This window comes from Impatiens glandulifera, chromosome 5 (genome assembly GCF_907164915.1).
Source record: "Impatiens glandulifera chromosome 5, dImpGla2.1, whole genome shotgun sequence".
NCBI classification, from domain to species: domain Eukaryota; kingdom Viridiplantae; phylum Streptophyta; class Magnoliopsida; order Ericales; family Balsaminaceae; genus Impatiens; species Impatiens glandulifera.
In genome coordinates this window covers 3348753-3420841 of record NC_061866.1, presented here as the reverse complement: position 1 = coordinate 3420841, position 72089 = coordinate 3348753, and the positions used below count along the sequence as shown (strand labels likewise).

The following is a 72089-nucleotide window of genomic DNA, read 5'->3' as shown; positions in this document are numbered from 1 at the left end:
TCATCAAATCTTTCCTTTCCGAGGACGAATCAACTGAACTTGAACTACCAATATATGAGGAAGAAGCAGACAAAAATATTTCAAAAGGATTTTGGGATGAAGTTAAATCTAAATTTTGATTTTGACTATTTTGGGTTGATGGACTAGTTCTAGATAAATTTTGTTTTTTTTTTATTTTATATATAATGTATTTATAGTTTCGTTTAAATCATTTTTTTATTTTGTAAACAAATTATTAGATTTTAATATTTTTTATAATTATCATAGTTAACAAAATAATAAGGGTATATCGGAGCAATATTTTATAAATTTTAATTTCATTTTTGAAATAAAATTAGAAAAATTAGGATCATTTTTAAATTTTTTGAAATGCATTTCCATTCCAAATATAATTGGAAATGCAAGGTGAATTTCAGGTTCATAAATAGCCGATAAACTGTTAGTTATATTATAAAAGTATTTTAAAAACTCACATAATTTTGTAGTCTTGTCAAATTCTTGTATAATGATTAATAAATTATATTAAGAGTGATCTAAGTATAATTGATTTTGATAACATTAGATAAGTTGAGTTTCATCTTGTTTTAACATCATTTGGAATTCTAATTAGTTTCAAATTTGCATTTAGTGGTGGAATGAACAGCATCTTTAATTTTATGTATAATATCCTTAAATAATATTAATCCATCTCTTAGAACCAATTATGCGAATAGGAATAGATTCACTATTCATATTCATTGACGACTGATGGGCCCATGGGTGTCAGAGATTTCAATAAGCGAATGAACCTACATAAACTTCAATATTTTCCATTATATTTAAAAAAATATGAAAAGTTCAATCAAACTTCCTCTCTTTTGAAAACTCTTGTTATTGAAAATGTGATCTTGAAAACTCGAGTTGTATAATTAATAAAATAATAAAATTCTATCCCTTATTAATTTATTAAGGAATGAATATTAAAAATATATTTTGAAATAATAAAATTCTATCCGTTATTAATTCTTCAATAAAATAACGTTAAGAAATATATTTGGCTATTAATTAGTCAAATTTTTATTTTGAAATTATTCATTAATTAAGTAAAAAAACGTTAGTTAATAATTAGAAAAAGTCTTTAATTGTAAAAAGTCTATTAATTAAATTTGTTAGATATATTTTGAAATAATTCAGCTATTAATTAAGTGAGCAAAAATTGTAAAATATTTTGAAATTAGTAAGGGAGAAAATAATTATTTTAAATTTCATTATATAAATATTTAAATATAATATTTATTTATATAATATTATATAGATTTAAAAAAATATATGTTTGGGTAATTAATATTTAATTAATTAAATATGTTAAATTTGAAACTTTATTCTTTCTTTCCTATTTAAAATTAATATACTTTTATTAATATTTTTTTTAAATTATATTTATTAATTTAATACTTTAAAAAAATATTATTATATTATTAAAGTTAAATTATTATCATATATTTTGATTGATTGTATTAATAATAATTTAAATTATAAAATAATTTAAAATTTTAAAAATAAATATGTATATTAATAAAAGTAATATGTGAGAAAATTATTATGAGACTCAAATTTCTATTTATATAATTTATTTAATATTTATATTTTATTTTAATATTTTAGTATATTTTATTTTAATTATATATATTACATTTATAAAATTAAATAATTTATAAATTTAATAAAAATGTAAATATATTTAGAGAGACGTGTCAATTTGATAATATTAATGTAAACATGGGTAGTTTAAGTAAAAAAATGGGAGAGAAAGTGAGGGAGTGGGTAGAAATTATAAATATATATTATTATATTATTAAATCCCCACAATCATATGAGTTGGTTGCAACTTAAAGATTATGATTTCATGATCTGTATTAAAAGATATAAATCTGCAATTTTTTTACCAATTAAAGAACACTCGGTCCTCTTGGACCAAGGTAAATGACCAAGTATCATAGTCGAGACTGAGAAAACCGACCGAGAAAACTTACCTAGGACCGAGACCAAGGACCGGTGTTCTTGAGTTAGGACCAACACCTAAGACCGGTGTTCTTAAGAAATGATCGAGGAATCTGACCGAGGTTTCTAACCTCAGACCGAGAGGTCTAACTTGGGACTGAGCCTCCCAAGTCCACGACCGAGAAAGCTATACCTGGGACCGACCCTCCCAGACCTAGGACCAAACAACCTGAGTTCAAGACTAAGCCTCCTGAACCTCAAGACCGTGTCTTTCGGTCCCTCGACCGAGCGTCCGAGCCTTGATCCAAACCTTTCCAATCTAGACTGAGCCCGTCCGAGCCCAAATTAGCAACAACAGATCCAGATCCTATGACTCCGTTCCTAAGGCCTATTTGGTTCCATTTTTCAAAATCCAAAATTATTTTTATAATTTTGGAAGCCAATCCATTTTTAAATAATTACGAAATGTCAAAAAATGATATTTAAATATTTTTGGGATATATCCTAAATAAATATTTTGGCTAAGGCCCCGTTTTGAATTTATTTTTATATTCTAACACTTTTCTGATATTTTTCAGGGTTTTAGTCAGTTTATATCAACGCAATTGTAGGTACGCATTTTAAAATAATTTTGTACAATTATTTATGTAATCTAAACCTATCATTGTTTAGAACCTTTGCACTACTAATTAAAGGAAATAAATCTTATAAATAAATCTTGTAATAGCGAGACTTTTACTTAAAAAATAAAACCGTTTTTTGACGGGCGCGAATGACATAGAGAGAAAACTATTTCCCGAGCGTAACCAAAAGCGAACCCCTTATAGAAACTCTAGTTATAAAGTACGTTTATACACGTACATTTTCTAAAATTATTTGGCGACTCTGATTTCAAATAAATAATCTTTTAAATTAATTATGTTTAATTAAGTTAAACCATGTTTTAATCAAATTATTATTTAATTCTCATATTATTAAAATTTGAATAAAAATAATAATTTTTACATTAATAATTTCTAAAGCCTTTATACGATCTTTTTCCCTAATGTATTGAATACGAGCAAGAAATAATGTCTCGGGCAATGTTCTAATATATGGTTCTCATTTTCGAACAAAAAAGACCTTATAAAGAAGCAAGATTCCAAGCTCCAGTGTGCCTGTTCCTGCGCCTGAATCCGATGCAGATGAACTTGTATTGTAAAAGAGAAGGAAATAAAATGCTCAATCTGGGTCACCTGTCTCCGTATCCGCCCTGGGGTACAAAAAGGCCCTCATATCTTTGCGAGGACAGAACTTAAGATGAAATCGAAAATCTAGGACCTACATGGCAATTGAATCATAAGCCGAGATCATAAAGAGCATACTGCGAGTAGGAAGTGGAATTAATACAATGGATTCAAAAGCATCAATCCCATCCCGGCTCCGGTCAAATGGATTTAGGAAAGCTTCCACGTGACATCATCAAGTTAGTCTTCTGCTTTCACTGTCTTCTCGAAAGCTAAAGGTGGTTCACCTAGGGGAAGAATCCGACTAAGCTTAGCCTTTACCGGGGCCCCTTGCCTTCTTTCGACCAGACACCCTATTCTAAAATGAATGGTCAATTTGGTGCTTTTGATGGCCTCATGTTGTGCTTTCGAAGTATCTTGGAAGACCCCTCGTAGAAGTGCCTTACGCAAGAAAGCCATTAGAATCATTCCTCACCTCATTTTCTGGCCCTCTCTCTGCCTCTTATCTCCTTCTAGGGGATTCGCTACCTAAGAGCTCAGTCTTTTATACTCCCGGATGAGGGGGAGGGCTAAGAAGCAGAACCAACCCTTTAGGGAGAACCCTACTTCTAGTCTCACAATCGGAATAGGAAAAATAGAAAATAAAAGCTAAATAACCAGGTCAGACTTTTCTGGTCTGGTTCCTCGACCGGCGAAATCAAGCACCAGGGATTCTCTGGCAAATCCTCTATCTCTTCTCTCTATGTCTAGTCCTCTCACCTGTGCTCACTTCCGTTTTAGAAGTAAGATTGGATTTTAGGCCAAAAAAGACGGGCTTTTCATGGAAGGTGCAGATGCAGAATCCGCTGCTATTGAATTAAGAACCGCTGCTACAGTTGGAGTTGACGGTCCCCGCAAAAAGCTCTCCACGCCTACTCTTAGAAAGAGCACTATTTTTCTTTAGTTAGGTAGTTCTCCCGACTGTAAGACCTTTATGAGTAAGGGGAAGAAAAGGCCGGGGAAAGTTTATTGGCAACAGGGGATCCTTTCTCACCCGGACCTACCTACCCTATGTATTCGAGGGGGAGGCTACATTTGTCAATTTCATCCATCAGAAAGATGCTTATATAGCAATGAAAATGGTGGAAGAAATGAAAGAATATAATATACCTATTTATACAGTTCATGATAACTTCATTTCAAATACTCAGAATTGTGAGTTATTGCACAGAATCTACTTGGGTATCTTTAGAAGGTTGGAACCACCACTTCTTGAATGTGAAAAATCATTGCTTTTGTTTAGCGACAGTCTGATAGGGATGATGCTTTCCCTCTTTGTTATCAATAATAAAAGTAAAAGACCGGTCAGTTCTTTTTCGGAACCCGGTTCAAGCCATAGCCTCCCTCTTTCATGTAAGACTAGCTTCACTAAGACTAAGTCGATATTCTATAGCGACTGCCGGACCATTCCATTCATTGTCTTCTTCTCAACCTCGGGGAACTCGCTTTCGAGCCACCCCGTATGTGAGTGATTTTTATCTTTTTTCTTAGCTTAGTACTTTAAGGATCGGACCTATTACAGTAAGGCTTTCCGGTCTTTGATAAAGAAATTCGCTCCTTGCTCGCTCCGCGGTATACCGGAAAAAAGCCCTTCTGAACTACACATCCTTTTTTGCATCCGAATCCTTCACTTCATGTCTTCTTATGCAATTTTTTCCTACATTTTTGTCAAGAAAAGGGCCAAAAGAAGGAGTACGAGCAGATGCCGCTTACTCACCTGGCACTCTCTTTTACCTTTCTAAGTGGGCGCTATGATAGAAAGGATCGGTTCACCCTGAGGGAATGGTACTATATATATATGCTTTAGCCTGTGCTTACCGACCGTCTTAAGGCCGACACTTCGTGTCTTAGGGTGAAGGTGGAAGTTCAGGTGAGAATTTGCCTACTGCAAATACGGGAACTATTGCCGAGACAGGGGTACTATTGGCGGAACATGACCAAAGAAGCAGGGGAAATCCAAGCGGCATGTCTCACATGCCGAGAACATCCGCGAAAAGAGGAATACCACTTCATTGAAAACTTCTCAGATAGCCCCAATCATGGCGACTAATAAAATAAGACTAGGAACCAAAAACCAGACAAAATAGTAGGTATAAAGTAAATTCCCCAATGTTTCCAAATTAGTCCAACTTCGTACCTTTACGGCATAAACCGTATATCTAAGAGAGGTCGTATTTCTTTGGGTTGGTAGTAATGGAATGCTTTCATTATCTAAAATAAAGAACATTTCCCACCAAAAGATCATTCCAATAATACCGCTCACTGGTAAATAGCGCAATACTTCTTCGTGAATCTCCGCCAATAGTACCCATAATAATATTTACTTTTCAAGGTACATTAGGAAAAATGTGGCTCAGTGGAGGGATGAAATGCTATTTACTTTTCAAGGTACTTACTCGATGTATTTAAAAAAAAATTAAAATAATATTTTCTTTTATAAAGATGTATGCTACGCAAATCAAGATTAAAACGCATCAAACCTCAAATCAGATCGGGTCTTCCCTCGTAATACTACATGTCACTTGCTAAGATACGAACGAGAATCTCCGGAGATTACAATTATATATTTACATAGTCTTACTTTATATTTTCTTTTAATTTTAACTTTATTATAATAAACAAAATTAAAATTGTAAGAAAACAAATGGAAGAAGCAAATTGATACTATTTAAAAATTAATTTAGTCCCATGTCATTTTCACATCATATCCTAATATGTTATTTTATATTGAAATTTTTTTTTAAAAGTTTTAAATAAATAAAATAAATCAAAGGGTCCTTTGCTAGTGGGATTTGAATTCATATGGTTTAGTTTATTTAGTAATTCAATATATAAGGCATATATTATTCTAGGTTAGGCAAAATTTGATTTGATTTGATTTCTCATTTCTCTCTAGCCTCGGCTGGCATTCTCATCTATCAAATACTATATATATTCTCTCGTCTAAATCTATTTCCCTAATTTATACCTTGTATCAGAACCATAGCCTCATATAAACAAGTTTTAATAATATCTTACTCTTAAAATTAATTTTACTTTTATAATATATTTTAAATTAATAAGTTTATTTTAAGAATAAATAATAAAATATTTTTAATTTATGATTTTATATTATTTATTAAAATTAATAATTATATATATATATATATTAGTGTAGAAAGCTAATATTAAACACAGTAAATAAGAAAGAAAGTTAAAAGTATTTATAAATTAATCAATGGATACTATTTATATAACCGTGGTATTATAACTTTATTGCTAACATTTTTCCATAAGTTTTCAAATTGTCAACTTTTTTATATGCTATTAATTAAATTCATACATACATGTAAGAAGCATTTATGCTAACTTAAAATTATAAATAAGAAATACCTGGTCAATAAATATAAACGACTTATAATAACTTGTGGTGCACCACTGTAGTATTCTTTACCATAAATTGTCGAGATATTCATCTCCGCAGAACCTACAAATTAAAATAATAAATAAATAATTTAACAATAAACTAGTGATCGAATATAAAAGTCGTCTTTTCTTAATTTTTCTTACAATTGTATTCGACCCAATCAATTCTTTGGTGTCCCAGATCATAAACCACAATTTTATCCTTGAGTACCAAATCTGCAAACATAAAGCAATTCCACAAGTTTAAAAGTGAATTTTTAATTTTTGTATCTAATATTCTAAACCCAACCTCCTAAAATTGTCATGCTTGCAAAATTAGATCTTTGAAATCGATGCACATAGATGAAATACCATATTGTAAAGAATAATTAAATATTAGCATTTTGAATCAAATAAATTAAAAGTCATAAGATTGACTATATAATTTCATAACTCACTTTTAGTTTATTCATAATAAGGTAGTCCTTAGCCATCAATAACATTGATGGCTCCACCCGCAAAATTAAAAGTGACTTGAGGTAACAATTTAATCCCGCTACACAATTGGACAGTGTGAAATAAAAAGTAGTAGATATTTTAAATAGTATTTTGAATAAAGTTTAAAACTGATAGACAATTTGTAACATTGTTGTCCATTAAAGATGAAAGGTGTAGCATGTCCCGAAATTGCATTAGTTAGCTGTAAAAGTCAAATATTAATAAAGAAATAAATTCATAATAGTTGTTGAAATTTAATAAAAGATTAACATACAACTTTGGTCGCCAAATATGATAAAGTTGTACCAGAATCTTCCTCCCTCTCCCTCTCCCTCTCCCTCTCCCTCTCCCTCTCCCCTCTCCCTCTCTCTCTCCCTCTTCCTCTCTCTCTCCCTCTTCCTCTTCCTCTTCCTCTTCCTCTTCGTGTGTTTCAAAGTGAGAGCATGTAATTACTATACTTTACCAAATTAATTTATGATACTATTTTTTTTATTAAATTTAGACCATCCGATGTCAACTTTAATTTCTTTGTGAAATTGGAATAAATTATAAAACAAAAATTGGTAAAATTGGAATAAATTTATACCAAAATTTGGTAACATTCAAATAAATTTAGACTAAAAATTGATATCTATTAATTAAGACATTTAGTTCAACCACTTTCATTAAATTTAGACCATTCATTGTCAACTTTAATTTATTGGTAAAATTGGAATAAATTATAGAGTAAAATTAGAATACATTTAGACCAAAAATTGATATATAAGACATTTACTTCAACGAGTTCCATTAACTTTAGACCATTCGATGTCAATTTTAATTTATTGGTAAAATTGGAATAAATTAAAGAACAGTATAAAATAGTTGAGAAAAATTAAATTATTTAAATTAGAAAGAAAATATAATTAGTTAATGTAATCTTAAATTGTAATGTGTATTTTTGCAAGAGTTTTTTCTAACTTAAACTCAATAGCAAGATAAATAACTATAAAAGTAAATTAAGAAATGATCTAGAACAAATGATTTAGAACAAGAAGTTGAATTATTATTTTTTTTTTAAAAAAAAACAATATAATCTTTGAATATAAGAAGAAACTTAAAACAACATAATATAATTTCTGACATAAAAATATTAATTTGATAATAATAAAAGATTATATGTATTTTAATTTAATTCTTTACTTATTAGGAAAGTGTATTAATTTATTATTTTATTATTGTGCCACATTGTTTTATTATTATTAATATTATTATTATTATTTTATTTTTATTTTCACGAGGATCAACTGAAAGTATTTAAACCTAATATATATGTAGAGGGTGAAAGCTAGCATGATGTCACGTCCCATTTTTATGGGGTGCAAACATCGAGCCACGAGGTGTACTTCCATGATATTCCAGAATGCAAGTCTATGTAATCTGTGCTCAAGGGACTTGTGCACAGATACGAGGGACCGTGTGGGGAATGTTTCAAGGAAGAGGTTGAAGAGTATCATGCCAAGGTCGAACCGAGGACGGCCACGACTAAGGTGGGGGAGTATGTCACGGCCCATTAGAGTCACGACCCAATCCGGGGGATGTCGAGGCTCATTAAAGTCTTGGCCTGATAGTGCGCTAATCTTCTTAGCCAAGGAGAGGCCCAGTTACCTACGTGGGCCCAGCGAATCTTCTAATCAAGGAAGAGATTGGAAGATAATCTAATTAAGGAAGGGATTGGAAGATATATTCTAATCAAGGAAAGGATTATAATATATATTCTAATTAAGGAAGAGATTACAAGAGATATTCTAAATTAGGTAGGGATATTCTTGCTATGGAAGGAATATCTTAAATTAGTGTAATTAAATTGTAATTAGACGTAATTCCTAATTTAATGCGTGTAAGTCCTATAAATACTCTGAAGGTATTCCATTGTAAATATCAAACATTCTTTCAATATATTCTTATTCTCAAGAGTTTTCTCTCTAAATTCTTTCTTGCGTTTGAGTTCTTCTTGCATTGTGTTTAGAAAGGCTTTCTAAGCCAGAATCAGGGTCAATTTAGCTTAGTGCCACACGGGTCGAATTTTAGCCCGTGACAAGTGGTATCAGAGCAAGGTTGTATTTCCGCATTCAAGCTGCAAGAAATGGATTCACGAACTACCGTCACTAAGGTTCCGACCGGCCAACATAAGGACAAGGGATCCAAGAGGGATAAGTCCGTCGAGAGAGGTGCTGCCATGGAAGCGCGGGTGACCCGGCTTGAAGAAGGCATGAGCGATCACCAAGAAGCTCTCGAAGTGTTTAGCGCGGTGGCCGAGAAGGTGACGATGTTGGACGAGGGTGCTGAAAAGTTGGAGAATGAGTTAATGGGGATCATTAACGGTTCGAATCGTAGCATTCGTGACGAAGTGCTAGGATTGGTTCGAGGGGAGGTTAATGACATCTGCCAGAAGGTGCTTGATCCAATCCGGGGAGAAGTCCATGCAATGGTTGAGACTCTCAAGAGGGAGATCTTAGAGAGGCTAGAATCGATGGAAAGACGGATTGCGAGGAATGGAGGGGAACATAGAGGTGCGGCACCTCAACGGATGGATGTTCCTAAGCCAACTCCATTCAAAGGATCGAGGAGTGCAAGGGAAGTGGATGACTTCCTTTGGAACATGGAGAGGTACTTTCGAGCATCAAGCATACTTGATGATCGTGACAAGTTGGAGACAACACCTTTCTTCCTACAAGAGATGGCATTGCTGTGGTGGAGGAGGCGAGAAGGAGATATTGAACGAGGGACCTTGAGGATGGAAACATGGGAAGACTTCAAGACCGAGTTCAAACGCCAATTCTTCCCAGAGAATGCCGAGTACGAAGCTAGGAAAAGGTTGAGTCAACTTGTGCACAAAGGGACCATTAAGGAGTATGTGAAGGAATTCCAGGAGTTGATGCTCGAGTTACCCAGTCTAACGGAACAGGAGGCACTGTTCGCGTTTGTTAACGGCCTAAAGACTTGGGCACAGTTGGAGCTGCAAAGGGCCAAGGTGCGGGACGTTTCCGAGGCAATAACAGTTGCAGAAAGACTGATAGAGCTCAAAGTGTCTGTGGACAGGCCAAAGTTCATCAAGTATGATGAGGAAGAAGGTGGGGGAGACCGCCCACAAGACCAGGAGAAAGGTGGGGGAGACCGCCCATCTAAGAAGGGGCATGCACATAAAAACTCAGGGAGGCAAGCCGATGACTCGGGTAAGCCAATAACCTGTTATATTTGTGGTGCTCATAATCACATAAAGTTTATGTGCCCGTTTAAGGGGGAAAAGTTTGCAGCAGTTAAAGGAACTGAGTCATCTGATGAGGAAGAAGAGACTCAAATAGGATCCTTAAGACTGCTCAATGCTGTGAAGACTAGTGTTGCGAAGCCGGACAAGAGGACAAGGAGGGGCTCTTTGTTTGTGGAAGTTTGGATCGGGGAAAAACGCATCAAGGCACTAGTAGACATAGGGGCTACGCACAACTTCATGCGAGAAGGAGTAGCCAATGCGTTGGGTCTGCGGATCAGCCCAACAAGAGGGACGGTGAAGTCCTTCGATGTAGCCAAGCCGGTAAATGGGGAGGCTAGGAGAGTGCACACCAGGATCGGAGGCTGGAATGGGACAGTCTCATTTACCTTGGTCCCAATGGAAGACTACGACGTAGTGTTGGGACTAGAATGGTGCGATCAGGTACGCGCTTGCATAATGCCTTATTCCGATTCTTTAATCATTTTGGATCACGGGAAGACTAGCGTGATTCCAACAAGGAGAGAATCAGAGGGAATAAGCAGGTTCTCAGCGATGCGATTCGTTCGAGGTCGCAAACGTGGTAAAGAGACATTTGCCACTTTTGCCAAGATGGATGGTGGGGACGGGTCCAAGGGAAAAGAGGAAGTACCCGAGGAAGTCCAGATAGCGTGTGTCGAAGCCTTCGAGGGGCTCAAGGCCAAAGACAACGCACAACCATTAGAACTACAAGGTTTGGCCACAGGCAACGTGGGCCAAAGTCAGTCTGCCTTCACTCGCACCAAGTCTGTGGGAAAAGAAGCAGATCGTGCTCAGGCATATTCAGAGGGAGACACCAAGAATATGAAGAGAAGGGCAAATCTAAGAGGGTGTGCAGTTAAGGAAGGGGACGATGGAAAGAGGGAAGTTTCCCCCGCAACTGTTGAAGTCTATGCGGTATGTGCTCAAGGGGCTTGTGCGCAGATTCAAGAGACTGTGTTAAATCGAGAGATGTGTGGGAAACATCTTATATCGGTTAAGTCTGGCGACCATAAGTGCACCTAATGTCGTGACGTGCAAAGGGGGAGGAAGAGCGCTCAGGGGACGCCAGAAAGAAGATCACCATGCACCGGTCTAGGGTCGTGCCGAGGACGGCCACGACTTAGGTGGGGGAGTATGTCACGTCCCATTTTTATGGGGTGCAAATATCGAGCCACGAGGTGTACTTCCATGATATTCCAGAATGCGAGTCTATGTAATCTGTGCTCAAGGGACTTGTGCACAGATACGAGGGACCGTGTGGGGAATGTTTCAAGGAAGAGGTTGAAGAGTATCATGCCAAGGTCGAACCGAGGACGGCCACGACTAAGGTGGGGGAGTATGTCACGGCCCATTAGAGTCACGACCCAATCCGGGGGATGTCGAGGCTCATTAAAGTCTTGGCCTGATAGTGCGCTAATCTTCTTAGCCAAGGAGAGGCCCAGTTATCTACGTGGGCCCAGCGAATCTTCTAATCAAGGAAGAGATTGGAAGATAATCTAATTAAGGAAGGGATTGGAAGATATATTCTAATCAAGGAAAGGATTATAATATATATTCTAATTAAGGAAGAGATTACAAGAGATATTCTAAATTAGGTAGGGATATTCTTGCTATGGAAGGAATATTTTAAATTAGTGTAATTAAATTGTAATTAGACGTAATTCCTAATTTAATGCGTGTAAGTCCTATAAATACTCTGAAGGTATTCCATTGTAATTATCAAGCATTCTTTCAATATATATTCTTATTCTCAAGAGTTTTCTCTCTCTAAATTCTTTCTTGCGTTTGAGTTTTCTTGCATTGTGGTTAGAAAGGCTTTCTAAGCCAGAATCAGGGTCGATTTAGCTTAGTGCCACACGGGTCGAATTTTAGCCCGTGACAATGAGCTAATATATCTCTTAATATAATTGAAGTTTTGTTATAATTTACAAATTAATAAAATAGATGTTTTATCATTTAATTTTAACCATATATATATTATAACTATATATATTATAATTTGAACTATATAAATAGATGTTATATAGGAAATGCTTGATTTATTTTTAAATATTTGGTTAGTAATATTTTAATATGATTTGAACTGACACATCTAGTTTATAAAGTATTTTTTTATTTAAAAAGTTAGCACCACACATATTAAACCTCCGATCCAATTTAAAGAGTTTTAGTAAAATTGAATTCATAATATTTAATTATATATATAAATTTATTTGTGACTTTAGTTACTTTCAAATGCTTAAAAGTTAAAATAGTCTATGTAATGTTTTTAAATTAATGTAAGTTATTTAAATATTTTGAAATGAAAATTTTTTATTTCTGAAAATAGTCATTTTTTCTACTACATTTCCTTAATCCTATAGGCTATGTTTGGTACAAAGTATAAGACTGTATATATAGTATTATTGTATATACAGTAAATTATAATACTTGTTTGGTTAGTTTGAATTTATATATACAGTAATATTTAGGTATAAGTTATATTTTGAAGAGTAATGATAGGGGGAGCGAAAAAGTTGTAGCTAATGGGATAGCGAACTACGTGGAGTGATGATTAGACTTGATGACTTGGTATTTATTTATTTTTCTTTTTTATACTCATTAATAATTTTCTCTCTCTTCTCATTATTTACATTTTTTCTCTTTCCCTTAAATATGACGCATTCAATAAAAAATTCAATTTTTATTATTAAAAAATACTTAATAATTTATTTCTTTAAATTTTTATTATTATAAATATATTTTTTTTAAATTATTGTACACGCCACCCTAAACGCATTTTAATTATGTATCTTTTTAAATAATTTGTTTCATTTTATTTATTAAAAAAATAAATTTTATTTTTCAATAATAAAAAAGTATTCAAATTAAAATAAATAATAATTAATTATGTTAATTAAAATTTATATATAAGAGAATAAAAAAAATATTTTTTAATTCAGTTAATTAATTCTATCATCTATTAATTTAATAATATATATTAATAATAATAAAACAAAAAATTATTAATCGTTTTACTCAACATATTGATTCTCTTTTTTAAAACTCTTAATTGTTATTTTTCTCTTTTCTTTCCTTAAAAATCTCCTTCTCTTAATTTCCATTCATCTTCTGAAATTTACTAGAAACTCAATCAATAATAACTATTGTAGCTCAATCAACTACAACAACATTTAACTAGTCCACCATGTTATTATTCTTCTAATTAATTATTATTTATTTTAATTTGAGTATTTATATTATTGAAAATAAATTTTATTTCTTTAATAAATAAAAGAAAATAAATTATTAAAAGAAATAAATAATTAAAATGCAGTTTATAGTGGGAGAAATAATTAAAATACGGTTTATAGGTTTACAGTTGACATGTAGAATAATTTAAAAAAATATATATTTATAATAATAAAAAATTAAAGAGATAAATTATTAAGTGTTTTTTAATAATAAAAATTGATTTTTTTATTAAATGCAAATAAAAGTAACTAGAAGAGAGAGAAAATTATTAATAAATATAAAAAAGAAAAATAAATAAATACCGAGTCATCAAGTCTAATCAGCACTCCACGTCGTTCGCTGTCCCATTCGTTACAAATCTTTCGCTCCCCCTATCATTACTCATACCTTGAAATAGGTATAATATAGTACCTATTATACCTTGAAATAGATATAATAAAGTACCTATTCAAACCAGTTACAAGAAGGTATTAAAATTTTAATTTATTTTTAATATTTTTTAATCCTATTTTTTTTAATATTAATATTAATTTATTTTATTAATTTTTCATTAAAGTTTAATTATTAAGCTTTTATTATTTTTAATTTAATTTTATATTATATTTTTAAATAAACTTATTTTATCAATTTTAATATTTTTTTTAAATAAACTTATTTTTATCAATTTTAATATTTAAATTTTTTAATAATTTTTAATTTTATTTATTTTTTTAAAAAAAGATTAAACCCTAAACCCATCACGTCGAGACTCTTTTCTACCCGTAAGTAAATACCGAACCTAATTATTAACTAATATCGTAATAAAAAACATTCCTACATGTTAATTGATTTTTTTAGTTTTGTAAGAAAAATTATATCAAAAAATGGACTTCAATTAAATTTAATTCATAATATCATATGTTATATAACCGTTCTGAATAGGTCTAAGAAAAGGTACTTAATCGGATATGGTTGCCGCCTTCTTCCTTCTATGGCTGCCATTGTTTCTCAGCAAGCCACCGCAATCGCAATCGTCCAGGCGCCGTCTTCTTCAACCTTTTCTCAATCTTTTTCATCTCCTCGTTATCTATTCCTGCAATCATCTCTCAGGCGATCTTCAAAACAACAGTTTCCTCTCTGTTTCTATAACTCCGAACTCACCATTTCCTCAGTTTCCTCTCCCGTCCCATTGATCCCTAATCTCCAACTTTCTAACCCTAATTTCCCACTTCCTTCCTTCGTTCCCAATAACCTTCGCAACAAATATGAATCGGAGAGTATTATCCGCGACTACATCGATTTGCTTCGTCTTTCTGTTCGTCACAGAGATATCAAGCTTACAAAAGTGGTTCACTCATCAATTCTCAAACTTCAAGAGGATACATATCTCTGCAACGCTCTCATTTCGGCTTACCTGAAGTTTGGCTTGATAAATCATGCGTTTAAAGTCTTTTACATGCTTTCTTCTCCGGATGTGGTGTCGTATACCACGCTGATTTCAGGGTTTGCGAAGTGTAATCGCGAAATTGAAGCCTTGAAGCTGTTCTTTAGGATGAGGAATTCAGGTATTTCGCCTAATGAATTTAGTTTTGTGGCAATACTTACTGCTTGCGTCCGTTTAATGGATTTGGAATTGGGTTTTCAAGTTCATTCATTAGCAATCAAAATGGGTTATTTGGGCAGTACTTTCGTTTCTAATGCTCTAATGGGACTGTATAGTAAATGTGATTGTTTAGACTTGGTATACCAACTGTTCGATGAAATGCCTCAAAGAGATGTTGCATCATGGAACACTGTTATAGCTGGTGCAGTAAAAGAAAAGAGGATTGAGAAAGCATTTCAATTGTTCAGATCTATGCACATAACTCATTTTTTAGAAGTTGACCATTTCACAATCTCGACCCTACTGTCTGCCTCTGGTGATGGTTTGGCAATCACCAAAGGCCGTGAAATCCATGCTCATGCAATCAAAGTCGGGTTAGAGACTAACTTGAGCGTAAACAACGCACTTATCGGTTACTATATAAAACATGGTAAAGTAGATCAAGTTGAGGCATTATTTGAAAAGATGATTGTGAAAGACACGATTACATGGACAGAAATGATTGTCTTGTACATGGATATTGGACGTGTTGAGTTAGCTATGAATATCTTTCGTAGTATGCCAGAAAAGAATTGTATATCGTATAATGCTTTATTGGCAGGGCTTTGTCGAAACGAAAAAGGATCAACAGCTTTGGATTTGTTCTGCAGAATGGTTCGTGAAGGAATTGAGTTATCTGAATTCACCTTGACTAGTGCTATCAGTGCTTGTGGTTCGTTTGGTGACTTGAAGATAAGCCAACAGGTTCACGCATTTGTCATCAAGTTTGGGATTAAATCAAATGACTTATTAGAGGCGGCATTGATTGAAATGTGCGCCCGATGTGGACGGTTGGATGATGCAGAGATAATGTTTCAGGACCGTCCTATCGACGATGGAAATCCTGTAATATGGACATCCATGATATCTTCTTATGCTCAAAACGGACGAGCTGAAGATGCCATTTCTCTTTTCTTAGAAGGGCTTCTCGAAAATGGTTTCATTATCGATAATGTCTTGTTAACTACTATACTAGGGTTATGTGGAACTTTAGGATTTCAGTTTATGGGAGAACAACTCCATTGCCTAGCTTGTAAATCAGGTTTGATATCTGATATTGGAGTTGGAAACGCTTTAACGAGTATGTATTTCAAATCATGGAGTCCCGAAAACGCAATTAATATCTTCAATTCTATGGCCATCCGCGATCTAGTTTCGTGGAATTGTATGTTGGCCGGTTATCTTCTTCACAGACGGGGCGACGAGATATTGAGCATTTGGTCGAGAATGGAAAGGGAAGGTATAAAACCGGACTATATTACGTTTCTTTGTGTAATATCGGCTTATAGATATACGGAAGCTAGTTTAATCGATCAATGTCGTAAACTATTCTTGTCGATGAGAAGTTCATACGGGATTGAGCCTACTTCCAATCATTACGCCTCCATGGTATCGGTTTTGGGTAGCCGCGGTCTGCTTGTGGAAGCGATGGAATTAATTACGAAAATGCCATTCAAGGCAGATGTTTTGGTCTGGCGATCTTTGCTCGACGCCTGCAGAATCCATTCGGATATTACAATTGGAGAATATGCAGCGAAACAAATACTTTCGATGGAACCGAAAGACGTCTCAACTTACGTGCTCGTTTCGAACTTATATTCTTCGTCTGCGAGATGGAAGTGTGCTGAATCGGTTAGGGATGAGATGATTATGAAGGGTTTTTGTAAACTACCTGTTAGAAGTTGGGTTGTGAACGAAAACGCAGTCGAATCGTTTTACGCGAGAGATCAAACGCATCCTAGATCGAAAGATGTTTGGGCGGGATTGGAGATACTTATATTAGAATGTTTGAAAGTTGGATATGTGGCGGATACTAGATTTGTACTACATGAAGTGGGTGAGCGTCAAAAGAAGGATTTTTTGTTTTACCATAGCGCGAAACTTGCTACTTCTTATGGGCTTCTTACGACGAAACGTGGGAAACCTGTTCGGGTGGTTAAGAATGTTGTTCTTTGCGGGGATTGTCATACGTTTATGAAATATGTTTCGGTTGTTACTAGGAAGGAGATACATTTTAGGGATGCTTCGGGTTTTCATTGTTTTAGAGATGGTTTATGTTCTTGTAAAGATTATTGGTAAAGATTAATAGCTAGGGTATTATAGTTTAGTTGGTATAGAATGTAAACTATTGTAAGTTATTTGTTAAATAGAATTTTGTTTAAAAGAACATAGGTTTCGAGTTGAATTCAAATAAGTGATGATGGATTTTGGGTCTTTATAACATTTTCAAATAAAAATTATATAAAAAAAAGTGTACATTCAATATCCTTTGATTGATTAAGAAGATTTCATTTTATCTTTTATCCAATTGCCGTCCAAGGCCCGGCGGTAGCGCATATTCCAACGCTCTATCTAAATTATTTTTCATCATTTCCTAATTATTTACAATAATATATTATTATGCAATTGTGACAATTTTGAGAATTGTGTTTTATTTATCATTTAATTTGTTATTCTTCTTATTTGTTTTTATTAAATGACAATGGATCTCTCCTTTTTTTTTTTTTATTATTTATTTTCTTCACCTCTTTTAAAGTTTTTGGATTAACTATTTACACATTTTCGATTAATATTAATCTGTGTCTGTCTATCATCATCACAACCATGATTACGTTTTAAAATTGTTAAATTAAAAAATTATACTAATTTTGTGTGATTAAATTAGGAAAGAGACTTACCTAAGACAAAAAAAAAATGGCTCAATTTACACTAACAATAATCTCGATAGAAGTGTGACGAAATTAATGTAGGATTGTGCTAACATTTTCCCAAAATAAATCATAATTTTGAAAAGAATATTCGGTAATAAGATTAGTCTCGTCAATATTAATTAGAAGCTTAATATTTATAACTCTAAACATGAATGGGATATCTGTTTTATTATGTTGGTTGTTTTGTATCATGAATTTATTCATTTGAGGATTTTAGAGTTATATAACTCTTGATTGTTTCGTATCTACATTATGGTTTTAATTTGTTCAATGGGTTATTAATATTTTATAAAGTTAGATTGTTAAAATTAAATAAATGAATCTGAAAACATATTCTGACAATTGAATCCTTATTTGAAAATTAAAGAAGTCATAATAATGTATTTTCCACCATCCAAACAAAATGAATGAAATGTTAATCAAGCTTATTAATGCACATTTCATCACAATTTAAGGTAATAGACTAATAGTATTCTAATCAACTAAATTATTTTCTAACATATTATGACCTATTAGAATATTTCAACACCTTTTTGCAAATACAAAATATTACATGTGATAAAGGCGTATCTTCTATTATTCTTAATCGAATTCAAGTCTTAAAGTATTAAGACCTAGTGCCGCCCCTAAGAATTAAGCTCCTTCAGCGTAACCGAGAAAAACGTGATAAAAATTGGTTTGTCCTAATTTTAGTTTAAAAAAAATTATTTTAGTGATATTTGAATTTATCATCAAATAAAAATTCTTATTTTTCATCATAAATCATTTACTATAACCTTTAATTTCTATGTTAACAAACAATAAATTTAACTAAATATTTTATTTATTTTATAAAAAAAATGGACTAGCCTAAATAATATGTACTATATATCTAATATAACTTATTGGCTTTTTCGGATTGAGATATTTTTTTTAAATCTAGGAAAGAAAAAATAATGATGATTGATGATTTTAAGGAGGTGATAATTATTTTTCGTAAAAAGATTTAAAATGTATTAATATATATATATATAAATATAATAATTTAAAATAAAAAGTATTTTAGTATTTTTGTTGATGAAATTAGTAATTAGATTGTTGAGAAATGATTGACCTCTGGTCGCCGAACTGAACCTGTAAGTCGAGCTCAATTGCATCGACCCTCAATTTGGACTCTGTCTACTTCCCGAGCGGAAGAACGACACATCTTCTATTCATATAATCGACTTTAAGAGTTTTCAAACTGGGAGGTTTACCGAATAATTTATTGAAAATGAATTAACATTCATGTTATTATTTGACAAATTATTGGCAAAAACAAAATAGATAAAATTTTAAAAATTATATTGAAAACCAAGCTTCATCCAAGATGCAATTTCTCAAAGAAATTAGAAATATGTAGAAAGCTCTTTTTATACTATTTAAATAATAAAACCTTAATAATAATGGTTGCGAAAAAGGAAATTGATTTGGAAAGAATGTCAATTTTATTTATAAAGTTGGATGAAGGTGTCAAATTTATTTATTAACTTGTAAAATTTTAATTATGTATACAAACTTGTTAAAAAGTGTCAAATTTATTGAACTTAACAGAAATCGTTAACGGTGTTAAAATTCTTTCCAACTGTTCCTGCCATATCATATCACGTTATTATATAAATATATTAACTTTATAATCAAATCATTGTTTTCAAACGGACCTTATATCTTTAAATAGAAATAAAAATAGAAAAATGATAGAGAGCGCGATTTGAGACAGCGACTGGGAGCGCGATGCCTACGTGGTGTGCCTACGTGGGTTGACAGGTAGAATATTCTCTCTCCTTTTATTAATTATTTTCTCTCTCCTATTATTAATAATTAGTTACTGGAGAGAAAATAATTAATCGTGAAAATAGAAATATTAGATAAACATTTATTTATAAGTAATAAAACTAAAAAAATATTAATAAGTCAATATAAAAAAAAATAATAAAAAAAAGAAAAAAGAGGCATAAAAAATATTTGATAAATAAAGAAATTGAAAAGTCATAAAAATAAAATAAAAATAAAAGAGATAAATTATAATTCAACTAATCATTGATATTAATTAGGGTTTAGGGTTTAGAATTTAGTATTTAGGTTTTAGAGTTTAGGATTTGGAGTTTAGGGTTTAAGGTTTAGGGTTTAGAATTTATTTAAACATATTATTAAAATATTTAATGTGAGAATTTGTTGTAAATTATTGATTTATTTTAACCGTTAAACGAGAGATAGTAAATATCAAATAAATGAGTAAAATAATAATCGTAATATGGATAAATGAGATAAATTAATTTGTAGAGATAGAGAGAAAAATTATTTAATAAAAGAAGAGAGAAATTAATTAATAAGAAGAGAGATAAAATAATTAATAAAAAGAGAATATTCTACCTGTCAACCCACGTAGCACACCACGTAGGCATCGCGCTCCCAGTCGCTGTCTCAGAGTCGCGCTCTCTATCATTCCTCATAAAAATAATATCTATGTAATTCTTTTCTCATCTTCGCCTTCCTTACCAAACTGTTCCACCTCTCTTCTATTTCATTCAATCTATCCACATAAAGATCCTTATAATATTTTTAGTACTGATCTACAGCCTCTCCCATTTCATTTAACAAATATTCTTCTAATACATTTTTCACCATTCTCATCCCACTTGTCACCTAGACTCCATCTACGTAGAGAGAGAAAACTCTCTGGTTCGGATTAAAGAAAGAAGATTGCTTGACTGAAGAACAAAAAGAAATAATACAAATTGAATCATTCAGTTAGTTCATTCTCACTAAACCCATTTTCATTCTTCAAACACCCATTAATCCATTAATGAAGAGATTGAAAAGCTATTATCTTCATCTCAAGCATCCACAAACGATGGTACGAAAATGGATCTTCCCAATATCAATAGCATCAATACTCTCTCTTTCTACTCTTTCTCACAACCCTAACTTCCCCAAACGGTACGCCACTTCTTCCAATCTATTGTTCATCACTTTCCTCTTCCGTTTTCTTCAAATCGAAGCTACGTTCAATTCCAATTTCATCGCTTCCTCCGCCGCCGAGAATTGCATACGTGATGAGAAAATGTTGAAACGAACGCTGTTAAATTAAATGAGTGAGAGAGGTTGTAGATCAGTACTCAAAATATTAGAAGGATCTTTATGCAGATAGATTTAGATTGAATGTAATGGAAGAGGGGTGAAACCTGTTTGGTGAGGTAGGAAGAAGATGAGAAGAAGAATTACATAGATATTATTTTTATTTTTATTTAAAGATATAAGGTCTGTTTGAAAAAATGATTTGATTATAAAGTTAATATATTTATATAATGACGTGAATATGACATGGCAGGAACATGTGGAAATTTTTTTAACACCGTTAATGATTTCTGTTAAATTCAATAAATTTAACACTTTTTGACAAATTTATATACATAAATAAAATTTTACAAGTTAATAAACAAATTTGACACCTTAATCCAACTTTATAAATAAAATTGACATTCTTCCCAAATTGATTTGCTTCTTCACATTAATTACACACGCGTCTCATTTTGTTTTTTCATCTTGTGTAGTCTTCATTTTACTTTTAATAATTTTAAATATTCATATTATTTAAATCATCATTTATGATTAGTTTGTTAAGTTCTTAAATTACATAGAATTAATTAAGAAATTACTACCTAAAATAACTTAAGTTATTTCTAGACCTCAAAATTCATTTTTCTACAAATTTGCAACTTCTACTCGATCTATGAACTATTATAAAGATAATAAATTTTAAATTAGAGTATATTAATTATTTAAATTTTATTATATTATTATGTAATATAATATATTATATTGTCAAATGATTAACGCGTTTTAAGAAGAAATTAATATTATAAAACATACTTTGCACTTTGTAGCTTGCTTTTTTTTTTAACAATAATGAATTTTGATAAAATTAAATTAATAAAAAAAATGATAAAAAAATTTATTTAATTTATAAAAAAATATGTATATATAAATATATTTTAATTAAGATAAAATTAAAAAAAAATACATCTGCTTCAACTTTAACTTGAAAACAATATTAAAATATATACAAATATGTCTCTTTAATTTTATATGTATTCAAAAATTAAGTTATAAATTAAATATAAACAGAATAAAAATTTACTAAAACTATAATATTTAAAAAATAATAAAAAATAAAAAATAAATATTTGATTTTGTAAATTTAATTAAATATTTTATAATAGATATGAATCAAATCTATAATCTAGATAGGAAAGTGATTGAGAGATAATGATTTTATGGTTTTATTTATTATAAAATATTATGTATTTTAATTAAATATAATGAAGAATTGAGATTGAATTAGAGAGCTGAGATGGAGGAGAATCATTTAATTTAATTATTATAAAATTAACTTAAATATTTAACATATATTTAAATTTTACATTTCATATAAATATATAAATAATTTACTTACATTGATTAAAGAGTAAATTTCATCTTCCAACTATAATATAAAATTATCACCACTATTTTAATCAAAAATAACAGTACTGAATGTCATTAATGCTATAGAGATTTTTTTTTTCTAAAATCTGCTTCCAATTTATTGACCAAATAGTCAAATTTCTCAATCAAATATTTATTTAATTCAAAATTTTATTTATAAAGTGATATCACAATTAATTCTCGATTTTTTTTTTATTATTAATTTTATGGGTCTGGATGGTATTGATTGCAAATGTAATAAATTTGTCAAGGTTAAAATTGTCATTTATTTTTTAAAATTAGAGCAGAAAATTACCCAATAAGGGTTTAGCATTGAATATAGTCTGTCAAAAAGTAAGGGTAGATAAGGAAATTATTTATAAATTACTGACTTTAAGGAATGGCATAAAGGTAAATAATGTATGTGTTTTCCTTACTTTAATAGTTTGCATGAAGAGCTCAAAAACAGAGGAAACAGAGCTGGACGCTTGGCAATGGTGGAGCAATAACTCACCATTTCTTCTTCATCTTCTTCAAATTTACTCACTCTCTCTCTATAAAGTTCATCATTAGGTTAAGAAATTAAGATACAGAGTTGGGAAAAGAGAGAAAAGAAAACGGGTTTGGATCGAGATTGGAAGATGATGGATGATGAAACTGAAAAGCTTCGTTCATCAGAATCATCTTTCAAGCTTTTAGTATTCATTGTTCCTTTGATTCTTCTTTCTGGGTTTGTGGGTTTTGTGGGTTCACGGAATAATTGGGTTTTCAATGTAAATTTGTATTATCCATGGATATGGAGCTCTGTTCCTTCTCCTTCTCAAGTTTCCTCATTTTCTTTACAAACTTTACCAAATGATACAGATTTGATTCCAGTTCTTGCCAATGGAACTTCCCCTCCGGCGCCACTTTCTGTTCAATTCTTCGGAGCACCACCTTCGGTAAGATAAACTGATTGAGTGAGTTTGCGGGATACATGCATAACTCTGGTATTCGTTGCGAGTTGCAAAACCGCGATTTAAAAGTTATCCATATGTAGATAGACTTGTTAAGATTTGTGTTTATCTTCTTAGTATAAAAGCTACTTGAGATTGACAATTATTTTAATTTATGAGAACTTTTATTTATTTGTATTCAATATTTTTAAGTTATGATTAAGTTATCATTACTTTTGTACATTTTTAAGGAATTTCACATTATAATAGTTTTATCTATTGAAATAAATATTGAAGATTAAGATGGTATTATGAATTGAATTAATAGGCTATCTCGGTGACGAATATGAAAAATGTAAGCACCTCAAGCGTGATTTCAAAATTAAGAAGAGGCGACGCATTGGAGAGGATTGAAGCCGGTCTTGCATCAGCTCGAGCAGCAATTATGAAGGCTAAGGAGAGTAACGAGGTGGTTCAAGATTCAGACTTTATTTCCAATGGTCCTATGTATTGGAATGTCAATGCCTTTCTAAGGTATTTTTTTTGAAATGGGTAAAATTATTTCATTGATTTATATGTTACAATATTTTAGGCCCTGTGGTTAATTAATTTTAGGAGTTACCAAGAAATGGAGAAACAATTAAAGGTGTTTGTATATGAAGAAGGAGAACAACCAATATTTCACAATGGTCCTTGTGGAAGCATATATGCCATGGAAGGTAATTTCATCAACAACATGGAAGTTAGCAAGTTTAGGACAAGAAATCCGAATAAAGCTCAAATCTTTTTCCTACCAATTAGCATTACTTCGATTGTTCACTTCGTTTATGAGTCCGATTCGCACGATTGGGCTCCCTTGAAACGGTTAGTCAACGACTACGTTGGTTTCATAGCCGACAAGCATCAACATTGGAATCGTAGCTTGGGAACTGACCATTTCATGCTTTCTTGCCATGATTGGGTAAATATTTCATTATCACCAATTTTGTTGTATATGATTTGTTCACTCTTATTTGGATAAACTAGTAGATTATTTATTGAAAGTTGAAAAGCAAACATATTAAAAATTTAGTTATTAGTTAAGAAAAAAGACATTATATTTCACCCAAAGGTAATTTAAATTAAAATAGTTTAATTGAATTAAGGTGTCAAGGTTACTAGGATAGTCATTGTTTCTTTATAAGAATAAACTTTTATTTTCAATTTGGTAGGTGATTCTTTTTCATGAAATTTCAATAAAATATAAGTTATTTGATATTAAATTTAAATATCTTAGATAAAACATGGCCTTAGATTTATTTTTTTTTTATCTTATGAGACTCAAATTATTTAGTTCAGATTTGTCTAACAAAGATAAAAATAAAATAGATTTTTGATTATTCAGAATTTTATCAAATTATTGTAAAAATACAGGGTTTAGTTGAGTATGCATAATTAGGAATTTAGATCAAAATATGAAATAATAACGGTCCTACATTTTTTCGATGAATTACTTAGCTCTTTCAAGTTACTTGGTCTCCGTAAAATAAAAATAAAAAATTCATTCTAAAGGCTTAAATAGTTTTATTTGTTTATAGGGGCCCGAGCTTTCAAAATCGTACCCGGGTTTATTCGAGAATTCAATCCGAGCACTATGCAATGCCAACAAATCAGAAGGGTTCAATCCTACAAAGGACGTTTCTATTCCGGAGATCAATCTTCCAAATGGTAAAATCGATCGTTTGCTCGGTGGCCCGTCTCCATCGAAACGTTCAATCCTAATTTTCTTTGCAGGAGGTGTACATGGTCCAGTTAGGCCGATACTACTAGAGCATTGGGAGAACAAAGATCCCGATGTGCAAATTCATCGTTACCTCCCAAAAGGCGTTTCTTATCAAGATATGTTAAGGAAGAGCAAATATTGTATATGTGCTAGTGGTTACGAGGTAGCAAGTCCAAGGATGGTAGAGGCACTTTACACCGGTTGTGTACCCGTTATTATTAAAGACCATTATGTGGCGCCATTCAGCGACGTTCTAAATTGGAAAGCATTCTCAATTGAGATTCAAACCAAAGACATAACGAATTTGAAGAACATTTTGATGGATATTCCTCAAAAAGAATACATAAGGATGCAAAATAGGGGAGTTCAAGTGAGAAGACATTTCGTGGTAAATGTGCCTCCAAAGAGATTCGACGTATTTCACATGACACTTCACTCGATTTGGCTTCGAAGATTAAACATGCGAGTTCACAACACAACTGAATTGTGACATTAGTTATTCAACACAATTGTTGTGTGTTTTGAAAGAAAATAGTATAAAAAAGAAAGATTTTTTTGTTGATTAATTAATGCATTGTTGTTGTTTTATTATTTGACTCTAATATTTGATTAATGTTTTTATAGGACATATTAAGACAGTTGAAATCTCAATTGAACACTTATAATTTTAAGATTTTACAATCTTAGTAGAGTCTATCCATTTTTATTGTAAGCAAATACTTATTTATAAATTATTTTTATTTATACTATTTTACATCAATTATATTTAAGTATTCAAACAAAAATATTACATACATATTCAAATGAATGAACTCAATGCAGTTTTTATTTATTTGAGTATTTATTTGTTTATTGTCATTTTTTTTAATTATATATATATATATATATATATATATATATATATATATATATATATATATATATATATATATATATATATATATATATATATATATATATATATATATATATATATATATATATATATATATATATATATTTTTCATCTATAGAAGTTAATGATTTTAGACAGCTTACTTAATTAGTTTGTACTTTAGCGGTCATTAATTAATCACGGATTCTGATGATGAGCTTAACTATATAATAATAATAATATTATTAATATTAATATTAGTAACATTCCGTTCACGTTACGAAGTTCAGTTACCCATGCACGAAGGTTCTTTGCTTAGCTTTTACAGTCAAGCTTTCGATCCAATTTTCTCATTTTTGTGGAATGATTAATTTATATGTATAATTACATTTGCATTTTGGAATATAAATTTTGGAAAAAGTGCCAAAAATAAATTTGATAAGAAAATCATTACATTACAATCTGAGTTTAATTGATTTTATTTATGATATTTTATCATTAATTAATTTATGTCACAATTAAATAAAATAAAAAATGAGATTTATCAAGATTTTGTAAAAACTTAGGTATAAAAAGTTGGCATTGTACAATAAAAAAATATTAACAAAAGGAATTGGATTGAATATTATTATTGAGGAAATATTTTGCATCAATTAAGAATAGCTTATATATTTATATAATTAATTTTGACTACTTATTAACTTATTTTGTAATGTTTTATTATTATTATTCATCATACTGGACTACAAGAATTTGAATGAATGAGTTTGGGTTTTATCCTTAAAAATGAACTTATTATAATTCATGAAATATTTGAAAGAATTAAGATTTGATCAAAAGAAAAGGTTAATTTAAGATTGTAGTCTAAAATCTCATAGAGCTGCTGCTATATGTTTTATTTAATGGAGTGTACTTATGAATAAAGTAATTTGTTTACAGAAAATTTTGTTATAACTCAATTAAATTAAAAGTATCTGAATATTCTCGAAAAGACAATTTCATGCCAATAGCTAGATAACACAAATCAATTCAATAAAATATATATACTCATCCAAATTGATTTTCAAACAAACTCATTAAATGTCTCAATATCATGCTTATTAAGTTTGTTTACAATATTTTTGAAATATTTGAATTAGGGGATAGCCCTATTAAGAATTTTTTAATAAAAAATGATATTAGAAATATGGAAAAAAACCTGGATAGAAAATATTTTGATTGTAAAATTTACAATTTTTGTCTTAGAAAGACAATCAATATTTTAACTTGGATCAAGATTGATATAAAAAGTAATCAAAATACTCAAACCGAGCCTAAAAATAATCAAATAATTAAAACTTTCTTTTATTTTTCAATTTTTTTATAGGAAAATTTAATGTTTATGCTAAGAGAAGAACAAAGTAATTAATAGACTAGTTTTCAAAGATGTATTTAATAATTCAAATATGAAACAAGGGAACAAATTAATGAAGAACATATAGTAATTAAACTTGTAGTAAAAATCTTTCATAATTATTCATCATTTCGTTTTCAGAATTAACTTAATATCACTGTTTACTTTTCTTTTTCTGAAAAACTCATTTTCTCTTGATTGAAAATTTTGTTTCATACAAGAAATCATTGATTCCTTAATCTTGCATTCGATTAAAACCTAATTGCCTCAACATTTTGTATGATGGTTCAAGGAATACGTCTAGTTATACTCTTAGAGAGTTGAACTTCACTCGGTTTTTGGTTATAGATTATAGAAGCAAAACTTGAACTTAAACGGTGTCATTGAGCGACATAACAAGTAGTTGACCTAATTTATTTATAAATACAACAAATTAAAAGTGTCTAGTTAAGATTATATTCAAAGCTTACCCAAAGACTTTGAAGAGCTATATATCTAGTTAAAGAAGCAACTCTATCATAGTTGGTTCAATGTGTACTTTTATCATTTCTTTAATGTGTTAACATTTTTGTTAATGGAAGAAGACGTTGAACTTGGATTGATTGTTAATTAATTTGTAAAAGAACTAATTAATTAACTAATTATATATGAATGAAATTAAGCAATGATCTGTATACTCCAAATAAAAAAATTAATTAAAAGAGAAATTCAACTGATCATCCCATAATTAAACATAGATCAATTAAGAACGAGAAAGAAAAAGAAAGAGAGAGATCATATCCAAAAATGTTGCTCCTATTCTTCATAGTGTTCATGTTAACTAGCACTAGCAGCACTAGTTTTGATGTTGAGACAAATCTGCCCCCATCCCAAAAGCATGAACAAATCCACTCTAACTCACTTTTCAGTCATCAGACAAGGGTAATTCAGTCAAAGCGTTCCGTTCTTGAGGTAATTTATTTCTTTTAATTTGCTGATTTTAACCAATTCTTATTTTTTAATTTGATTAGTTATAATTATTATTGATTTGAATGAGACTCGTTTAGTATAACTAATACTTTTTTTATAAAAGTTTACGATTATAAGGTTTTTTACGATTTTTTACTTTTAATGCATATAATGTACATTTTTCTTTGTGATAAGGCCGGTTTTGGACAATTCTTACTATCACCGCCATATATGTGTTAATGGTAGTATTTATTAATTAAGTTGTTCTATTATACTATTAGATCTTATAACATATTTAGGGTAGCTTAGTTTATAAAATTATGTGTCTAGGAAATTAAATATTACAAATTTGATACATATTTACAAGTCTTGGAGGTCATGAGACTCATGACTAATGAGTCATTATTGTGGATGTTCGTTTTTATTCTACCTTTGTCTAACCTTACTAAACTGAAAGTCGAGATACAAAATAGATTAGTTTAAAAATATTCAAATTTTCCTCCAAATAAGTCATTTTATATATTTTGCTGTTGGTCTTAACTACATATTATACAACAAATCAACAATGAAAATGAATTTGGAACACTATGATAAAATATCTTCAATTTAATCTAATAAAATAATATAATCCTATTTAGAACCTATAATTCCTTATGTTTCTTTTTATTTATATGTTTTTATTATAAAAAAAAAATCAGAGATTGAAGAAGAAATCGCGAACTCCCCTACAAAGAATCGAAGGCGGTTTATCACGAGCCCAACGTGCAATAAAGGAAGCCGGTTCCGGGGATAAGAAAATACTTGACGATCCTGATTATGTCCCCAACGGTCCAATTTATTTGAATCCTCGTACCTTTCATAGGTAATTAAACTACATGGTTACTATGGTATTAATTAATTAATTAATTAATCAATAATATATTATATATGGTGTATGAAGGAGTTATTTGGAAATGGAGAAATTGTTTAAGATATACATATATGAAGATGGGGAACCCCCAGTTTTTCACTATGGCCACTCCAAGGGCGTGCTTGGATTGGAGGGTATATTCATCCATCAAATTGAGATCAACAATCAATTTCAAACAAGAGATCCAAACAGAGCCCATGTTTACTTCCTCCCTTTCAGTGTAATCAGCCTCACTCATTTTGTCCTGGACATAAATGCCCCTGCATGGGATGGTATGAAGAACACCATCAAGGACTATGTAAGGGTCGTTTCGGGTAATTACCCATATTGGAATCGAAGTCTCGGGGCCGATCATTTCATGCTTGCTTGTCATGATTGGGTATAATATCAATTTTTTTTAATACAATGTTTTTTGAATTTTTTATATTAGTTTTGATTTAAACTATAATTATTTCAAATCAGGGACCTGAGATATCCTTTTCAATTCCAAATCTTTATAACAACTCAATTAGGGCACTTTGCAATGCCAACACCTCCGAAGGGTTTAACCCGTCGAGGGATGTCTCTATCCCGGAGATTTTACTCCCGGAGGGTACAATGGAGGGCCTGATTGGCGGCCCACCACCATCTAACCGGTCGATACTCGTGTTCTTCGCTGGTGGAGTCCACGGATCGATAAGAGAAATCATGTTACGCCATTGGCAAGATAAGGATCCGGAAGTTCGGGTAACCGAGTATCTACCCGGATCCGTCAATTACTACGACATGATTCGACAAAGCAAGTTTTGCATTTGTCCTAGGTATGAATAGTGAGGCCATTTGAAAACACTTTCTCAATAGACACTTGAAAAATAAAAAGTGTTGGCAAATGGATCCAATAGTAACATTAATAATATTACTCAAATTTGACATATATATTATTGAAATTGTCAAAAACAAAACCTTATTTTTTTTTATCATTTTTTTTGTCTAGTGGTTGGGAGGTAGCGAGTCCGAGAATGGTCGAAGGATTGTACATGGGTTGTGTCCCGGTTTTGATTAAGGATCATTACGCGAAGCCTTTTGCGGACGTTCTTACTTGGGAAGAATTTTCAATTGAAATTCCAGTAGAAAAAATTCCGAATTTGAAGGAGATTCTAACAGCTATATCGGAAGAAGAATATTTGAAGTTGCAAAACAATGGACTCCAAGTGAGAAAACACTTTGAGGTTAATTTCCCACCAAAGAGGTTTGATGTTTTTCATATGATTCTTCATTCCATTTGGCTAAGGAGGCTTAACATTCGAGTTTAAGAAGACTGAGATTAATTAAATTTGTTGTTTCAATATTTTTTTTCTAATGGTGTATTTTTTTCTTAATTATATAGTGTTGTTTGTGTAAATATTGTTAATTTCTGTACAAATATGTTATAAATGTAAATGTTATGTAAAGAAATTAAACTTTTGATTAATGATGATTAAGAGCATGTTTGATGTTGGGTTATGATGTATTTTTGTTGGGTAAAAATACTAATTGATAAAAAAAGGATAAATTATTTGAATTTTTAATTAGTTAAATTATTATTTTTTTATTCAATCTTATAAAAATAAAATAAAAGAATGAAGTAAAAGTTGTTTTTTTATTAGTCTATATATAATGGAAAGTGATAGAGTTGTTCAAACAAAACGGTACAAAAATAAGTAGAGAAAATATAATAAAAAAGACAACAATATGAAAATAAGAACAAAAGTATAAACACGTTGTTTATTAGATTATCTAGTTAGTAGTACTCTAGAAATGTTATTAACTCTTCAACTAAATCACCATTTTTTCTAACGATTTTTTTAAATCGTTATATAAATAACATTATAAATAACATACATTAGACAAGTATCGTTAAGAATTGATAGTTCAATACAAAATAATGTGTATAGTTTAAAATAAAACTTCCACGCAGAGAAGGATGGATGTTTGGTGCTACGGTTCTTAAGCCTATTATATATATAATTGTGTATTAGCGACCAACCCCATGGTTTATAATTAGGGTGAGATTACAAATATTTGAGGTGCGCGCACCAGGGTAAAAGAGCTCAATAGCGACGGTAAATACTGTCGCTATTGCACGTTTACATGTCGCTAAAGGTCAATAGCCACAGAAAATGAACCAGTCGCCAACTGACGCTATTGGTTCCGTAGCTAAAAATTGGCTACAGAAAGAAGTACTGTCGCTAAAAGAATGGCTGCAGGAATAAATTACTGTCGCTAAAGGGTGGCTACCGAAGAAAATTACTGTTGCTAAAAGGCCGAATACATAAATTAAAATTGTTGACTAATGTACCTATTATTAATTAAAAAGAATGTTAAAACTGAAATACAATTTTCTAATATTAAAATTAAATATTTATATTACTCAAATAACAAATCTTATAAAGTGAGTATAAAATACATCAAATTTAAATTTAAACGTAACAATCCATTCAATTCGTTTTTTAAAAATCTCTTTTTACTATTGTAATCCATATAGTCATCAAAGTAATTCCTGTCAAAAAAATAAAAAATAATAATAGGATCAAACATGATTAGATGTCATTCATTGTTCAATCTAGAGGTCGAAAGACAAAAGAAGGTTAATTAAATTACCAATTTCTTGGATACTTCTCTTCCAAGTACTGCCAAAATTGTTCTGAGATCAGAATTCAGTTCAATTAAATGATCTTTATCTAAAATAATGAATAAACAAAAAAATTAATTACAAACCAAAAGAACCGTAAGAGAGTCAGTCAAAACAATGTCTCCGTCAGTTAGTATTGATACAACACAAAGATGATTCAGTTTCTCAAATTCTGCATGATAACAATAAAATGTCATATTCAAAATAATCACCTTAGGACACATCTATCTCGAGTCTCGACATAAACAACGAGAAATAAATCATTATTTTGATTTCAGTAAAACCATTGAAACCTCCCTCTAATCTTTCTCAAGGTTATCAATGCTCACATAAGCTTCTTGCCCCCAAATACCATGAATCAAGGCTATTCGAACGAATATTTCACATTCCAAGATTATTAAGATAAACTAAAATGATTATCTATGCTCCTAGGTACACCTATCATTTTATATAAATTAAAATTTTCCAAACTTTAACTTAGTTTTCAAATCTCACTAAAATGATATTTTACCTGGGTCGTGCAACGAGCAATTACATCACATTTATTGTAAGTTCCTCTACTATTCTCCGTCCATATCCTATAATCCATTCTGCACAAAAGAGTTCAAACACATTAGAACTTTCAAAATTCTTCAAAAACACTCACCCAATAACAAAGAATGCATAACCCTCCATGTGATAGGTCTGGATATTTTTTTGTATCATTATTCTAAAATATAATTTCCATGAAAGCCTTGTAAGTTCCATTTATGACAGATGTATAAACTTTCGGAGTTCTTCTCATGAATCTGTTTGAGAAATCGAGCTTGTAAATCTGTTTCCACAAGTAACAGGTTATAATTTTGGATTCTGAAATTCAAGCTAATGGAGATGCTTATGAACTATGAAACGATAGTTCTTTCCTGGTTCAATAAATATTCTCTCATAAACATTACATTTAGGGACAAGTGATTGATCATAGCGATAAGAACCTAATTTGTTAAAAAGAATGTGATAAGGAGATCCAAGATTGCTAATCTTGTCAATATACTTCCTAAGCTATTGTAGTTTCAAATAAATAAGACTGGCTTACTAACTTGTACTGAAGAATTAATTAACAAATAATATGCTTCTTCTTTACTATCTTCACAATCTCATGTAAGATATCTCACTCAACAATTTGCTGAAAAACATGCTTCCCGCAATTTTTACTCAGGTCTCCAATACTTAGTCAAAATATTTAAAATTTTACCACACTAGCTTCCCGTATCTTTATTTAGGAGGGAAAAAATATTGTATAAAAGATGCTCACAAAAAGAGCAAGGAGTTGGGTTTTAGGACTCTTACTACCCAACCATTTCTTTAGCAGCTTCAGGTATCTTTTGCTTGTCTACAAGCAAGAACAAACAGACAAAGTAACAAGGTACATAAATCGTACCATTTTCACAAATCAAATGAAACTAAGAGAATATATGATGCATAATTAGTGAAAAAAGAAAGAGGCAAAGAAGAGTACCCAGGAATAGGATCCATGTTTATGATGCCATATTGTTCAATGTTGATCGCCAATTCTGGACCAATCAACATATCACTCGTTACCCTTTCAACACAAGTGACTGCATTATTAACCACATATGCCCTATCACTGATCTTCCTAAAATTAAGCAAAATCCAATTCATAGCTTAATTCTCTAAATTCCGAACTCATAAGCTCATACAAACAACAATTACCAAGGAAAAGGATGATCCACCGGAAGTGCTACGCTTTAACCTAAATTGAACCTAGAATCTAGCAATAACTCAAATCCTAAGTCGATGAAATGATCCTTAACCACACCAATAACAAGAAAGAGGAACTCCTTCGACTAAGCCAATCAATAAAGAAGATGATCAAATCAACAAAGATGATTAGTTCTGTCCAAAATACCAATTGCAGTTTGTAATTTGTGAATATGACCAATAAACCCCCCAGCACCCCATGAACACAGGTGAAAGTGATCGAAGAATTATGATTTCTTCATTCTTTCTGAAGATATAATTGGATAACCAAACAATTTTCTTATGTGAATAATTAAAGAAGAAGATCACAACCTGAAGACCATTCAGGGATAAGTTGGAAGTAGTATAATTTGGGGATACTTCTATTCCAAATACTGCCACAAATTGTTCCGAGATCAGAATTCAATCAAATGATTGAATCTAAAGCAATGAACAAGAAAATTATTAATTACAAACCAAAAAAATTGTAAGAGAGTCAAATGTCCAAGGCATCAAATACCATACTTTTAATACTAAGAAAGTAAATATATAAAATTAGTTAAATAAGCAAATGCATATAATACCTTCTTATGTCCATAGAGATTAGTTAAATTAGTTGGATGAACAAAGTCTAAATCAAATGAATTTGACTAGAAAAATTTTCATTCTTCAAATCCAAGCGAATTCAGCAACTACACAACTAAATAATCGAATATGGGATACCCCACATCAATATATTCATCTAGCTCCACCGTCTTCAATTTCAGTCAAAAACTTCTAAATACTGAGTTGTTTGTAATTATACCAGATTTTATTTCTATAAACACGAAAAAAATATTAGAAGAACTCCAATAAATATATTATAATTTAGATTAAAAATTATAGTTTATATCACCTCTCAAAGATGACTAGTATTTTTCGTTCATTGTCATTAGAAAACCCTAATTCCCTCTTCACACTAGAAGAATAAAAAAATAATACAAAACTAATACAATGAGTCTTGTTCTTCTTCATGTTATTACACTTTTGGTTCATTTGTGAAGCATTAATGTACACATAAAACAAGTATCATAATGAACTCAGGCATTTTGATTACTATCACAAGCATCCACAAGTTGAGCAAACTCTTTTATTAATCTAGTATCTTTGTTTTTTAATAACCAAATGTATACAAAATAAGAAATATTGGAAATGTACTGTATTATTAGTATGGTGGTCTTTTAAAGAGTCTGCACTTAATGTAAGAAGATGTTAAAATTTGATTCATTGTGAAGATTTTTCATTATCAAATACATTAAAACCTCTGTTTTCAAAGATATACTTTTAACATTGAAATTGATTGAATAGAAAATGAAATATCAATACTTAAGACAACAAAAATCATGTCAACAGGAAAGTGTATAAGAAATTATGTGTATTTATAATGACAAATTATCTAAGACTTTTTATCAAACACTTGGCGCACATACTTAAATATTTCAAAAAATTGATATTTGTTACCTAACAAGTAGCAAGCTGGTGCTCTGTAGTGCTCTATGATAGAATTTAGAAGGAATATGAAGTCCTCTTCAAACTGAAAATGTGAAAGACCTTAGAAATAAATAGATGAGAAAGATGATTCAAGGAAGAAGAACGTAACTAATGATGGTTGATGTGATCAATAATGTTGCATAACAAGAAGCCGATGTGGTCACCAATGTCGACGGATGTTGGCTAAGGAAGCCGTTCGAGATCAACGACTGTGGAAGAATCCATTGCGAGTTGCGACAATGAAACATGCGAGAAGAACATTCGATGTGCAAGACGATGTCAATGTGTGAGTCGACGTGGGAAAGTATGAGGAGTTCTCCATCACAAAGAGAAACGATTAATCTGTAAACGATGATGTGGGAGATATCAAATTATTTTAAGTAAATTTACTCTGTAGGTTGCCGCTTGGGAGGAAGCCCTATATAAATATGAAGTGTCTGTATATATAATTAATATTAAAAAAAAGTATGGTCACAGTATAAGGTGGCTAACTAAGTTAGTATTTTTTTTTATTCCAGTTTTCTTTCAATTAATGGCGACGGGCAATAAGAAATTGTCGCCAATTTCGTCGCTATTAAACACTTTTTTTACTAGTGGTGAGCTTACAAATTGTTTTGAATGAGCATGAAAAATAAATGGTAAAAAATTAAGTAAATATTTAATCGAATAGTGAATTAGATTGAAAATTTTAATAAATTATAGAATAATTTATCTTTATTTTATTAAAAAAATAAATAAAATATTGCAAAAAAAAATGAACTCCAAGTGAGAAGGCACTTAAGGTTAATTTTCCATCAATGAGGTTTATCGATATCCATTTGGCAAGCCCGCAAGAGAGGCTTAACATTCGAGTTTACAAAGACTGAGATGAGTTAAATTTGATTTTTCAATAGTTTTTCTAATGTTGTACTTTTTCTTAATTATATAAGTGTTGGGTGTTTAAATATGGTTAGTTTCTATTAAAAAAAATGTTATAACCCTATATATTTTAGGGTGGTTTGTTTGATATAGTTATTTAAGTATTTTTATAATTTATAGGTATTTTTTTCTTTTATCTAAATAATATTTTACAATAAATAATCATTATTTTTAAATAATTAACATCAAAATAGTATTGAATGAATTTACATATTTTAAAATTTAAAAAATAATAATAATATTATTATTTGTCTAATGATTATTGTGACAAATTTTTTTTTTCTTAGTTATATATTATATTTTCTTTCATTTCTTAAAGTCAATCCTATTTTGTATTTTTTTGTTTTTGTTTTTTTAAGTGTACCATTATTCTCTAATATTTAAATATGTCCCGTCTTTCAACAACTACACGCCCAAGTACTTCGACATCAACTAATTCATCTCAATCATATTTCTAAACATTACAAAAAGTTCATCTCCATATATAACAAATAAGATAGACCACAAATTTTAATTGACTAAACAAATTAAATAAGAAAAATATATACATAAATAATTGATCATTTATCAAACCATTTTGAGTTGGTGAAAGAGTACAATAACAACCTAGAAGAAGTAACTAAAACAAATAATTGGAATTACAAGAGGAAAGGATGAAAAAATAACCAAATCTTGGAAAAATTTATTGATGGGAAAAAGGAAGAAGTTAATTAGTTATGTTCATCTTCCTTGGAAATTTGGTTCAAACAAAGGGGAAGCAACTACAACCCTTGAATCTTCACTCATTTCAACATTCAACTTCTCTTTTCCTTTTCCATTCCCTTTACTCGACGCTTTGAGAATACCTTCCTCGTCATCGTCATCGTCAACATCTTCGGGTGCTTCAAGTTGTACCGACGCATCTTGAAGCTGCAAAGCAAACTCCAAATTCCACAATACATCGCCCATCGAAGGCCTATCCACTCCATACTCGGCTAGACACTTCTCCGCAGCCTCAACAAACTTCATCAACGATTCCGAACTAATGGTTCCAGCCAAGTTCGGATCGACAATTTTTCCTAGTGTCCCTTTTCTATGTTGTTTCATCGCCCACTCGGCTAAATTCACTTGTTCCCTAGGTAAGGCGGGGTCTAAGGCCGGCCTCGCACACAAAACTTCAAACAACACAACACCAAAGGAGTAAACATCGGATTTCTCGGTTAGTTGTTGTCTTCTAAAGTACTCGGGATCTAAGTAACCGAAACTCCCCTTCACCGCGGTACTTACATGTGTTTGGTCCAAGGAAGCGGGACCAGCCTTGGACAACCCGAAATCAGAGACCTTAGCGAGTAGGTTATCGTCCAATAAGATGTTTGTTGTCTTCACATCTCGATGTATTATACCGGGAGATGTCCCCGTGTGGAGATAGTGAAGTCCTCTAGCCGAACCAATACAAATCTCGAGTCGTTGTCTCCACGTCAATATTTGCATGTTTCCTTGGCTCGATCCGTATAAGTGATCGCGGAGAGGGCCGTTCAACATGTACTCGTAGACTAGGATCATCTCCGATTGTTCATCGCAATATCCGATTAAGGAAACCAAATGTCGGTGCCTTAGCTTAGACAACAAGAGAATCTCGGTTTGGAACTCGTTGATACCTTGAGCCGAGCTAGGGTTTCCTCGTTTTATTGCAACTTTCGTCCCAACGTCTATCTCACCAAGGTACACCTTCCCGAACCCTCCTACGCCAACAACCTCTTTCTCGTCCCAATTCTTCGTGGCATTTCGTAACTCGTTTAGAGTGAAGTACCTCCCTAAACCTGTCGTCGAAGAGATAATACTCGAGTACCCGCTTTTACTCGACATGAAACTATTCTTAGTTTGGCTTGAAAGAAAGCTGCTGCAATAACTAGCGTTTAGTGGGATCAACCAAGAAGAAATACTCCGGTTCCTCTTCGAATCCCATCCTTGAGGCTTCCTTTGTCTTCGAATCAAATTGGTCACTAATAACACAAATGCTGTTACTCCAAGTCCAAGAGCAATGGCCGTGGCAATATGCATTCGACTCGATGATCTATTTGGAGCACCAAAGGCTCCGTTCGTGGAGAATAACCCGTCTAAACTTCCCGCTACGTTACTCATTTTCATAACCTCCAAACCATTTAAAATGGCGTTTGGTAGTGCAGATTGAACGTTGGAAGCCGGCCCAACTTGAACCATGATTGAATTATTCGTAATCGTAGATGCATTCACTACGAAATCTTTATAATAAGGCACCCCAAGCGCTAAATTGATCGTGGAGAGATCGAGATTGGAAACACCCATCATCTTATTGACATAGACATTGAAGTAAAGCTCATTCATAGCCACACTTACAATATCACAAAAATGCATCCTTACCAAATAGGAGAAACTCGGATCAACCGGCATTACCCACGTTAGGTTAAAGCTTGAATCGGTGACGTTTGCATCGGCCATTTCGTCTGCCGATGCGTAAACCCAACTCGGGGCGATGAACGGGGTGGCGCCACCATTCGGGTAGTTGATCATTTCGGGTGGAACCGTCACATTCTTTGCACCTTGTGGGAAGGTCATGAAGTTCCCATCGGGTAGCCATGTCCTCCATAGAGTGTCGTTCTTCGGAGTGATTAGTTCTCCTCCGACGTTCAACCTATAAAGAACTTCAAACGCGTAATTGTTTAAACCGTCAAACGGTCCAGGCGAGTAAATGGAGTACGCCGAGTTAGCGATAAGCCCGTCGGGGATAGAAACGAACTCGATTGCATTAACGAATGCGAAAGAATTCTTCAATGGAGAGAACTTAAGTGTGAATCGATCGGAGGTGATATTAATGAGGTACTCTTTGAAAATCGCGACCCCCATGTCCTTCGAATTGAAGTCGTGTAAGAGAACGAGTGAATCGGTTGAGACCGTGAAGACGGAGTTTGTTAGGTTATAAACCGGGTGAGGAAGTGGGTAGAAGTAGAGACGTACCCAATGCCACCCGGGTCGAACAACAAGGAACCGGTAGATTGATTCGTCGGAAAAGATTCTCGCGGTTTGATATAGAGAAAGAGAAGAAGGGGAAGAAGATGGGAAAGAGAGGTTGGGAATGGTATTAACCGAAGCTAATATATTCTCGTTTGTGGATAGAAACGAAGCGGATTGTGGGTCAGATTTGAAAGTCCGACCATCTTGAAGAACAACATTGTTTGAAGAACCGCAACTAATGAGGTAATTGTCGGGTGGTGTGAATATTGTCGATGGGGACTGACATTTTGTTAAAGGAAGGGTGGAGAAAAGAGAAAAGAAGAGAAGGGAAATTGATAGCCATTGTTTCCCTTCATCTCCCATGTTTGGACTCTTGTTTTTTTTTTTTGATTATTGGATAGTAGAGAAATTTATATGGAGAAGGGATAGAGAAGTTGGGAGCATGTAATAATGTTAGGGAAGGACGTGCAAAGATGTTTGGTATAGAAGAAGACATGTTCTTTAGCCAGTTGGTTGATAATTAAATAGTTTTAATTTGTTTTTGGTTGGTTTGGATTATAGAACAATTTTTATGACCTAATCTTTGTTTGACCTTATTGTCTATAAGCTGGATAGAGATGGCGCCCGGCTTTCCACCTCTAATGGTTTATTTGAAAATGGTTTTTTAAACTTGTTGACATTGATATTAATGATTTTAAAATGTTGATATGTTATTAATATTATAGTTGTAGATTAATTCAATATTATTCAAATATATAAAATACAGAAATTGTATTTTTTGTCACTAGTTTTTAGTTTTAAATAATTTATTTATTTAAATAAATTATCATTAATTTAAAGCAGGATGTAATTATGAGTAAGTGAGTATATATATATATATATATAGGACAACAAAATTAATAGGCATGTGCAGGGTTACATATTCAAAGATGATGATAGTTGTTTAAGAATTCAAAGATGAACAATGTACTTTTTTATATCGATCTAAGTACTTCTAATAGATTTATTTTGATTTTTTTTTTTTTTTGTTGATATCACTTGCAGAGCTTATTTCTATCTCTCGGCGAGTTTTACCGTTACAAAATATTAGATTATTTTCTCTCGATTTATATACATTATTGGAATTAATATTTTATCTCTTTAAGATTCATTCACACGCCGAAACGATATTTTAATTTTAATATTCAGTTTTTTTCTAATTAATAATGTTCTGAATTAAATTGAAAAGTATAAACACTAAACGACCCACCAAGAACTCAGAATATTGTTCAGATTATCAAAAATCGAAATGGTAAACATGATCCGACTAAACAAGATGTCGCACCGAACAAAACACAAATAAACTCAAACATAAATAATAGTAAAAGACTCACTCTAGTGTTAAAAAAGCCATATGTTTCATTGATATAAAAGCTCATACAAATTCCTATTAAAATATTAAAATTTTGTGTGGCAAGCATAAATTCAATTCATCACTTAAATCTTTAGGACTCTTACTTAATTTATCGTGCACCAAACAAAATATAAATTAATTCAAATTTGAATAATGAAAAGAAAAAATTAAACTATATGATTATAAAGAACCCATCTAATTTCATCGTTTCAGTTATATAAAAATTCTACTAAAATTCATTTTATGGCATCACATAAATTCAAAAGCTTGTTTTACCGGATAGTGTTTGTTTTTATTTATTTTTTATTCTTAAGCAGACTTACATGAACACGTATAAATATTTTTACATAAATGTGTGAGTGGTTTTACATGAACATTTATATATATTTAATATATAATTATATAAAATATAAAATATAAAATAATTTAAATAATTATTTTTAAATATCTTAAAAATAAATTTTAAAATATTTTGTTTTACAAATTTATTTAAATATATTACAAAAACAAATTGAATATTTTGTTTTACAAATTCATTTAAATATATTTACAAAATAGTTTAAATATCTTTCAAAAATAATTAAAAATATGTTTTTATATGTATATATTTAATATATAATTATATAATTATATAATTATATAAAATTTTAAATAATTTGTCAAAATATATTTCAATACATTACAAACAAATTTATGCACAACGAATATATAAATATATACATTATGAAATAATTTGTAAAAATTCATTTGAATATATCACAATTATAAAATATAATTATAATCATTTATAAAAATTAATTTAAATATTTTAAATCACATAATTTAGGATTGTTATTTAAAATAGATCTTAAAATAAAATTATATTAATTCATAATTATTATTTTATATATATCAGAAATAAAATTATATGAATTATTATTTAATCATTTAAATAAATCACAAATAAATTTATAAACATAATTTATAAATCGGGAGTCAAGTGAAGTTCGCTTCACTCAACAGTGAATATATGTCAATCAGTTTTACATGGACAATCTAATGTAAAAGTCTCTTCAATGGGTCATGTAAAACGGAGTGAAGCGAAAGAAGCTTCACTCCTTTCCGCTTCTGCTGAACCCGGAATGAAATACAGGTTCCGGGTTCTCTCTCTTTCTTTCGACCCAGTTTTAATTTATTAATATAATAATGCTGCTGAGTTTTAATTGATCCGCAACAAGGGAACACCCAATTCGGTAGCAGAAGATCTGATCTGGAAAAAATGGGTATTTAAAATATTCAGCGAAAAACTGTTTTCTATTTTATTTTATCAAAACAAAATTAAAATAAAAACAGATAAAAAATAAATTATTTCCTTAAACGAGCCAGTTTTCGAATTATATGATAGTTTGTTGATAAAATAGAGAAATAATTTATACACATGTTTTTATTACATTTGTTATAAACAATGTACTTATTATTTTATTACTCTTTTTAGGCTATTATTATTTGATATTATTCAATATATCTGTAATATACCAATAACAAAATAATAATATTTGTAGAACACTCTATTTAAGCTTGACATAACTTTATTACATTTTTTATATTTCATACATTTATATTTGTTTTTGTAAGATATTGTATTAATATTAATATTATTATTATTATAAATCAAATTCACACATTTCTTTAAAAATAAAAATTATTTTATAAACATACATTTTTTACTAACTAATAATGTTAGACAAAAATTGATTCTAAAAATATTTAATCTTTAACTAAATGATTTTTTAAATTGACTCTATTAAAAATCATGAAATTAAAAAAAAAAAACAAACAACTTAAAACCAACCCGACAAAACTTAAAATCATAAATTAAAAAAATTATTTTGAAGAATAATTGTCAATATATATATATATATATATATATATATATATATATATATATATATATATATATATATATATATATATATATATATATATATATATATATATATATATATAATATGTAGATTTATTTTAAATAATTAAAAAAAAACAAATTAAAAATGACTGTGAAATTTCTTTTTCAAAAAATAATTAATAAGTATATATATTAAAAAGTTGATAAAGAGGGATAGGGCAAGAAATTTGGGATTAGTTATAAAATAAAAAATAGGATGAAAAAGAGATAAATTATTTTATTTTTGTTTGCTAATGTGTATTTTTCTTTCCAAATTTTTTCCTAAATCATTTCTCAAAAATTTATCACTCTCCGCATGTATTTGGCTTGAGTTTAATTGCTTTTAAAAAAAAAAAAATTATTATATAGGAAAGGATGTAAAACTTATAATTATGGTAGACTTAAATGAAAGAAAAAAATTGAAATAGACTTAAAACAAATAAAAAATAAATAAATAATATGCAACTTCAGATAATACTTAAGAAATGAAACTCTAAAAAAAAATACTAGAAAAAAGATAATAATATTTGTTAAAGAGAAAAGTCTGAATAATATTAAGTGTTGTATATTAACCTTAATAAACAACATTTATAAATGAGTAATTAGTCTCAAAATTTTAAATTACTTATACCCAAGTCTATCAATAATTAAAAAAGTCATAATTACATAAAAGACAATAAATATCAACAACTTTCAATTAATTAACAAACAATGCTCAGACTCACATTTTCCCTCGCAAGCTTGATTTGATTCGAGATTTTTCACGCCGAGCAGCTCTCGCATCTCCGCGAATTTGACTCTTGCTAGTGTTAAGATTTGTATCTCCCAAATCCGACCAGCTTAAAATAATATGTAAAAATGCAAGAAAGAAGAACACAAAAAGACACAGATTTATAGTGGTTCACTCAAATTGAGCTACATCTAGAGGTGTTACATCTAGAGGTGTTCATCGGTTCGATTTCAGGTTATTCGAGTTCCTCAATTCGGTTTCTTCGAATTTTTTGTTTTTTTCGTCAATTCGAAAACCGAACCGAATTCGAATAAATTCTAATTAAACCGAACCGAATTCGAATTTTATATTCGGTTTGAACTTTGAATAATTCGAATTCAATTTTCTTTTATTTTAAACTCAAAATAAAATGTACCAACCAAGAATTGAACCCGGGGTCTATACCATGGTAGAGAACTATTCTACCACTAGACCACTAGTGTTTTTGTTTCATTTTTTTCTTTTATTATAAATCTTAATTCAAAATATTCTAGTTTGATTATTGTGAACTTATTCTTAAGTTAAGTTTGGAAGAATAAATAATAAAAAATGAATTCGGTTTGGTTTTCGAGTTGAAACTCAAACTCGAAAACCAATTCGAAAACCGCATTTGAATTCGAATTGGTTTGAAATTCGATTCGAAAACCGAAAATGAAATTCAAATTCGGTTTATTTGAATTCGGTGAATTCGAATTCGGTCGGATATTCGGTTCAGACCAAATATTGAACACCCTTAGCTACATCCACTTCAGCCACCACCAGATTTCACTATGAAGAAGAAGAAGGAATACATAGTTTTTGCCTCACCCTTTATCTCTCTAGAATTATGTATTCACAATGTAAACCCTTAATAATCACATATTTATAGGGTAAACATTAAGGTAATAAACCTAAATAACTTTGGTCAGGCCCAAGTCCAAGCCCAAAACTAAAAAGAAAACCCAATAAATTCTAATTAACAATGTAGAGTTTATTATAAGTGTAGGCTCTATAACTCAACAATCTCCCACTTGGAGACTAACTTCATCATCTCTCGATCGGTAGTGGCTTTCCATTCGGTGTCTTAACGAAGAAGACCAACTGAAGTTGCACACAACTTCAGTTTCTCATTTGTCACAACTTTCGTCAACATATCAGCTGGATTCTCACTCCCGGGAATCTTCTCAAGAGCTAATACTCCATCTTCTAAAGCTGACCGGATGAAATGATAACGAACCTGTATATGCTTCGTTTTTCCAAGATAAACAAGATTCCTTGCCAAATGAATGGCACTCTGACTGTCGCATCACAACACACTTCCCTTGTAGTCTTGACCCAATTCTCGCAAAAAGGGTTGTAACCACATCATTTCCTTAGCAACTTCTGTCACAACAACATACTCTGCCTCACAACTAGAAAGAGCATCAATCTTCTGCAATTTTGAAACACAACTGATTGCAGTACCTCCCAGAGTATAAATATAACCTGTTGTGCTCTTCCTACTATCAACATCACCACAATCGTCAGCATCAACATATCCTTCCAAACCCATATTAGACTTTCGAAACACAAAGCGAGACTCGTACTTCCTCTTAAGTATCGTAGTATCCACTTTACTACTTCCCAATGTTGTCTACCCGGATTTCTCATGAATCTGCTAACAACTCCCACTGCACGTGCTATGTCTGGTCTTGTGCAAACCATCGCATACATAATACAACAAATGGCATAGGCATACTGAATAGTTTCCATGTAATTTTTCTACTCCTCTGTTGAAGACGACTGATCTTTAGATAGTCTGAAGTGACTAGCTAAGGGGGTAGTAACTAGTTTTTTGCATCATACAAGTTGAACCTGCTAAGAACTTTCTTCACATATTCTTCTTGTGAAAGCTTGAAAACTTCTTCATCCCTAAAAATTCTCATCCCAAGGATTTGTTTAGCATCACCCAAATCCTTCATTGCAAACTTTTCAGACAACTCTTTCTTGAGCTTGTTAATCTCATACAAACTTGCTCCAGCAATCAACATGTCATCAACGTAGAGAAGAAGAATAATGTACGATTTATCAAACCTCTTGATATAGCAGCAATGATCAGCTTCACACCTCAAAAAATTGTTACTTTTCATGAAGCTATCGAACTTCTTGTACCATTGCATTGAAGCCTGTTTCAAACCATACAGACTCTTCTGAAGCTTACACACAAGCTCATCTTTTCCTTTGATTTCAAATCCTTCTGGTTATCGCATATAAATCTCTTCATCTAAATCACCATAAAAAAAAGCAGTTTTGATATCCATTTGTTGAAGATGAAGATCTTCTTTCACAACCAAACTCAAAATAGTTGTGATTGCATCAATTTAACTATTGGAGAGAAGATTTCATTGTAGTCAATACCTTCTTTCTGTTGAAATCCTTTCACAACCAACCTTGCCTTGTACCTCATGGTTTTATTATGTTCTTATTCAATTCTGAAGATCCATTTGTTGTGAAATGCTTTCTTTCCCTTTGGCAACTCAGTGAGCTCCCAAGTCTGATTCAACGTCAAAGAGTCCATCTCATCTTATCGCAGACTCCCACTTAACTGATTCATCAGATTTTATTGCTTCCTCAAAGCATTCAGGTTCACCTCTATCTGTCAACAAGATATAGTTCAGAGATGGAGACCACCTCTCAACTGGTTTTCGATTCCTTGACGATCTTCTCAACTGTATAACCGGTGTTTGCTGATTTACCTCTAAGGCCACATTCTCAAAAATTTCATCTTCAACAACACATTGTTCTTCTTCGACAGTCGGTATATATTCAGCTGAAAAATCTCTCAAATCGACTATGCCAGTCTCTTCCAACTTGGAATCACCATCTGAGATCTTCCCAACACAATCTTTGTAGAGAACCTGTTCATTGAAGATAATATTTCTGTTACGAATGATCTTCCGATTTTGATTATCCCAGAAACGATAACCAAACTCGATATCACCATAACCAATGAAAAACCATTTATTAGACTTTGAATCAAGCTTGCTCCTATCACATTCATTAATATGAACATATGATAAACAACCAAACACTTTCAAATAAGAAAGGTTTACCTTTTTATTGCTCTAGACTTCTTCAGGAATTCTAAATTCAAGAGGAACAGAGGGTCCCCTGTTTATCAAATAGGCAGCAGTATTAATAGCTTCTGCCCAGAAGGTTTTAGGCAGCACTGCATGCAATCTCATACTTCTAGCACGCTCGTTCAATGTTCGATTCATTCGTTCAACTACTCCATTCTCTCGAGGCGTTCGGGGAACAGTCTTCACCATACTGATCACATTCACAGCACAATACTCTTTGAAATCTGATTTGATATATTCACCTCCTTTGTTAGATCTCAAACACTCAACTTTCTGATTTGTTTCATTTTCAACCAAAGCCTTCAATTTCTTGAAAATAGCAAATACTTCAAACTTGTGCTTCATAAAATATATCCATATCTTTCTTGTCGAATCATCTATAAATGTCACATAATATTGTGATCCTCCAATAGAAGAAACATGTGCAGGTCCCCATACATCAGTGTGTACCAACTCTAGTCTTTCTTTCTTGAACTTTTTCCCAATCTTTAAGAAACTCACCCGTTTCTGTTTTCCAAGATTGCAGTTTTCACATAACTGATGTTCAACAGACTTCAATTCTGGAATCTGTCTATTCTTCAAAAGAATTTTCATCCATTTTTCGCTCATATTGCCCAGCCTGCAATACCACAACTCATTGTTCTTCAATTCATCAACTGCAGTAGCAACTGTTTCTCTGCAAGTTAAAGTCGTGTATAACGTTCCAGTTTTGTGACCTCGAGAACCAACAATTGCTCCTTAAGTCACCTTCCATGCACCATTTCCACAAATGAAATTGTGACCTTCTTCATCAAGCTGTGTAACAGAAATCAGATTGCGCATTAAACCTGGAATGTGTCTCACCTTATTAATCTTCCAAACAGAACCATTTGCCATCTTCAATTTGATGTCCCTCATGCCAACAATATCCAGCGACTCACCATCTGCGAGATAAACTTTCCCACAGTTTCCAGCAACATAATTCTCCATTAATTCTTTGTGAGTAGTGGTGTGAAAAGACGCTCTAGAGTCCAAAACCCATGAATCTATCGGGTTATCAACAGACAAAAGTAACGCATCAGTGACAGATTATGTAACAACGTTGACTGCATCATTTTTATCATCACCATTTTTTTTCGGTGCTTTGTAGTTCCTCTTTAAATGACCATGTTTACCACAATTCCAGCACTCAAATGTCCGCCCAGACTTGGACTGACTCCTCTTGCTCCTTGACATAGATATACTCTTACCTCAGTTGAAATTTCTATCATTACCTCTTCCCCTGTTTTCCACATTCAGAGCAGAACCTTTGAATGTTTCACTAGAATCAATTTTAAGAACCTCTTCAGCAAGAATATGATCTCTAACTTCAACAAAATTCAGTTTAGCATTTCCAACTGAATTACTAATTGATGCCCTTATAGGTTCCCAACTATTTGGTAGATATGCTAACAAAATTAGGGCACTAACTTCATCCTCAAAATCAATCTCAACAGATAGCAATTGATTCACAATTGTATTGAATTCATTCAAATGAGTAGTAACAGAAGTATCATCAACCATTCTTAAGTAAAAGAGTCTTTTTATTAAGTGTACCTTGTTGTTAGCAGATGGTTTCTCATACATATCAGAAAGAGATTTCATCAGACTCATGGTGGTCTTCTCTTTTACTACATTGTGAGCAACCGTCTTGGCTAGCGTCAATCGGACAACTCCCAAAACCTGTCTATCAAGGAGTTTCCATTCAGCTTCATCCATCTTCTCTGGTTTCTCACTCAAAGGAACATGAAGCTTCTTTCCATAAAGATAATCTTCAATCTGCATTTTTCAGAAGGCATAATCTGTCCCATCAAATCTTCCAATCCCATGTCCTATACTGTTCTCACTTGCTATCATTTCCAATGCTCAGATCTAGCCTAGCTGCTCTGATACCAGTTGTTAGGATTTGTATCTCCCAAATCCGACCAGCTTGAAACAATCTGTAAAAATGCAAGAAAGAAGAACACAAGAAGACACAGATTTATAGTGATTCACTCAAATTGAGCTACATTAACTTCAGCCACCACCAGATTTTACTATGAAGAAGAAGAATGAATACAGAGTTTTTGCCTCACCCTTTATCTCTCTAGAATTCTGTTTTCACAATGTAAACCCTTAATAATCACATATTTATAAGGTAAACATTCATGTAATAAACCTAAATATCTTTGGTCAAGCCCAAACCCAAAACCAAAAAGAAAACCCAATAAACTATAATTAACAATGTAGAGTTTATTATAAGTGTAGGCTCCATAACTCAACAGCTAGTGCATTAGTGAGAATGTTTTCACGTTGCTCTCTAGTGCTTACGAACTCTACAACGATATGTCATTTCTCGACACATTCACGGATGAAGTGGAACCGAGTGACGATGTGTTTGTTGCGTCTATGAAACACCGGGTTCTTCATTAATATTATTGTAGACTTATTGTCGACATAGAGGGTTATCAGTCTCGAATCGCATCCGAGCACCTCGCTCAACAAGTTTCTCAATCAAAGTCCTTGGCACGACGCTGCAGTAGTTTCCATAAACTCCGCCTCTCATTAAGATAAAACAATAGTTCGCTGCTTTTGAGATTAACAGGTGATCAGATTCCCGTTGAGATAAAGCATCATCCCTCTAGTACTTTTTCAATCGTTTGTATCACCAGCTAGGTCGTTGTCATTAAAACCAATGAGTTCTTCAACTTCTCGTCCTTTTCTTAACTATATCCCATAGTTCGTTGTTCCCTTCACCTAACAAAGAATATGTTTACTACTTTTTTGGTGTAGAGTGATAGGCTGCTCCATGTATCGACTCACTATGCCAACTACATAAGAGATATCGGGTCAAATATGCGTCAAGTACCTAAGACACTCGATGATACGCCTATACTCTTTCGGATCTACTAAGCTTCCTTCCACACCCTTTTCGAGCTGCAACTTTGCTTCCATCAAATACTTACTCGAGTTGCAATCCTCCATTGCAAAATGTTTCAATACCTTCTTCGCATAAGCTTCTTGCTTCACCTCGATGATATCCTTCTTCTGGTCCACCTCGATACCAAGATAATACAAAAGTAGCCCGAGATCATTCACCTCAAACTCCTTCATCTTCTGTTTTTTGAACTCCTCAGCACCCTTGATGCTTTATTCTGTCACGATCAAGTTATCGACGTATACGCCAACAATGAGTACTTCTTCTCCATAGTTTCTCGTGTACACAACCTACTCTTGAGAACACTTCACGAAACCGAGACTCATCATTCTCTTGTTGAGGCAAGTGTTCCACGCCCTTAGTGCTTGATGTAGTCAGTAGGGAGCCTTGTATAACTTGTACACATTGTGCTCTTTATTCTTGATGATGAAACCTTCAGGTTGAGCGACATAAACTTCTTCTTCGATTTCACCATTGAGAAATGTTTATTTGAGATCCAAGTGGTGATTCTCCCATCCATAGTGAGTTGCGATGGAAAGAATTAGCCTAACTATGTCAAGTTTCGCCATTAATGAAAAGGTCTCCTCAAAATCAACGTCTTGCTTATGCATATAACCTTTCTCTACCAATCTCGCTTTGTGCTTGAGGATGTTGCCTTCACTGTCTCTTTTCAACTTGAAAACTCACTTTAACCCGATGGTCCTATGACTGGGTGGTAAGTTAGTGAGCTCCCATGTCTTGTTCTTTCTGATGAACTCGAACTCTTTCTTTATGACCTCATTCCACGGATCTTCGGCTACTCCCTCGTGATATGTTGTTGGCTCATCGGTGGTGAACAAAATCAATTCATCACGATCCATCTCTACTAGTGGTTCCTCCGCATAGACATCTCATAGGATTCCAAACTCCACAGAATTTTGTACAAGCTTATTGTTATCGCTGTACCACTCTCACTTCTTCTCCTACTCGAACACAGTATCTCTACTCACACATATTTTCTTCTCCACCTCTGGTTCCTCTTTGGACGGTTCTTGCACGAACTTTTCATGATTTGTCTCCTTGTGTTTGGGAAAGTTATTTGTCACTCCCTCAACAAACATTAATATTGGCTCCTCGTCATAGAAGCTAGTGAGGTTTGCCTCATCATTTTCAGGGCAAAGCATTCGTTACTACCTCAATAAACATTAATGTTGGCTCCTCGTCATAGAAGCTAGTGAGGTTTGCCTCATCGTTAGACCTTTTGTTAGGACACTAAGACGCGTAGTGCCCGTACTTTTGACAAGCGTAACACTTGACTGTGCTCTTGTCTTTGTGGGGCTTGATGTCATCTTGTCCTGGTGAGCTTTCTACATGACCTCGCACTTGACCTTGCCTTGCCCTTTGCCACGACCTCGTTTATCTCTACCGTTGCCGCTACGACTCGACGATCTAAAAGAAAAAATGACTTCTCCATTTTTCTTCATTCGTGACATTCATTCATCATGCGTGAACAATATGTGTTCCTCCTCTTATTCTCCGTAGCCGTGAAGTCTCTCCTTGTGGACTTTGAGACGATTGACAATCTCCTCGACGGTCATATTCTTGAGGTCACCAAATTGCTCGATCGCGGTAACGATCTCCATGTATGTTTGTGGATAAATAATCATATCAAATTAACGGTATAAAATAATTATCATCCATCAAATAAACACATTAATTCTCCAATATCTCTCTTGTAGTATGTTTATTTGAGTTGTTTTAGTTATATTGTTTTTTTTAATTTAATTTAACAAATATCCCATACTGATAACTTGTTTTTATTTAATATATATAGATATTTTTATTTTATTTTATTTTATATATAACAAAATTAGAAAAAATGTCTTTAATATATTGGATCGATTGGCTTGGGCCTGGAGTTGGTCTGCCCTATCTCCCTAGCTCATAGGTGGGCTTACACTAGGGAGTAGGTTCAGCATGTGTTTGTGCTTCGGCTTAAGCCCAACAATCCTAAGTTGATACAACTAATAAACCATCTAAAATCTAAGGCAGATTTAGGTAATTCATATTCCATTGAAAACATAAAAAATGTAGCTTAAAGAGGTACTGAGATACCAAGAAAATGTAAAGTATAAAATGAATTAAAAATATATATATCCCACGATTGCCGTATATAATGACTTTTATATATAGGTTATAGTTTGTTGTTCGAGTTTATAAATATATAAATAAATTAAATACTATATTGGTTCTTAAAATAGATATTAATAATAAGAGTTTTGAGTGAATTTTAAAATTTATTGGTTACCCTTAGGATGGGTCCGAATAGTATACCGTAGTTTTTTTTATATATTTTATTGGTACCGAAAATATAGGTATACAAAATTCATACATTTACCGTACCTGGATTTCGGTAAAGTATTTCATGCCGAATAAAATATATTTACTTACAAAAAAATAAAAAAATCAATTTAGTATGTTTACTTAATAAACGTTATACAAAATTAAAAATATAACTATAATAAAATATAATATATTTTTTAAGAATTCAACATTTATAGAGACTAACAAATATTAAAAAACTAAATTTAGTAACAGATTGAAGTTAGACAACGTGAATGCGACAGACAAAGTTTCAAACGATTTTTAATTGCATTTGCATCTGCAAAATAATAATAATAATAAATATGAATTAATTTAGATTTAATTAATAAAAAATTCTTACTCTTTTTAATTTTTTAATTTCTTGAATTTCCGAAACAATTCAAGTTCATTATATATTTTTACAAGGTGAATTGTTCTCCTTCTAGTCGATATAAAAGTATAATACGATTCAGGCTTTTAAAAGGATCCACTATCATTTTACTCAAATAAAAGTAGACTCACTAATAACAACAATGGATGATGAGAATGTTTATGAATTAGATCTATTAATAATATTACATTATAATTATATTTTGATTTGATCTTTAAAAATTATTTTAAAAGATTTGAATTAAAATTAAATTTATTTGAAAAATAAACTAAATTTGTTAAAGTTTAGAAACAAAATAAATATATTAAAATTTGAGCCTTATAAATTTAATTTATGAAATAAAAGTATAATTATTTATTTCTTTTATATATATATATATATATATATATATATATATATATATATATATATATATATATATATATATTTAATTCATAAAACATAAAATTGATACAATTTTTTTTGGGTAAAATCCTAGCACTAAGGGTGAGCATAATTTGTGTTTACCCAAACACATCCAAACCCAAAATATTAATTTGGGTTGGGTTGAGTTTAATTTGAGTTGGGTTAGGTTATCCAAATTATATAAATTTAATTTAATTTTCTATTATTAATTCAATATAACATAATCATCTTTCAACTTCAAGTCGAACACATTTTTAACATGTTTAACATATTTTTGGCACGTTAAACACGTTTTTAACATTTTTAACACGTTTTCACACTTATAACATTTTACACGTTTAACACATTTTCACGTTTTTGGCCGTTTAACACGTTTTTGACATGTTTAACACGTTTAACACGTTTTCACACTAATAATACGTTCTTCACGTTTTTGTCATATTTAACACGTTTTTGACAGGTTTAACACGTTTTTCACGTTTTTGCACGTTTAACACATTTTTGACATGTTTAACATGTTTTTTTTACAAGTTTAACATAGTTTTCACGTTTTGACACGTTTAACACGTTTTTAAAATTTTAACACGTTTAACACGCTTTTGATATGTTTAACACGTTTAGCACGTTTTTTTATATGTTTAACACATTTAACACGTTTTTGACATGTTGAATACGTTTAACACATTTTTAGCACATTTAACACATTTTGGTATGTTTAACACATTTTCACGTTTTGACACGTTTAACACGTTTAACACGTTTTTGACATTATAACATGTTTAATATGTTTTGGAACATTTAATATATTGTTGACATGTTTAACAAATTTTTTTGCACGTTTTCATGTTTTTGGCACGTTTAACATATTTTTCGCACGTTCAACACGTTTTTGACATGTTTAATACGTTTCATGTTTTTGACACGTTTAACACATTTTTCACGTTTTGGCACGTTAAACGTGTAAAAAACGTATTAAACGTGTAAAAAATGTGCCAAAACGTAAAAAAACATGGAAATGTGTTAAACATATTAAAAATGTATTAAACATGTCAAAGCATGTAAAAACATGTTAAAAACATGTTAAATGTGTCAAAAACATGAAAAACATGTTCAACGTGCCAAAAATGTGAAAAACTTGTCAAAATGTGTTAAACGTGTCTTAATCATGAAAAACGTGTCAACGTGTGAAAAACGTGTTCAATATATCAAAATATGTTAAACATGCCAAAAATATGAAAAAAAACGTGTTAAACATGTGAAAAACGTATTAAACGTGTCAAAACATGTTAAACGTATCAAAGACGTGTTAAACGTGTCAAAACGTGTCAAAAACGTGAAAAACGTGTTAAACATATTGAAAAACATATTAAACGTGTCAAAACGTGAAAAACATGTTAAACGTGTCAAAACGTGTTAAACGTGTCAAAACATGAAAAACGTGTCAACGTGTGAAAAATATGTGAAAAACGTGCTAAATATTTTAAAAACGTGTTAAACATGCCAAAAATATTAAAAACGTTTTCAACGTGTCAAAATGTGTTAAACGTGTTAAATGTGCCAAAAATGTGTTAAACGTGTAAAACGTGTTAAAAACGTATTAAGCGTTTCAAAAATATGAAAAACGTGTCAAAATATGCTAAACGTGTCAAAAACGTGTCAAAATTATGTTAAACATGTTAAAAAGTAAAAACGTGTTAAACGGATAAAAACATGTTAAATGAGTCAAATAAATGTTAAATGAAAAAATAAAAAAATTATTTGGGTTACCCAACCCATATTTGTAAATAATATGGGTTGAGTTATGGGTTGAATAAATTTAATTTGGGTTGAATATGGATTGGATAATACGAGTTGTGTGTTTACCCGTTTGCTCACCCCTACATAACACAATGGACTATAATGTATAGACTCACTTAAGAGTAAAAAAATTACCGATATTTTATCGTTATATCAAAAATATTAATTAAAATATAGAGATAGTGTTGAACAACAAAGTTATTAAATTTAATAGTATATATATATATATATATAATTAAAAAATATTTCAGAACATTAATTCCTCTAAATTAACGCCTTTATCAAATATTGTAAAAGAAATATAATTTTTAAATAAATAAATAAATAAAATATTATAGTATTTTTCTGTATTTTTTTTATCATTAAATACTTTATTATTATAATTAAATTATTTTATAATAAATTTGAATATATTTATGTATGTATTTCCAAACATGTTACGATATATATTTAGATATATGATTTATAATAAATTGTTGGCTTAATCTACTCATAAATCATTCACAACAAGAATTATTTTTTTTTGGAAAACGGTTAAACACAAAAAAAAATTATTCCTAACACATTGATGAGTTTGTTTTGGTCTCACTTTTATATCATTAAACGTGAATTTGTGCACTCAAATTTTGTGTATTTTATCCTATAAAAGTTCTTGTATATTGACTTTGCAAGTAAGATTAATCTCATTTGTCTCGTTTGGAAACTGCAATGAAATTTTTAATTATTAATGAATAAGTTGGATACATCTTAATTAAAGCTATTTTTTCTGTTATTACTCATATATAAATATAAAAACAAATTATATAGACACAAACTATTTTTATATCTTTCTAAATTTCATACTACAATGTACTCCTTGCATAAAACTAGCTAGGTTGAGTACAAGTTTGTCTTACAATATTATTATATAACAAATCCACTAATAAATGATTTTCACACTGAAAAATAGTAAACCATAAGTCATCACAACAACTTATTTGATCTAGACTTTTTTTTTATAGGATTTTATGGGTTTTCTAGAAAAAAAAATATATATATTATTTATGATTTTTTTATTATAATGAACTATTAAATTTAAAATTAATTAAAATTAATTAAAAATATGTTAAAATTTTATTTAATGAATTGAGGAATTTAATAATTAGATTAACGATAATAATTTGATTGAGAAAAAAATATTTAAAACAATCTAAAACCCTAGATCAAACGGACTCCAAAGTTTGTTAAGATGGGTCAAATCTATACAACAATAAAATTTAAGCAAATATAAAAAAAGAAAAAAAAAAACGTTATCAATTATTAATGCATCTGAAGTCTAAATAAAGAAGCAACTGCTTACTACATTATCGAATGGGTTGATCACTGCTAATGTTTTAAAATATATATATTGAGTTCTTATTTTCAACTAGTCATGACTTGATCCACTATTATTTAATAAAAAAGATTTTATAATTGAAATAAATGATAAAAACTTATTAATAAAATATTCAGAATAATTAAACTATTTCTACAATGTAAACATATAAGTTACACAATATTTAACATAAAAATTTGATACCAAGAACTCAAAAGATCACCCATCTAATTTAGCGACTCCAATGTTTGGGTACCCTGGACAAAAATAAAATTATGTTCTTATTTTTAATATAATTTCTTGTATTTTAATTATTTTATGTTATATTAAAAACATATAATAATTTTGTATTATAATTAAAGAAAAAAATAATATTATTGTATAGTGAAATATCAAAATGTTAATTTTAAATTAAAAATGGGAATAGGTGAAGAGTGCAAAGTTTTTTTTTTTTTTTTTTTTTAAGTTAAAAGTGTTTTATTTACTAAATTAAAGTTTGGGTAAAAAACTAGTTCAACAAAATATTAAAATGCTTCAATTATCTTGAATTCTTAACCGAGCTAAATGAAATTCAACATTGTTTTTCTTGTCCATACACAATTGAACATCACAATATTTTTGAACAAAAATTCCGTCATCTAACTAAGACATATCAAATATTAATAGCTCAATCCTTTGTGTCATTTAAATATTGGGATTTCACTATTGCTTATCTCGTCAACTGACTTCCCACACCCATTTTGGACAATAAATCTACATATGAATGTTTGTATAAATGAACACTTGATTATGCATATATGAAGGTTTTGGGATGTGCATGTTATCCTCTAACGAGGCCATACAATCAAGATAAAATTGTTATTAAATCCATTCGGTGCACATTCATTGTCTGCATTCTCAATAATAAAGGATATCAATGTCTACATATTCCTACTGGTCGTATCTACATTTCACGACATATTACTTTCGATGAACAAATATTCTCTTTTTCAACTCTATCAAACTTAACCAATCATCCATCTTAACCACCACCACCACCAATATCATTCATAAATATACCTATCTCCATATACCAAACAACTACTCCATCATCCCTATTATCTACTTCTACTCCTCCCCAAATCACATTATATAATTCACCACTTTATGAAACATCCTCATCATTTTCACATTCCCCATCTATGAACCCTCACCATCATCAACCAAACAACTAACCTAACCCACCCACTCGTATACGTGGGCTCTTCATTATCATTCATGATCTAGAATGCTCTTCGTACCATATGATCACAAGTACTGTTAAAATTCATGTTCTTCACAATTTAAACCTTGTAACAATCTTTATCTCTTCACCCACCTTTTTTTTTGTTAACATAGATCTTCAATGGCCTTCTACCATGGTTAATGAGTTTAATGCTCTCATTCAAAACAAGACGTGGTTTCTTGTTCCTCAATCCTCTCAAAATAATGTGGGATACAAATAGATTTTTAAAGTCAAACAAAAAGATGATGGTTCCATTGAACGTCATAAATCCCGATTAGTTGCAAAAGGTTTTCATAAGCATAAAGGTATTGGCTACCTAGAAACTTTTAGTTCGGCTCTGAAACATTCTACCATCCGGACTATGTTAAATATTGTTGTACTCATCAATGACCAATCCATCAACTTGACATCAACAATCAATGCTTTTTGAACATAGAACCATTAATGAGGAATTTTTTATGGTTCAACCCCTAGTCTCATTCATCCTAATTATTCAAATTATGTGTAAATTTCACAAAACTGTTTATGGTCTCAAACAAGTCCCCCATGAATGACATCCTCATCATTGTCACATTCCCCATCTATGAACCCTATCATCGTCAACCACCAATCATCTACCAAACAACTAACCCAACCCACCCACTCGTAAACGTGGGCTCTCCACTATCATCCATGATCTATAATGATCTTCGTACCATATGATCACAAGTGTTAAAACTCATGCTTTTCACAATTTAAACCTTGTAACAATCTCTATCTCTCCACCCACCTGTTTTTTCGTTGTTAACATAGATCTTCAATGGCCTTTTACCATGGTTAATGAGTTTAATGCTCTCATTCAAAACAAGATGTGGTTTCTTGTTCCTCAATCCTCTTAGAATAATGTGGTACATGGACTTTTAAAGTCAAATAAAAAGATGATGGTTCCATTGAACGTCATAAATCCCAATTAGTTGTAAAATGTTTTCATAAGAAAAAAGGTATTGGCTACCTAGAAACTTTTAGTTCGGCTGTGAAACATTCTATCATCCGGACTATCTTAAATATTGTTGCACTCATCAATGACCAATCCATCAACTACATCAACAATCAATGATTTTTATACATGGAACCCTTAATGAGAAAGTTTGTATGTTTCAACCCCTAGTCTCATTCATCCTGATTAACCAAATCATGTGTGTAAATTTCACAAAACTCTCTATGGTCTCAAACATGCCCCGTGAATGACATAACTTTGAAAACTACTCTTCTCTCCCTTAGTTTCATGAATCCATAAACGATACATTTTTATTCATGTATCACTCTCCCCATATTTAACACATAATCGACCATACATTTTATTTACTGTCAATCGTGCTTACCAATTTATGTAGTAACCTACTACCATACCACTCATTGAACTATTGTGAACATAATTATTCGATATCTTCGTCACATCATGTCCCACCAAGAACTTCTATTTATTTATTCAGAACGGGTGAAATCGATCATTCTTTTTCTTTCTCCTTTTTATGAAAAGACTGAATGGAAGAAAAGTAATAAAACTTTCTATGAGTCACTTCTTACTCGGACTATGGGTGGCGTGAAATTATTCGGCATGGTCTATCCTCATCCATCAAACTTTCTGCTTTTTCCAATTCCGATTGAACTAGTTTTCCTGAAGACCGTCATTCTACAATGAGCTACTACATATTTATTGGTAATAACATTATCTCGTGGAATTTCAAAAAACAAGAGGTTGTTGCTCGGTCTAGTACATAATCTAAATATTGAGCTATAACACATGCCACTACTGAACTCGTTTGGTTTCAATCTCTATCACGTGAACTTTGTATCTCTCTCCCTCAACTTCACACGGGCTCGTACAAAATATATAGATATTTATTTTCACTTCGTTTGTGAACGTGCTTCTCAAAAATCTTTCATCAATCGATATATACCTATTGATGATCAAATTGTCAACTACTCACTAAAGGACTTGGATTTGATTCAAACCGTTTTTCTCTACGTGACAAACTCACTTTGTGTGTCACTCTATTTCATTTGTGGAAAGATATTAAACAAAACATTTAAAATATGTAAGGGAATAAATTTTCATTTAATATTCTCTTGCTTTTCATATTCTTAGGCTTTTCATATCTTACGTTTTTCATATTTTTAGACCTTTTATTATCCCATACATATTTTCTATACAATACAATACTTTTATTCTAATCATCTTTTTTGTATCGTTCTATATTCTTATCTTTAACTATCATAGACTCTTGCCTCATGAACTATTTAGTTATGTTTTCCTATTTTTTTAATATTGGAAGCTAGCACCCCATAACCACTTTTTTTTTTTTGAAAAAACAACTTAGTGTCACTAAATTCCTAAAAACGGAAAAAAAAAATGAGTTTCTGTATTTTCCTGGACAAACCTAAGTAAATTAAGTTTGTTACTGTCTAAAAATAAATGAATTACAACCAATCATCGGTGACTTCCTGATATGATACATTCCTGCAGAGGTTTGCGCTACAGTCAGTTACAATATCATCCCAGGTCTGCTCCCGACTTATTTGATTTCTCGAGAATTCCCTCGCGTTTCTCTCCCGTCATATGTTGTAAATTGTTGAGCTGAATTGGGTCTAGAGAAAGTGTGAAAATAAATTACACTGAATCATTTTATAAAATGGATTCATTTTCAGTGAAGGACTGCCCGCCGAAACTAGTTACTTTTTGATAAAGTCCTCAAGACCGATGTCGGGGGACAAAGTGCCATCCCCGTTTCCGCATTGAAAATCTTTGACTTAAACTTTGTGCCCTTCGCTTTTTTCACAGTCACTTCCTCGATTTCTTTCCAGTCTCCTGAGAATTTGGTCATCTCCATATTTTTGTAAATTTATTTCAAAGTTTCGAGGCAAATGAATAGTTCCCGAAGAGATGATCAGTTGTTTCTTCATTCCTTTTCATACAGCAGACAACTTGAATCCAAAATTTTTATGTATTTCCTGACGCGATCTCTCGTCTTTAGCTTTTCCCGAAATGACTCGATCTCCACTTTAATTTAATGCATTTTAAGTGAAAATCAAACTCGTGACTGAACAAACAACTCTTATCACTTGAGCTACCTGGGTGATATCGGCAGCCTATGGTGAGGTTGTCTTAGCCCATATGTTAGTTAATTAGTTTACCTATGACCAACCATGACTCTACACACAATGGGAGAGAGGCAATTATAGTGGGATCTCGCGCCATTTTTGTTCCACTTGAGAGGAGGAGTCGGCCAATGATGCTAACATTCATCAAACACTCTTGAGAATGAAGACAATTATGTCAAATGGCACATGTCACAAGAAGGAACAAAATAGTCATTTTAAAAAAATTAAAAAAATAATAATTACACTATTCTTTTTCTTTTCTTTTTTGAGAGAACAAGAGATAGAGCAAACAACCCAAGTTCTCAAAGAGGCTCTCATGATTATGTGTGTTAATAATTACATTGATCCAATTTGTGTCAGATTTGGTGGATCATATGCTCGATAAAAAGAGGCTTACAACAAATTAAAGAGGATTTTGAGACATTTTTCAGAACCAACCATGATTATTCCATGGTCGGGTTAGAAAAAAATCTAGATAACATGGTTATGATAAATAAATAAAAACGCTAATATCAAATCAAAATTTATAAACATAACTATGAACCCAAGAAATTGAATAAGTGAACTCAAGTTTCTCCATTCAATGCTTTGTTCGATTCACTCCTTTTGATATAGTTTGTGTGATATAATTTTCCGTGTAAATGTGAATTAATGAAATGTTTTGACCAATATAATAAATAAATAAAACACTTTCAAGCTTTGACTAAATATTTATCTTTCTACTTTTTTTCCCTTAAACTTCCTTATCTTTTCCATTAATGTTTATATTGTGTGAATTTATAAGATTTTAGTAAAAACAGATTTTGTTTCTAAATAAAGTCTATATATGCTTGCGTGGAGAATACCTTTTTTTTCTTTTTCTTTCATGAAGAAGCAAATAATTAAATATTAACATTTATCCTTCCCTCCCCCGGCCGTTTCATATTCATTTTCTCTGTCTAGAAAATCTCTCTCTTTCTCCTCTTTCTCATAAACACATAATCTAGGGATACAAAATATATCATTTTGTATATATTATAGAGAGAGAGAAATGGATCAAAGGGTGATCTGGGTTTTGTTCCCGTTGATTTTGGTGTTCGTAGTGGTGGTCATGATGAGCCAATCAAACACCGACAAGTGGCCGGTGTCTTTCATCTATCATTCTTCTCCGGCGCCGATTCGCCGGAATTCATCTGATGATCAATCGTCAAGTCAAGAAACTGTAAGAACTTCATCACTATGTGTTTCTTTGTGTGTGTGTTTTTTTTACGTTTAACTTTTGCAGTCATACATTTCTGTTTAGAAATTAATTAAATATTTACTATAAATGAAATAGGCCGTTTTAAAATATTATTATATTATTTTTATAAATATTATTTACATTTTTTATTTGCCAAAGATTCTGAAAATATTTTTAGAAAAACTTTTCATAAAAATATATATTTTATATCCAACTAAATTAATTGTCTCGTGACTCATAAATTAGCTTTTTAATTAAGAAATAATAGTCCAAATATTTAACTTTAAGGGTGATTTAATAATTAAATATAGTTTTGATTTTAAATAATTTTTATTTAAACCTCACTAATATCTCGAATGTAAATTTTCTTATATCAAAGATACATACAAAAATAAATTAAAATAAAATTTCTCACACTTTAAATTAAAATAAGAATTATTTAATAAAAAAATAGTACTAGCTTTCTAAATTCAATCAAATAAAATAATTTTTTTAATTTTTTTACTTGGCTATTATCTATTAAATTAAAACAAGTCTTTAGCCAAGATTATTTGGGAATTTGTTTTTGATTAAAATGAAAAAACATGGTTTGAGACAAAAGTAGTTTATTTAAATGATTTGAAAAGACAATCAAAATATTTTTATAATTATAAGAAGTAAAATATTTTAGTTATCAAATTATATCTATATTTTACTTCTGCTTTTATATTATAATTTATTTTTTTTATTTCTATTAAGAATTGCTTTAGATCCAAGGCTGCTTTGGGACTATGTAACAAGGTTGCTTTTAGAAGTATAGGATATGCAATTAAACACTTTTTCCCCTTTTCTAAGAAACACTCCTAGGGATTAGCATCAAACTTTATTTTATTATATTGAAATGGAATTACCCAAAAAATATAATTAGAAAAGAAGATTAAACAAAAAGGATTGGAATTGATCAAGAGAATGAAATAGGTTAAACTTGTAATCTAATAAATTAAATTTGGGAAATTACTTTTATTCACTCTAGTATATGAAAATCTTGGATTAGGAATAATAAATATTATTTAATTTAACAATATCACATTATAATTTTTATTTAATTTTGATAGAACGTTCAAGATAAAGCGAATTCCCTACAAAATCAAACTCAATTGATTCATTCCAAGGATAAGTTTCTAAGAACTTACGATGATCTGGAGAGAGTCGAATACAGTTTAAGAAGTGCTCGGGCCAAAATAAAAGAAGCAAAAAATAAAAATGTCTCCGTTTCCGACATGGACTTAACTTCCGAAGGTTCAATCTATTGGAACCATGTGACATTTGAGAGGTAATTGCGCTCCACTTGCGAAAATCATGACTTTATTTTAAGTTGTCAAGTTATGATTAATTATGATAATTATTTTGTATAATAGGAGTTACAAAGAAATGGAGAAGAGATTGAAGATATTCATCTATGAAGAAGGTGAACCACCAATCTTCCATAATGGCCATTGCACCAACATCTATGCCATTGAGGGACTCTTCCTACAAAATATTGAAACCAGCCCTTTTCGAACTAGAAATCCGAGTGAGGCACATCTATTCTTCTTACCCTTTAGCGTGACAGAAATAGCCATGGTCGTATACCAGAATGATCACAAATGGGGTCCGATGCGGAAGGTTGCCAAGGATTATGTCAACGTCATTTCTAATAAGTACACTTATTGGAATCGGACCATGGGAGCCGACCATTTCATGGTCGCTTGCCATGATTGGGTAAGTAACAACATAATTATAGTAATGAAACAAAACATTTACAATGATATTAGAATACTAAGAAATTAACTCGCTCTGATCATTTTCAGGGTCCTGAAATTTCCTTTGCCATTCCATCGCTAGTAAACAATTCAATTCGAGGCTTGTGCAATGCCAACATGTCCGAAAGGTTTAATCCTTTGAAAGACGTTTCCATCCCAGAAATCCACCTTCCAACCGGAACAACCAAAGGTTTGATCGGTGGACCACTCCCCTCCAAGCGAACAATTCTAGTATTTTTCGCCGGAGGGAATCATGGGCCAGTTAGGCCCATATTATTTAAGCATTGGGAGAACAAGGACCCCTATGTCCAAGTTCACCAATACCTCCCGAAGAACATGTCTTACTACAAATTAGTTAGGAAGAGCAAATATTGTATATGTGCAAGCGGTTACGAAGTGGCTAGCCCGAGAATGGTGGAGGGGATATACATGGGATGTGTCCCGGTTCTTATTAAGGATCACTATGCCTTACCTTTTGGGGATGTACTAGATTGGGAGAAATTCGCAGTGATTATCCCGGTTAAGGAGATCCCGAATCTAAAGAAGATTCTCTTGGAAATTCCGGAGGAGAAGTATTTAGAGATGCACAAAAATGGGCTTAAAGTTAGAAGGCATTTTGAGGTGAATTATCCTCCAAAGAGGTATGATGTTTTTCATATGATTCTTCATTCCATTTGGCTTAGGAGACTCAATGTTCATCTTCATAGTTTACAATCATGATGACCTACTTACATGTATGTACACATATTTTTGGATGATTTTGGAACCATTTCTTTATTAATACTAATAATAGTACTATTTTTTTTTTTTATTAATTGTTGTTATTATTTTATATTCTTATTTTACAGTAATTTAATGTAACAATAATTAATTGATTATAAAGTAATTTTAATGCTAAAAATTTGTTATAATTATAATATGTATTATTGTTGTCACTTGTTTGTTTGTCTTGTCTTAAAGATGTCATGTACAAAAACATGTCTGGTTAAGCAGTAGTTGATAATAAAGGAAACCAAGATTTTAACATTGGGTTAAAGTCTTGTACCATCTGATATTTCAGCTGGACCTTCTTTTATGTTAGATTTTGTTTTTGTTATTTATATTACAAATATAAACCTAATTAACGTTCTTATGATGTACATTCATACTCCTATGCATTATTTTTATCTTATTGAGCAAATGGACAAAATCAATCCGTTTTGTCCGATCCGTATTAAATCCAAACTAAATTTATCCAATCTGTAATCCAAACCGTTTTACTAATTAATACGGATCGGATACGGATTGGATTGAAAATGGTTTGGATAATCCAAATTAAATAATATTTATATAAATCAACTTGAAATTAGTCAATAATTTTTTTTTTTAAATTTTCAATTTTTTATTTTTATTAAATTTGAATTTAAAAAAAATAAAAAATAAAAAATAAAAATAAATATCGTTGTGAAATAAGTAAAATATATATTATATTTAGATAAAATTTAATTTAAAGAAAAATAAATTAAAAAATATTTTTTTATTTAGATAGTTTGGATAATTTGGATAATCCTAATCCAATCCGATTTAATTCAATCCGAACTCAATCCGATTCGATCTCAATCCAATCCGAAATATCCAATCCAAATTAGTATTTAAGATTCGGATTGGATTGGATTTCGGATTAATCCACCCAATGCTCACCCCTACTTATAAGTTTTGTAGTGTTCTACTTGGAAGAATTATATATCATTTAATAAGATCCAGCAATTACCATGTTAGTTAGAAATGTTAAAACATAAATTGATTTAATATTTGTTGTATGAATATTTAATAAATTTGAGTGCTGCTTTTGAGCTTTTTTATTTTTATTATGTTTTGGAGACTTAATTAGGATTGTATTTTAAATTGTAATTGTGTTAGATTGATATTTTTTATACTTATGGTAACATTTTTTTTATTTTATGGTTTTTATACTTAATTGATTTTTACTCGATCAAATTTTAAAAAAAAAAGTATATTAATTGCACACCTCATTTGTTAAGTACAAAGAAAAAGAGGTGAGAAGTTAATAACACAATGACATGAGATTATCATTACCAGCGCTTTCTAAATAAATAGTGGTAGTCAAATTACAAAATTGACGTTAATTTGTATATAATTAGTTTTACCAGGACTTTAAATTTTTATCATTGGTGCATGAGAATATATATATTTATTGTAACTTGATTTTAGTATACATTAATTTCGGTAAAATATCGATATTATATTTATGTAAAAAATTTAAACACTTTATAATAAAATAAAATATAATGTCTAGAGATTATATATATTAAATAACATTACAAAATAATTATATTTTGATTAATTTTTAAAAATTATATTTTTTTTAATTAAATTAACATCAAATATATTACTGATAACTATCTGTAACGGCGAATAAAACCATTACCATTCGTTACAGAAACAATTGTTACTGAAACTTCTCGGGCATCAGTAACGGCTTTCGAAAATCGTTATTGAAAGTCCTTGGACAACCGTAACGGTTCTAGCCGAGGTAAAACCGTTACGGTTGTTGAATGAATTTCAGTAACGGCTTTCAAAAACCGTTTCAGTAACGTCCTTGGAACTGTTTACTTACCTGAATGAACCGATGGCGGAAGAAAAGAAAGAAAGAGGGAAGAAAAGAAAGAACCAGCCAGCATATCGGAGAAGAAGAAGACAGAGTAGAGAAGAAGAAGAACTTACATGTTTGAAGATCGACAACGGCGAAGAACTAACTTGTTTGCAGATCAACGACGGCGGAGGAAGAAAACAGAGGAGAAGAGAGAAGAAAGAAAGAAAGAAGGAAAAAGAAAGAGATCGGTGCTATCAGGTTAAACTAGAGTATCAGTAACGACTTTAGATAAACCGTTACTGATAACTAATTAATCATTTGTAACGGTTTCCCTCATAAACCGTTACTGATAATCATTCGTAACGGTTATATTAAAAACATTGATAACCCTAAAGAAGACGAAACGCCAGCTAATGTATTAGTAACGGTTATCAACAAACCATTACAGATAACTTTTCAGTAACGATTTTCGTCCAAAACCGTTACTAATGAGAATCCCACAAATTTTAACGTGAAGCAATATTAGTAACGGTTATACTGAAAACCGTTACTGATAACCCTAAAGAAGACGAAACGACAGCTAATGTATTAGTAACGGTTATCAACAAACCGTTACAGATAATTTTTCAGTAACGGTTTCCGTCCAAAACCGTTACAAATGAGAATCTTACAAATTTTGACGTGAAGTAGTATCAATAACGGTTATACTGAAAACCGTTATTGTTACCCTTAATTCAAAAAAAAAATTAAGTCGCTATTATCTGTAACGGTTCTTTCTTATATCCGTTACTGTTTCTTTATATTAGTAACGGTCTTTAATAGCCGTTACTGATATCTTAATAACAGTAACGGTTTACGATAACTGTTACTGATAAAAATCTTCAGTAAGGGCGTTCGACCGTCGTTACTAAGCTTTGTTAAAGAAGCATATTTTTCCACTAGTGATAATTTAGCTAGAGTTTAATCGCAGTATGAAGTTTGTAAGTCTTTGAACTTGATTTTCCTCTTATTCTTTATTAAATTAAATCTGGTGGAGGAGATCAAAGTGTTTTTTTATAATCTTTGTACAACACTTTCAAAGCAAAGTTTTACATGTTTTCACATAGAGATGACACCGGGTGGTGAAGTACTCATTCCCGAACCCGATTTTTATTTTACTACTCGACCCCGATACTGATGGGTACCCCAATTCCCGATTAAAGTGTAAAATTATATTTATTATTTTTTAAATATACTAAATATTAAAAAAATATTATATTTTAATTAACACATTTAAACTACAATAATTTAAAATTATTATAAATGAAATATAATATCTTAACTAATATGTTATTATAAAATATAATTGTCCAAAAAATACCAATAAATATTTTATGCTTAAACAACACTTAATCATTCATACTGCAAAACATAAACAAATTTAAACGAATATAGCATAATACTTAATTAAACATAAACTTTAAAATATTCATTATCAAAGAAGTTTTCTCAAAAAAAAAAAAATACATCCTTCTTGAATAGTTATGTAGAAGTTACAAAATATCAATTTTTTTCTACTAAAACAGAAGAAGAAGCTACGAAATATATATTAAAAAATAAGTTAATAAATAAGTATAAAATTATAAAAGTTGAAGAACAAACATAACTTTTTTGTTAAATAATAAATAACATTAAAACTAATAATATCGAAATTTGAAAAACACAAATAAAAACATTATTTATTTGCATAGTTTGTGGTAGAGGTTGAACAATATAAGAATCTTTTTATTATTGGAGAGAAAAGTTGAAGATAGAAGTTAAAATAATGTTGAAAAAAAGATGAAAAATGAAGATTATAAGTGTCATGACTAACGAGAGGGAACACTTATTATAATAATGTTGATGTGATTTATGATTTTGGGTAAAAAGAAAATAAATACTATATTTATTGTAATGATAGTTAGAGTGTGAAACTTGAAAAGTCATTTATATTTTAACAAAATATATATATATATATATTAATATATTCGAGTATCGAATTGGGGTTTTCAACACTATCCCATCCCCGACCCCAAACCCGATCGAGTAACATTTTTTACTCTCCATTCACGACCCCAAACCCGAACACGATTTTAAATACTCGAACCCGACCATCGGGGGTACCCACATGTATCGGGTATATGGGTACCCATTGTCATCCTTTTAACGAACACGTGTAACGCCCACTCAATGACTTCCTCCACCTAACCTTTTAGTTCTCTCTTCGAGAAACGATAAACTATGTTCACACTCGTATTTTACGTTCGATTTATAAAATTTTATAAAGAAAAATATTTCGAGCCGAAATTGATTTTAGAAAATATTTCTATACAGGTTGGGCTCATTGCACGTTATTTAAATAAATAAATAATTTAAAACGACATTGTATCAATCAATTTCAAAACAATTAAAATTCGAACAATTTAAAAAATAAAATAAAAGAGACTTAATCATTTAAATTAAATTAAAGCACAATATATATAATAATAATAAAGGGATTTTATTTTAATTTAAAAATAAATCAAAACGGACTTAAATTATTAAATTTAATCAAAACCGATTTGTAGACACTCATTTTTGACCTCCTAATTATAGTTTATATAAGCCACAAGCCTATCATTTTATAAATTCTATATACGGCTCATTTCACGAATTTTTAAATAAATAATTTTAGAGTCAGCGCGGTGTCCATTGAACTCTAATAATAATTAATTTTCGAAGTCTTTATTGTGTCAATTGGTATCTAAAAAATAAAAAGGTCAATGGCGACAAAGAAATAATCTCAAAAAAGAAATTCTCAAGTTCATAAAATCCTCATTCTTCTACATAGACAAAATGAAGAACACCCCTAGCATTCTAGATTTTTTTCTATTATGAGTGATTGTGAGTTTGAGAACTAGTGGATTTGAGATATTGTAGTTGTTTGAGTGCATATATATATATATATATATATATATATATATATAATAGAGTTCATTTCAACAATCATTGTGAGTTCCTTTCAGGATTCTCGATATTCTAAATTTATTTATTTTTTATCTGTTATTGTTTAGTTTTTATTCATATGTGAGTTTATATGTTAAATCTGAAAATCATGTTTATTGTTATAGAAGATGCAAATCTAAGCCTCCTCTTATAAGGCTCAAGAACGGCCACTCAAAACAACACTGATGAGATGCTTAAAGATTTGATTACGTAAATCTTTATGTGAATATTGTTGTAATAATAGTTAGATTAGGTTTAGTTATATTATATCTGTGTGTTTGATATATTTAAATTATTAATTCTATAAATTAAATTATTTATATATTGATATATATTTTAAATAATTTATTTTTTAAATTTGATTATTTATATATTGATATATAAATTTTTAAAGTTATTATTTTTTTATAAACTTAGTTCAAAACTGATTCAACGTGGACTATGTCATAGTCCACGATGTAGGATATTGTTACGGTCAAACAACAACAAATATGGTCGAAAGTTTTAATGATATTTTAAGGTCTACTCGTTTTCTTCCAATCACGTCAATCGTGGAATATATACTATCGCTTTGTAAAACTTGTTGCAGAAAGATATACTCAAAATTTGAATGATCTTTAAAATGGGCATACTTATTACAAAGTATCAAGAAAAATATTTGAAAATATCGAAAGCAATGCATCAACACACAATTATTTCATACAATGAGCAAAGTGAAATCTTTGAGGTGACTACTGTACGTTATAGAACAAATAATGGTTCTTGGAAATGTGGCAACAAACATATCGTTGACCTATGTAAATGTTTTTGTTCTTTTGAAAAATGGTGCTGATATCACTCTCCATGTTCACATATAGTTGTTGGTTGTATAGTGTGCAATCTCAATAATATTGGGTTCAATACATCGATACATATCACAATCTAAAAACAATTTATATGATGTGGTAGTATGATTTTCACCACATATTTAACGAATAATATTGGACGTTCCCAATAGCAAATGATTGGAAGAAATATGGTAATCTTGTTCCTAATGAAAATTTGAGAAAGAAAAAATTCAACGAGGTCAAAGCCAATGTATTCGAACTGAAATGGATAACTCGCAAATGACCATCATTTGTGAGAGGTTTGGCCAAAAAGGTCATACGAGACGTAGCCAACGATGTCCTGAGCAAAATCGTCAATAATTTAGAGAAATGATAATTGTAATCGTTTTTATGATGATTAATTATTATAGTTAAAATATTTTAAATTTATTAATTTTATCAATTATTTATTAAAATGTTAAAGGGAATATTTATTACATTATATAAACAATAATTGAAATATGTAAATATATATATTAAAATATAAATAATTAAATTTATAAAAAATAATAATTTAAAATATATCAAAATATAAATAATCAAATTTATAAAAATAATAATTTAAAATATATATCAAAATATAAATAATTTAATTTATATAAATAATAATTTAAATATATCAAATTTATAAAATTAATAATTTAAATGTGTGTATATATATATATATATATATATATAATGATTTTAATTTTAATAAATAAATAAATTTTAAAAAAAAAACTGAATTTAAATAATAAATTAAGTTAATTTAGAAATGAATAAACCATGTATATATGTTAGTTTAAAAAGTTAAATAAAAAACTAATTAGTACTCTATGAACGGTTCCATTATTTGGCCAAGGTTTGAATGTTTTTCTCCTTTACAGACTTTGTGTCAATTAAATTATTTTATTTTATTTTATTTGCATATTTTAAATGATCCATCTCATATTTGTCACACACCTCTCAAAAGGAGCACACAAATATGATTAATCATCATTAGACTTGTATGGCAAATAAAAACAACATTAAAAAATTTAAAAAGACTCACTTTTAACCATAAAATGTTGAAGTGTAATTATATATATATATATAATTATATATATATATATATATATATATATATATATATATATATATTAAAAGGTCATATCGTCGTAGTAAATATTGTATCATCTTTTACATAGTTCGTTTAAACTCTTTTTCACGCGTAACGAGGCACCGAACATACAAAGAATTTATAATATCAACATTCATAAGTCTAAATCATTTTCTAATTTTGCAAATAAATTAAGTGACGGCTCTTTAGTTCGTGAGGTTTATTCTTTAATCGAAAAAACTAAATAGACATATGTCAACCTACCATTTTATTCTCAATCTCATCCCGACACAATTTGACGGGAAGATAAGTTATTGGGATTGACAATAAAATCTCGTTTTGTTTTAATTAATAATATTTATTCTTTTAACAATATTACTAATCGAACATATTTGAGAACAAAACGAGACTTTATAGTCAATCCCAATAATTTACATTCTCGTCTAATTCGCGCTGGAATAATTAATATTGAGAATAAAATGGTAGGTTGACATAGATTCATTTAACCTTTTTCGATTAAAGAACAAACAACCAACTAGGCACGCTCCAATCCTGACCCGAGTCTACGATGACAAAGTAGAGGATGTGAAGACATGGTATAAGGAGTTGGATGAAGAAGAGGGCAATACCTTGATTTAGAGTCGTGCCACATCTATTCTGCATGATGATACCCATAGACTGCATATCCCAATCACCCCGGTCCAGCACGGCTACATAAGAAAATACGAGAATATTAGATGGCAAAGAGAAAGCCCTAAAGGTTTACCACAACTGGGAGCAATGTGAGTGCACTCCCTGAGGACGTCCTTCTCATGGTGGTTGAGAAAGATTCCGCCAAGTTAGCGTGGGAGACGCTAAAGACAATGAATGTTGGAGTGGAGAGAGTCAAGGAGGCAAAAGTGCAAACCTTGAAGACACAATTTGAGGCGATTCGTATGAAGAATGGGGAATCGGTGGATGATTTCGCCATGAAATTGACATCCATTGTGACTGGTATCCGCTCGTTAGGAGAGAAGGTGGAGGAGATCTCCGTCGTCAAGAAGTTCCTTAGAGCCTTACCACAAACATACATGCAGATCGTTACAACGATCGAGCAATTTGGTGACCTCAAGAATATGACCGTCGAAGAGATCGTCGGTCGTCTCAAAGTCCATGAGGAGAGACTTCGCGGATACGGAGACCAAGAGGAGGAGCATCTATTGCTCACGCATGATGAATGGATGTCACGAATGAAGAAAAACGGAGAAGCCGATTTTTCTTCTGGATCATCGAGTCGTAGCGGCAGCGGTGGAGATAATCGAGGTCGTGACAAAGGGCAAGGTCAAGGTCAAGGGCGAGGTTGTGCAGAAAGCTCACCTCGACAAGAAGGTACCAAGCCCCGCAAAGACAAGAGCACAGTGAAGTGTTACGCTTGTCAAAAGTATGGGCATTACGCGTCTAAGTGTCCTAACAATAGGTCTGACGGTGAGGCAAACCTCACTAGCTTCTATGATGAGGAGCCATCATTAATGTTTGCTGAGGTAGTGACGAAAGCTTTGCCCGAAGAAGATGATGCAAACCTCGCTAGCTTCTATGACGAGGAGCCAGTATTAATGTTTGCTGAGGGAGACGAGAAGACAAACCTTGAAGAGTTCATGCAAGAATCGTCCAAGGAGGAACCAG

General features: G+C 30.9%; 5 protein-coding genes across 5 annotated transcripts; 4 read left to right on the top strand and 1 right to left on the bottom strand.

The window, feature by feature from the left end:
- The first annotated feature begins 14560 nt into the window (after nucleotides 1-14560).
- LOC124937782 (pentatricopeptide repeat-containing protein At5g03800) lies at nucleotides 14561-17415 on the top strand. The gene has a single exon (XM_047478102.1). The coding sequence runs from the start codon at nucleotides 14600-14602 to the stop codon at nucleotides 17327-17329; it is 2730 nt and encodes a 909-aa protein (XP_047334058.1). The 5' UTR covers nucleotides 14561-14599; the 3' UTR covers nucleotides 17330-17415.
- A 5675-nt stretch (nucleotides 17416-23090) lies between these two features.
- Nucleotides 23091-25639, top strand: LOC124937889 (probable glycosyltransferase At5g03795). The gene is made up of 4 exons (XM_047478222.1): nucleotides 23091-23387; nucleotides 23710-23915; nucleotides 23997-24342; nucleotides 24959-25639. The coding sequence occupies exons 1-4, from the start codon at nucleotides 23091-23093 to the stop codon at nucleotides 25631-25633; spliced, it is 1524 nt and encodes a 507-aa protein (XP_047334178.1). The 3' UTR covers nucleotides 25634-25639.
- A 3672-nt stretch (nucleotides 25640-29311) lies between these two features.
- Nucleotides 29312-30560, top strand: LOC124937887 (probable glycosyltransferase At5g03795). The gene is made up of 3 exons (XM_047478220.1): nucleotides 29312-29647; nucleotides 29731-30068; nucleotides 30242-30560. Exons 1-3 carry the CDS (start codon nucleotides 29312-29314, stop codon nucleotides 30558-30560), a joined length of 993 nt encoding a protein of 330 aa, XP_047334176.1.
- A 6263-nt stretch (nucleotides 30561-36823) lies between these two features.
- Nucleotides 36824-39733, bottom strand: LOC124937886 (probable receptor-like protein kinase At5g61350). Its single transcript, XM_047478218.1, has one exon. It carries the CDS (start codon nucleotides 39434-39436, stop codon nucleotides 36824-36826), a length of 2613 nt encoding a protein of 870 aa, XP_047334174.1. The 5' UTR covers nucleotides 39437-39733.
- Nucleotides 39734-50673: 10940 nt separating this feature from the next.
- LOC124937885 (probable glycosyltransferase At5g03795) lies at nucleotides 50674-63607 on the top strand. Its single transcript, XM_047478217.1, has 4 exons — nucleotides 50674-50814; nucleotides 62201-62418; nucleotides 62504-62846; nucleotides 62936-63607. Exons 1-4 carry the CDS (start codon nucleotides 50674-50676, stop codon nucleotides 63605-63607), a joined length of 1374 nt encoding a protein of 457 aa, XP_047334173.1.
- The last annotated feature ends 8482 nt before the right edge of the window (nucleotides 63608-72089 follow it).

Bases quoted from the DNA above. Each gene is read 5' to 3' on its own strand.
- LOC124937885 (XM_047478217.1), top strand. From the start codon at position 50,674: ATGCGTGAACAATATGTGTTCCTCCTCTTATTCTCCGTAGCCGTGAAG. The intron at 62,419-62,503 runs GTAATTGCGCTC...TTTGTATAATAG, and splicing joins AACCATGTGACATTTGAGAG to GAGTTACAAAGAAATGGAGA. The intron at 62,847-62,935 runs GTAAGTAACAAC...GATCATTTTCAG, and splicing joins TGGTCGCTTGCCATGATTGG to GGTCCTGAAATTTCCTTTGC.
- LOC124937887 (XM_047478220.1), top strand. From the start codon at position 29,312: ATGGAGAAATTGTTTAAGATATACATATATGAAGATGGGGAACCCCCA. The intron at 29,648-29,730 runs GTATAATATCAA...ATTTCAAATCAG, and splicing joins TGCTTGCTTGTCATGATTGG to GGACCTGAGATATCCTTTTC. The intron at 30,069-30,241 runs GTATGAATAGTG...TTTTTTGTCTAG, and splicing joins AAGTTTTGCATTTGTCCTAG to TGGTTGGGAGGTAGCGAGTC.
- LOC124937782 (XM_047478102.1), top strand. From the start codon at position 14,600: ATGGCTGCCATTGTTTCTCAGCAAGCCACCGCAATCGCAATCGTCCAG.
- LOC124937889 (XM_047478222.1), top strand. From the start codon at position 23,091: ATGGATGATGAAACTGAAAAGCTTCGTTCATCAGAATCATCTTTCAAG. The intron at 23,388-23,709 runs GTAAGATAAACT...TTGAATTAATAG, and splicing joins TCTTCGGAGCACCACCTTCG to GCTATCTCGGTGACGAATAT. The intron at 23,916-23,996 runs GTATTTTTTTTG...AATTAATTTTAG, and splicing joins AATGTCAATGCCTTTCTAAG to GAGTTACCAAGAAATGGAGA.
- LOC124937886 (XM_047478218.1), bottom strand. From the start codon at position 39,436: ATGGGAGATGAAGGGAAACAATGGCTATCAATTTCCCTTCTCTTCTTT.